The sequence below is a fragment of the Gigantopelta aegis genome, chromosome 7, assembly GCF_016097555.1.
Source record: "Gigantopelta aegis isolate Gae_Host chromosome 7, Gae_host_genome, whole genome shotgun sequence".
Taxonomy (NCBI): domain Eukaryota; kingdom Metazoa; phylum Mollusca; class Gastropoda; order Neomphalida; family Peltospiridae; genus Gigantopelta; species Gigantopelta aegis.
Window position 1 is genome coordinate 30,024,054 of NC_054705.1, and position 72,089 is coordinate 30,096,142.

The 72,089-nt window shown below is 39.2% G+C and overlaps 2 protein-coding genes across 5 annotated transcripts in view; both read right to left on the bottom strand.

Moving 5' to 3' along the window:
- Nucleotides 1–6,911, bottom strand: part of LOC121377375 (lysophospholipid acyltransferase 2-like) — a 46,445-nt gene extending 39,534 nt beyond the window's left edge. Inside the window, exon 1 of the mRNA XM_041505349.1 lies at nucleotides 6,840–6,911. Coding sequence (XP_041361283.1) covers nucleotides 6,840–6,911 — 72 coding nt within the window. The remainder of the gene's footprint in view (nucleotides 1–6,839) is intronic.
- An 8,614-nt stretch (nucleotides 6,912–15,525) lies between these two features.
- LOC121377535 (chitinase domain-containing protein 1-like) lies at nucleotides 15,526–51,966 on the bottom strand. 4 transcript variants are annotated; one of them, XM_041505570.1, is made up of 12 exons: nucleotides 51,883–51,966; nucleotides 50,054–50,205; nucleotides 47,191–47,340; nucleotides 45,602–45,734; nucleotides 41,115–41,156; nucleotides 39,084–39,190; nucleotides 37,426–37,487; nucleotides 31,181–31,273; nucleotides 30,706–30,804; nucleotides 29,052–29,201; nucleotides 17,458–17,535; nucleotides 15,526–16,408 (listed from the first exon to the last, which is right to left on the bottom strand). In XM_041505570.1, exons 2-12 carry the CDS (start codon nucleotides 50,171–50,173, stop codon nucleotides 16,279–16,281), a joined length of 1,164 nt encoding a protein of 387 aa, XP_041361504.1. In that variant the 5' UTR covers nucleotides 50,174–50,205; nucleotides 51,883–51,966; the 3' UTR covers nucleotides 15,526–16,278. The 4 variants fall into 4 exon arrangements, with proteins under 4 accessions (XP_041361504.1, XP_041361506.1, XP_041361503.1 ...); XM_041505572.1 differs by lacking the exon at nucleotides 51,883–51,966 and adding an exon at nucleotides 51,468–51,691; XM_041505569.1 differs by lacking the exon at nucleotides 51,883–51,966 and adding an exon at nucleotides 51,459–51,691.
- Between the last annotated feature and the right edge of the window lie 20,123 nt (nucleotides 51,967–72,089).

The window sequence follows — 72,089 nt, forward strand, 5'->3', positions numbered from 1 at the left end:
GCTTCCCCTAAGGATTCGAGTTCTGAGAGTTGTCAAAATAGTAGTGACGTGAAATGAACACCGAATAGGGGTGAGAATGCAGAAGGTCCGTGTGTGTGTGTGTGTGTGTGTGTGTGTGTGTGTGTGTGTGTGTGTGTGTGTGTGTGTGTGTGTGTGTGTGTGTGTGTGTGTGTGTGTGTGTGTGTGTGTGTGTGTGTGTGTGTGTGTTAAATTTTCAGTTCACCCACCTGAACTAGCCCTGAAATAGCTGGCGTACTTTATCGTATCATAAGGATCAAATATCTGAAAAATCTGAATCAAACATTTTCAAAAAAGAACATTCCATCCCTATAAAGCTATGTTCCTATTTATGTATGTTTTCTGTGATTATATGAATACGTAACAGTGTTCGAGATTAAAAGTTTTAGGCAGTATCCCAGTTGGATACTAACAATTCAAAATCTGGTATCCCACCTGAGAATTTAGTATCCCACTTAAATGAAATTCATAAATAACATCATAACAAATTTGGACAACACCGTTCTCGTTCCCAATCTATTGCTACACCACAATAAAAATCACAGAATTCGTGAAATTCGCAATCAAACGGAATTGGCAAACAGATTTGCTGCATCTATTTTTGCGTAATATTGACATAAATATTTAGCAGTAATCAATAAGTGTTTCTGACATTACTAACGATAAACCTACCTGTATCAATTTTCTGCAGATGTGGAATCGATCAATATCTCAAATACAATTTGAAGGGAGGAAACATCCAACAAGAACGATAGCAATTTAGCGGTTCCCAGCATTAGACTGAGTACGAGTTGGGGGAGATATTGTTACGGTATAGCATTAGACTGAGTACGAGTTGGGGGAGATATTGTTACGGCATAGCATTAGACTGAGTACGAGTTGGGGGAGATATTGTTACGGTATAGCATTAGACTGAGTACGAGTTGGGGGAGATATTGTTACGGCATAGCATTAGACTGAGTACGAGTTGGGGGAGATATTGTTACGGCATAGCATTAGACCGAGTACGAGTTGGGGGAGATATTGTTACGGCATAGCATTAGACTGAGTAAGAGCTCAAAAATACTGTTACTTAACTTCACCAGTAAATGACGACTTTCACTGTTTCAGCAAAAAATAAAAATGCATGATTAAAAAAATCAAGAACCGTATATGGTATCCCGGTGGGATACTGGGTTCTTGAAGTCTGGTATCCAAAATTAAATTCTGGTATCTCCGGGATACTGGAATACCGTTAATCTCGAACACTGCGTAAACAGTGTTTGAAATAAGCACTTGTCCGTTTGTTCTGACAATTAGTGAAAATCTGCTCGGACAAACAAAATGTACCTTGGTTGTTGCCCCGTGGACAAGAAAAAATGTACCATGAAGTTTCATTTTGAGCAATGAAAAACATTGTCCATGTACTTGAATAAAACAAAAAACAAAATTTGAACAAGTGAAATTTATTGGTGGACATGTAGATTTCTAGATGTATTTGTCCGGTGGACTAGTGAAAAATGCTGCTTATTTCTATCTCTGGTAAATCGGTAAATTATCGAAAAAACACGTCTGCCATATCAGCGTTTCCATGGTATCCACGAACTATGTGTGATACTTTCTTCTTCTTTCTATGCAAACTGAAATTATTCATAAAACGTTTTATGGAGGGTGGTACACAGTAGGGCTGTTTGTCTTTCTTATGGGCGGAATTTAGCTCAGTTGGTTGAGTGCTCGCTTGAGGTGCTTGCATCGCAGGATCGAACCATCTCTATGGATCCATTCAACTGATTAGGTTTTTTCTCATTCCAACCAGTGCACCACAACTGATCAAAAGGCGTTGTATGCGCTTTCCTGTCTGTGGGAAAGTGCATATAAAAGATCACTTTCTGCATTAGGAAAAAATGTAGTTGGTTTCCTCTGATGACGAGTCAGAAATTACCAAATGTTTGACATCCAATAGCCGATGATTAATTAATCAATGTGCTTTAGTGGTGTTGTTAAACAAAACAAACTTCTTCCACAAGAAATGATATCATATGGAAGAAAGCATAATCATTAATATCAGCAAGAAGTCAAAACTGATCAGTGATCTTACTGAAATTAATTTCTGTCATGTCATCACTGATAGTTATATATGAAGAGTTCAGGGTGTATACTACCAAATCAAATCCCATAGACGACAATAGTAACATATGTGGCTAAAACTCCTACCTGCAACGTATCAACCGACATAAATGCCACGGATATAAATACTACCACCCCTTACACTTAAAGTGAATCAGAAAAAAATGGGGGTCAAGCTGCTCGTTTCTGAGGTAACGGGTAGCGTCTATGACTACCCTAGTTTCGCACAAAATTCGAGTACTTTTTTTTACAGGTACCCCATACATGTTTCAAGCACAAGGCTACTTGACACATTGGTACTAGATGAAATAAAATTGCACATTTTTTTTACCCAGATGAAACTATTATTTTTTACAACCACCACACTCTCATTTATAACCAATCACAGGACTTGTGGTGTTCACTTCTCTATCAAAAGTTGGGTGCACCTCGAACTTTGACCCAGCCAGAAGTTATTTGGTTTAGTACTACCTTCAGGCCCAAAACGCGATATATCAATTTTACATTTTCAGTAAAAATTGGTTTTTTAATTGGCGTATATCGCGTTTTGATAAAGAAAACCGGGATTTACCCAATACAATTTCATAAGGATTAATCATGTTTTGCAGCAAATCAGCGGGCCTACGATTAGCCCTTGCTGACATACAATAATGGCTTTAACTAAAAACAAGAAAGAAAATGGTTTATATCGCATTTTGCGCCTGAACTCTTCATACGAGAACAGGTATGGGGAAAAATCAACACTGACACAGAATCGCACTGTCACACAATATGTACACAGAAAATGTACACACGGAAATATAGCGCAACCCCCGCAATTAAGAAAATTACCATGGCAAAAATAATGGGGTTTTACGGGAATGACAATTTATCATATACAACGTACTCAGTCAAACTTTATCTTTCAATTATATACTATTCAAAAAAGTAGGGGATATCCCATAAGAATGAGTCATCAATAGGAAAGTTTTAATGTTTTAATGCGATAAACCATGTAAACAGGATACGGTGTCATCCGATGATGCATTACAATATTCAGTAGATTTCAGGGGACCAGGGATTTTACGTGATGAAGGCAAAAGCACATCTACCGTCAAACACCAAATTTACCATGAAGTAAAAATGGGGTCAGTATTGAATGAATGAATGTTTAACGACACCCCAGCATGAAAAATACATCGGCTATTGGGTGTCAAACTATGGTAATGCAAACAAATAAAGTGATGATCAACATCAATATAAAAATTCAGATTTAAGTAAATAAAAACAGTGTAAAGAACTGTGCAAAAATACAAATATCACAGATAGATACTGACTTTTACTCAAAATTTCAATTTTTGCTGTAATTGGCCATTCTCAAAGAGAATGTTACACCCCTGCACCACGGTGAGGTTACTAGTATAGCACGGCGGTCAGTATTGTGTGTAAATCCCCCTCTGTTTGCGAGAGAGGCACGAATTCGACGTGGCATATTCCTTATCAATAATCCAAGGTCGGCTTGGTTCAGGTTATTCCACTCATCCTGCAGAGCAACGCCAAGTTCATTGCGAGTGGTCGGCGGCTGTTGACGTTGACATAAGCGTCTACCAAGCATGTCCTATACATGCTGAATAGGGGAAAGGTCAGGACTGAGTGCTGGCCATGGTAAAGTGGTGATGTTTTGTGCCTGGAGGTAGTTGGTAACAATTCTGGCTCTGTGTGCCCTGGCGTTGTCATCTTGAAAGCGAAAACGACGGCCATGGCAACGTGCAAATGGCACAACATGTGATGCTAAGATGTTGTCACGGTAGTACAGACCAGTGAGATGTCCACTGACAATGTGCAAAGCTATCTGTCCCGTAACTGTGATGCCACCCCAAACCATAACAGACCCACCTCCAAAACGGTCATGCTAACGTTTACATCATGGAATCGTTCATTACGCCGACGCCAAACTCTATTGCGTCTGTCATGGAAGTCCAGTGTGAACTTGACATTGCTCCATCGCCGATTGTACCAGCGCTGGTGCTCCTGACACTGACGACGTCTTTCAGTAATGTGACGGTCGGTCAAATGTGGGATGACACGAGGGTGCCGTGCATGCAAATGCCACCTGTGTAGCCGATTTCTAGTCGTCTGACCACTCACTCTCACACATGTAGCTGTGTGAAGCTGGTGGCACTTTGAGCATGGTTTCTTAAGGCTGATGTACGGATAAAATGATCATGTTGAGCTGTTGTCACTCTTGGTCGACCTGAGCGACGTCTGTCGTCCACATTATTAAATGTGTCTCATGGTATCATGCCCATAATCTGCTTACGTTCAACGTTCATGCCACAGTGGCCTGTCTCGTGCAATCTGTAACATGCCAACGGCATGTGAACGCTCGTCATGTGATAGTCGATGCATGTCACAAATGTGTAATTTCAATACAAAACAATACAATCTAAAGTTTGAGTCCAAAAGAGTATTGATGAAATCGCTAGGAATTACCTGTTCGCTTTACTGCATATCTCGCAGTGAACCCCTATGACGTTCATATGGACCACGGGCAAAACGCCTGCACGTGACTGTTGTGTTTTTTGCGTTTTTTACGACAGGTATTGAATAGTCTAACATGGTTCATACTTCTTTTCAGCTTATGCAATCGAAATTCTCCAGAATTATAAACGCGAAATGGAATATCCCCTACTTTTTTTGGATAGTATATTACATTAAAGTGTCTGAATATATTTAATGCGCTACACAATTTTGTTAGGAAATCTGTCACCAAGACCAAATGCCTTCCTTTCAAACCCAATTAGTAAATCGGTATAGGTTTTTTTCTTTTAGATTTGGCCATTCAACACTAGAAAAGGGTATATTTTGTCAACTAAATAACAGAGAAAATTTGATTAAACTATCGCAATGATTTTTCTCTTTTTATGTATGTCTACAAATATCTCACCATCAGGTCAACCGTAACACTTCAAGTGACTTGTAGGAGTGTATTTTGAACATTTTACTGAAAATAAAAACACCCGTACTGCACCATAGCAACAATGTATAAGCTGTCACACACACACAACCCCCCCCTTCAATCCAATGGTCCCAAACCAAATAACTTCCAGCTGGGTAAAAGTTTGAGGTGCACCAAACTTTTGATAGAGAAGATAACACAAGTCCTGTGATTGGATATAAATGTGACTGTGCTGGTTGTAAAAAAAAAAAAGAGTTTCATCTGGACTCAAAATGTATGCAATTTTATTTCATCTTGTACCACTGTGTCAAGTAGCCTTGTGCTTGAAACATGTATGGGGTATCTGTAAAAAAAAAAAGTAGGCCTACTCAAATTTTGTGCGAAACTAGGGGTGTTGTAAAAACATCTGGTTATACCGAAAATTAGCCATGAAAGGTACCATTTTCTTCAGTTAATACTTTGAGGTAGGGGTCATATAGTTTGGTTGATATATTGCATATAGTGTTTTCTCTGGTTGAGAGAGCAATTATAACCAAATGTTTGTCTAGCTCTCCAACAGCAGAATACTTGGGCTATATTTGATTATGTATAAGGTCCCTTTAGGGCAGATATATTTTATATGAAGCCCTTGGATTTCATGGAAACGACTGTTTCCAATATCATGTTGGTAAAATCACGGAAACAAAATTTCTATGATTAATATATTGAGTATGAATATTCAATGAAAATAATATATATATATAAATTAAACGGTTTCCGATGAGTTCTGATGATTGATCACAAGGCACAGAATGGAAAATGTGTTTCCCATGAAATTCTATGGCATGTTATGTACATTTTTTTTTATTGCAAACATATTTTATTGTACAAAGAACAAAAAAATTGGGCACAAGTTTGACAACTTACGAGGCCATCTTCTATATTCATACAATATACTTGGGAGACCTATATTACATAGCTGTAAATATAAACTACATGTATACATTCAAGGATAACCAGTGGAAGGAAATTAATTATATACAAAAGAGTGTGAAGGGGAAAAAATTATGCAAAAGATTACACAAATAGTATATCACATGCAGTTAAACTCGCTATCACATTTACAAATAATCCTTATGGTAATTTAAATAATACTTCATTAATGAAAACGAGATTTAAAAAAATATATATTTGAACATAAGTAGGCCTAAATATTTCTTTATTAGCATCATTTAATGTGCTTCGACCATATAACAGTAATTGTAAGTCTATTGGTTGAAAATGCTGTAAGGAATTACATAGAATCTGTCTCAGGTGTTCATATTTTTTTTACATTGAAAGAAAAAGATACAAGATGTTATATACATTATTACTGTTTGACACAATCTATACCAGCTCCCAGAAACATTGTGGACATGTATGACATTGTACCTGTCGCCATGTCACCCTCTCCCCCCCCCCCCCTTCCAATCACACCTCATCTTTTTTTCTTTTACTCAAGCACGTTTTATATTTGCTGTTGCCCCGTAACATAACTCATAGACAGCGGGTGGCCCCCTCCAAAGCTGATGCCCCCAATATAAAAATCCTGGCATCGCCAGTGGTGTTTGATATTTAAACATGCCATCACTGTCAGTGTCAGTGAGATAGAAGATTCTGAACGCAGCGAAGGACCTGAACTGAAGTACTTTGTTAATGAAAACCCAATCGATATTGTGTCACACTTCAACCTCTCGCACAAAAGACAGATCGTATTTAAATAAGTACACAGTTCCAGTGATAAGAGTTCAATGTTTACCTGATATAACGGTAAATCGATGTATTTAGTCACGGGAGCAAGCAGCGAAGAACCTCCGTAACTTGCCACCATCGTGCAACAAAGGTCACGTACTACCGAGGTCACCACTAGGTGTCGAGCGCGTTCGCAATTTCTCAGTTGCTTTCGCCAAGTCTCGATAATTTCCGGCAGACTGCAAATCATCGTATTTTCCCGCCAGATTACTTTCGGAAAGGGACGGGGTAGTATTCCACAAGGGTAGTTATATTTCGATGAGTCTTTCACTGTTACAGATGTTCGCTCCCCCCCCCCCCCCCCCCCAACAAACAAAAACAAAAACCCCATCTCACCCAAAACATCGATTATATACTTAGAAAATAATGAATTACAATTACTTTATTTTTATTACAGCCTTTTATTTAAGTTAGTATGCGAATTCCTGATTTTAATTCTGTCGGCGTGCCAAAATAATATATAGGCTCTTTAATTATTATCAGTAATAATACCGGTAATAACAATACACGTGTGGATATTGGTAATCATTTCAGGTTTTATATCATCAGGGGTGGGAATTTGCCTCGGATCAGCTGTTTTCCTCTCATGAAACATTGCGTTTCGTCGCATTTTAATCGTCCTTTCCTCCAAAATGTGTCAGATGGCACATATTTTAACCTAGGATTTCAAGAATTTCCGGGACCCCTCTAGATTTCCTCTGTTTTACAGTTCATCAATTCCCACCCCTGATCATATAATTGTAATCTTAATACAATCATTTGTAAACTTTGTACTGTTAGTAAGGTTGATAACCTATTAGTGTATGCAACTGATTGCAACATGGTATGGTGGTGTAGTTGTGTTATAAATATCCAGGCTTCTGTGAATGAATTCTATATATTATTTACATTTTGGGGGGAGTGGGGGAGGTGGTGGGAGCATGACTCAACACTCCTATAAACTTCGCTCGCCACAGTCTAGCTCTCCCCTGCTAATATATATATATATATATATATATATATATATATATATATATATTTTGAAAAGAAAATTTAGAAAATTCTACCCCTACCCGCTCCTGATAATTATTGGTGGATTTATTTGAAATATTCTGGAAATGTAAGACTATTGTAAATCGTTTTCTTTCTTTTTTAAACTAACAAAGGGTATTCGTCACAGGCATTAGAACCGGGGGGGGGGGGGGGGGGGGGGGGGGGGGGGGGGTAGAACCCTGAACACTGAAGATAGTACACCCTTCCAGGTATATGTAGAATTAATATATTATTTATTGCCCAGTCTAGTTGTTGGCAACTTTCGACGCCTATGTTCACTTGGAAGAGCATCAACAATATAAATATATATATAATCCCCTGACACTTTTTTTTTTTTCGATATCCCATTACCTGCAATCGCTTTAATCTAGATCCAATTAAAATACATTGTTCCGACAAGCCTAATCAAAAGCCTTTTTCATATACTGGACATGAAAGATCACCTGGTGTAGATCAGTTTCATCTCCAACTTTTGAGACTTTTGATTGGCTGCTTCATGGAGATGACCCAGTCGCCACAGCAAAACCATGCAATAAAATAAGTATGATCGAAATTGATTGCTTTGTGACGCATATGCCTATTTTAAACAACAACGTTAAAGTGCGTCACGAAGAAGAAGAGGAAGAAGAAGAGGAAGAAGAAGAGGAAGAAGAAGAAGAAGAAGAAGTAGAAGAAGAAAAAGAAGATGAGGAAGAAAAAGAAGAAGAGGAAGAAAAAGAAGAAGAGGAAGAAGAAGAAGAAGAGGAAGAGGAAGAGGAAGAGGAAGAAGAAGAAGAAGAAGAAGAAGAAGAAGAAGTGGAAGAGAAAGAAGAAGAAGAAGAAGAAGAAGAAGCATAATAGCTAGGTGTTCTCTAATTAAACCGAAAGGGCAATTTTAAACTTTTTGGTACTTTTTCGTATTTTCTCACCCCGTCCTCTTTCCACTTGTGAATATTGCGTCAACTACTACTAGTATATACTAGTATATACACGCTTGAGGGATGGGCAAAAGTAAGAAGAAATGTGAAGTACGGTGTTGAATACATAAAACAGGGCTGCGTCCGCCAGACTGGTTTGTGCGCTTGACGGTAAACCAAATGGCCACGTTGGCAACTAATCAAATAGTTCGCGAACGTTAGCGAAAAGTTTGCTGGCTGAACGTGGGGCATGTGATCTTGTTATTTCCATTTAGTTAGTCCTACTACAGTTTCGGTAACCGTTACGTGAACGTCAATTATCGTTGAGCTAGCTGTGGTCCTCGCTCGCGGTGACACAGAGTACAACCTCATTTCGTGACCAGTTCAGACCAGCGTCATTAGACTGGATGATTGACAAATGACATAACTACTCAGTGGCGGATCTAGAAAATAATATGAGGGGGTGGCTGGATTGAGATGGAGTGAACCGGTGAAGGTTCCTGGGGAAAAGCCCCCCTCTAGTTTCGGCATTCTGGACATTTTAGAGCTTTATTTCACCGATTTCCGTAGTTCATCAAGATAGACGTCTCCGGCACGATATTTATTATCGGAGGTCCAATAAATGTCAAAATGTTAAAAAACGGACCGTAGATGTTTACCTTGGTGAACTACGATTTCCGAGGATCTAATTCTTAATTAATAATTCCATAAAGTTGATAAAAATTTTTTGCCGTTTTCCTGATTCACACCAAAATATATAGACGATTTAATTTTGTTCTTACCGATGCTAGCCATACGCGGTTCAATTGATTGACAACAGGGCGATGCATATTATGTACGCTAACGGAATGCCTTATATGCATCTGGCCTCAGACAACAATTAATTTCGCTATATGTTTCTATATAGCCTTAGTGGCTATAACATTTTTATTAATATCAGCAGGCCCGTGAAGTTTTGTATGTACCTTTGCCTGCATGGGGGACACATACCCTGAAAAGGACAACCCCTGTTGTCCAGCTCTTTCTCCCAGCATATTGGTTTAAACAGACCTACCCTCTAAACCAGGCCGGAGTACACCCATTTTACACAAAACGCACTACTTTTGCATGGGCCGGAATTACCACAAACAAGTCTTCAAGGCAAGTTACACATGTTTACAAAATACATGCTATCCCCTGTCAGTTCAGTCAAACAGTTGCCACTTCATAGCTGTCTGCCATGAAATAATCACAGTCAAACAAGAGACTACTTGCGCGGTCAAATTTCCGGATTTTCGACAACCAAATGGGAAGATAACTGTAATCTGAGGCCATGTTCCTGAACAAAACTTGAAGTAAAGGTATATGTTTAGAATGAACATTAAACAAAATTGCCCAGGAAGGGAGGGGGTGGCTAGCCACCTTATTCACCCCCTGGATCCGCCACTGCTACTAGTAGGCTCTATTCTAGCACCAGTTTTCATTCCCTTTTTATTTCTTCTCCGATTGGTGTGATCAGGAGCGGATCCAGAGGTTGGGGTCGAAATGTTTAAAAACTAATCTTAAAATGCTTATGCGTGAGAACAAATCGTTTTGGGTTCTTCTTTTTGTATAATTTATTCTCATGTACAAGTAGTTTTCCACCTTCAACCCCTGCAAAAAAAATCCTAGACACGTGCTTGGTCATATCAGTCTCTGAAATACGATACAAACTGATCTCAGACATGAAAAGATCAAGCATAATATTATGTACTTACCCTAATCTTGGGTGGTTACATAACCATTCACATATGGGCTTTCCTGCCTGTGGGAAAGTGCATAGGTCCCTATAAAAGATTGCTTGCTGCATTACAAAATATGTTGTGGCTTTCCTGTGATAACTATGTGTCAGAATTATCAAATGTTTGACATCCAGTAGCCGATGATTAATTAATCAATGTGCTCTAGTGGTGTCGTTAAACAAAACTTTTTTTTTTTTTTTTTTTTTTTTTACATACGCATATGGAGCTAGGATAGACCTATGTATATTTACCCTAATCCTGGTGGCTACATTGACAGATGCACATACGAAATTGGTGGAGAATGATCATAAAATTACAATGAAATTAAATGCTAAATTAATCTAGTTACTGCCCATACAAACCAAAATTCTTGAAATAAAACGGCAACAATGGCGTAGCGAGAGGGGTGCATAGGGGCAATGCCCCCCTCCATCAAACCTTTTTCCTTTTTTTTTTTTTTTTAACTGTATTAAATTTTATAAAATCATACATGCATACATACATGCATAGTATGGGTTGCCCCCTAATAGTGGGTCCCCCCTATATTTGCGTTTTAAGTTATATTGCAACTTAAAAAGGAAAGGCATATCTGTTGATAACACCACAAACCATTTTAGCTAGCACTCTTTAACTGGTGTCTAACATATGGCCATTTCGAAACTTGGCCAAGAGCAATAGAGTGACAAAACGCGTGCTGCTACTCCTTCAACAAGAGTACTGGTGAGGTATATGATACTCCCATCAGGAGTTTGATGAAAAACCATATCTTATATTAATGAATATATTACGGGTATGATTCAAGTTGACATCCAATTGTCTATGATTAATAAATCAATGTGCTCTAGTGGTGTCGTTAAAAATATTTTAATAAAAATTTCAATATTTTGTTGAACAAGTGGTTTGTTTTACCAGAGAAGCAGTGCTGAATGTTCTGTTAGAAAACCAATGGGATATTTGACCCTACTGGAAAACCAATCGATAAACCAATGGAATGTTTTCATATTTTGGAAATTTAATTGAGTTTTGTGTTAGGAAACTTTATGTAATGAAATAATCAAAGGCATGCATGTGTATTTAAACTGAGTCGTAGATCGGTCTACCACCCTCCGCCTGTTACCGGCCCCGGTTGGACTGTTGGTGCTCCCTTGCACCAGCCAGTGCAGGTGGTCCCCCCTCCAACCCATCTCACCCCTTTCCTGTCCTGGATGGATGAACCTGCCAAGGCTGACACCTGTGACCAGGACAGGCGTGCACTACAACAGCTTGTTCTGAATGTGCACATTAAGCACTCTGACCTGACCTGACCTATCTACAAAAATATAGCTGGTATACACTGTTATATATCTGGATAGTTTGTTTGTTTTTGTTTAATGACACCACTAGAGCAAATTGATTAATTAATCATCAGCTACTGAATGTCGAACAATTGGTAATTCTGACATGTAGTCATCAGAGGAAACCTGCTACATTTTTCCTAATGCTGCAAGGGATCTTTTATATACACTTTCCCACAGACAGGAAAACACATACCACAACCTTTGACCAGTTGTGGTGCACTGGATGGTACGAGAAAAAAACCCAATCAGCTGAATGGATCCACCGAGGTAATTCGATCCTGTGATGCATGCACCTCAAGCAAGTACTCAACCGACTTAGCTAAATCAGCCCCCCCCCCCCCCCCGATAGATGAAATGTAAGACTGTACATGTACATGCCTATAAATCCAATTTGCATAAACAAGGAACCAGTGAATTGGCATGTAATTCTATAATAATGCGAAATGCTAGAACAGCCAAGGTGTGTGGTTTCATCTACATTATTAGTCAAGCAATCGATAATGCAGTATCCAGAGACTAAAGATAGAACTGCTTTGTTTGACTGTGGCAGTTTCATCAATTGCCTTCAAAAAAGAAGATTTAACCTTTGTAATTTGATGGTACATTTACTTTGTAATGAAACCTTTTTTTATTTACACTGAAAAGTTTTTCTCAAAATTTTCTATTTAAGTTGGTATGGGTTTAAAACTAAATAATTAATGTTTTGATATGAAATTTTAATTTATTCATTATAAAGTTACAAGCCAATTCATTGGTTCCCTTTTGATGCAAACAAACTATAGCACATAACATTGGGCTGACACATTACAACAGCATGGTTCTAAAAACAAAAACGACCACACAAACGGATAAAAATAAACCTTTAATAACATTTCCAACAAGTTTAAACCCATAATAATATGAGTGAAGTTTTTAAAGCAAACATATTCAAAGCAAAATGACAAAGACAGAAGTCGCTAAAAACTAAAACTACCCTAACAACTATAATTCTTAAAGATGTGTGTAATTTGATGTCCGAGAAATAATTAAAAAGTTTAACAACACCCCTACAATTTTTAATCTGTCATCATATAGGCTACTCTTACAAAGATATATTTTACATACACTACCCCAAAGACATTAGCATGTTCTATGACCCTTGATAAAATCTCCTAAATTCAAGGGCCATAACTCTGTGACAAATGGGTAAATTGCCATGAAAGTTAATTTTCATTTCATTTCTATTTATTTTCATGCTTATATCCCATTAAGGTTCAAGTACACTGTCCTGGGCACACACCTCAGCTATCTCGGCTGTCTGTCCAGGACAGTGGTTAATTGTTAGTGGTTTCGAGAGAGAAGAGAGTGTAGTGGTCTTACACCTACTCATTGAATCGTTAAAACTCGCTCTGGATGGGAGCCGGTACCGGATTGCGAACCAGTTACCTACCAGTCTTATGTCCGATGGTTTAACCACAGTGCCACAGAGGCCGGTCTATGGCCCTTGATATAATCTCTTAAATTCAAGGGCCATAACTCTGTGAAAAAATGGGTAAATTGCCATGAAAGTTAAACTTGATCCGTAACAGTACGTGATATAGCTAGAAACCTAATTTCATCTCAATATCTTCAGGAACTGCAAAACAAACAAAAAACCTGGAATGTTTTTTTCAAAGTTCAAGGGCCATACCCCACCATGAAAGTCAAACTTGATCTGTAACAGACATGATAAAGCTATACACAAAATTTTAGCTCAGTATATAGTATTGAGAAAAAAATATCTGAAAAATTATATGTGGGACAGATGCATGAACAGACAGAAGGATGGATATGACACCAATAGTCCCCTCCAGTTGCATCAGTAGGGGACTAACCGTAATGGAAGGAAGGACATATTTTATTTAATGATACACTCAACACATTTTATTTACGATTATATGGCATCGGATATATGGTTAAGAACCACACAGATATTGAGGGAGGAAACCCGCTGTCACCACTTCATGGGCTACTCTTTTCGATTAGCAGCAAGGGATCTTTTATATGCACCATCCCATAGACAGGATAGTACATACCACAGCCTTTGATGTACCAGTCGTGATGCACTGGCTGGAGTGACAAATAACAGTAATGGAGCTTGCATGCATCCACAAAGGGGGCAGTCCTTGTGGAATGATGCAAGAAATTGCTCTTGTTCAGGGGTGCTCATGCAAAATAATTTCTGCTTGGGCGAAAAAATATCACCAATTTATTTTACCAAAAATGTCTGTGAATTTGAAACTGAGAGTAGTTGCTCTCCTACATAATTTTAGGAGAGAGGTTTACTGCTCACCACCAATTGTCCTACCATAAGCACTGATGGGGATTTGATCCTACAAGCACAGCACTTAGCTTTTAGACTACCAACTGAGCAAGATCCTGCCTTAAATGAACAGCATGGCCATTATACTGAAACTCGGTTAGTGATACTGAAACTCAGGACAAGATTCTTTTGTAGGCATAAGCGAACGGATTCTCATTTTTTTAGTCATATTGACTCCATCCCCTCCCCCCCCCACCCCCCACCATCTCCCTGTGTCGTATCCTGTGTCCTACGCTTATGTGTGTAGGACAAATTTTTGCAAGCCAAACAGGGGTAGTAAATATAGATGGTGATGTAAGGAATCATCACATTGTTCATAATGGGGAAGAGATAAGAAGTTCCTGCCAAGCGAAACCAGTTTAGCCCTTTATCTCATGCTAGCAGGTATATAAAAGTTTGTATTATAGAACATTTAGTGAAATATCTTAAAATATCAGTGAAATAAAAGTGTTATCAGTCACTCAGTGACGATAACATATTTTAGAGTGAAAATTTCACTATTTCATTCTAAAATTTTGCCACAAGTTATATAATAAATAGAAAATTTCATGTTTTTTGTCAAATATGATTTATATCTCATCGAGTGAAGTTTACAATCATATCACACTCATCATGCAAGCGCGACTCGTGAGATATGATTGCAAACTTCACTGGATGAGATATAAATCATATCTGATAAAAAACATGAACTATCTTCTATGTATTTGGCTTTATCTGCAAATGCTGTTTCATGAAAAATGTAATGTAAAATGTAGCAAGAGGCAGTGATAGGAATCAGTTAGAATTTCATCATCGATCATCGGTTATAATCATTTTGCACCAAACGATCAACTTTCGATCACACCAACTCAGTGTTTCTGCCAGAAAGACATTTTTGGGTATGGCGCTATGGAATTGAATGCAACCACAGTCAATAGGGGGGTATTGGGCGTCTCCCCCAGAAAGAAATGGATTAAGTTTAGGGTCAGGGTTAAGAAAATCATGCTGTAATGATAAGAATAATTAATTTTGTCAAAAGGTTAACTTAAAAAAAAACATCTGCAAAAATATTTGGGTATGGCACCATACCCATTTTACCCTCTGGCTGAAACCCTGCAAATGGAAGGAAGGAAATGTTTTATTTATCGATGCACTCAACACATTTTTATTTACGGTTATATGGTGTCAGACATATGGTTAAGAACCACACAGATATATAGAGATAGGAAACCTGCTGTCGCCACTTCATGGGCTACTCTTTTCGATTAGCAACAAGGGATCTTTTATATGCACCATCCCACAGACAGGATAGTACATACAACAGCCTTTGTTACACCAGTCGTGGTGCACTGGCTGGAATGAGAAATAGCGTAATGGGGCCACCGACGGGGATCGATCCTAAACTGACCACGCATCAAGTGAGTGCTTTACCACTGGGCTATGTCCCGCCCCGGACATAAGAAGGATTTGAATTACAAGGACCATGCACCTGTTGTCGTGTTCACTCTACAAATGGCTAATTTTACCTTTAATAACCATTTTAATATCTGTTTTCTTTAGGTACACATGAAAACAAATCCAAACCCAGCATATTTCCATTAATTCTATCCTTAAAAAACTGGAAGTACCATGACAGTTAACACTTCCTACACAATCGATTAGGGATTTAGATCACTGATCATCACATCGTAGAGCCAAACCGATAAATTTTCGATGATAATCGATCATTATAACATCACTAGCAAAAGGTCTTAATTTTAATATAGGCTAACAACCTGTTGACCAATTCCATTCATTAACACATTTCATGAAAATAACAATAAGTGTCCATGTATTATTTCACTCTGCATAATTTTTCTCTAAAACTAATACATTTCTAAACAGCAGTCCCTAATATTATAAAAATGTGTTATAGTCACAGATATAGTCACAGACATGCTCGAAACTCTAGTGGTGTATGAGCATGTTAAAAATATTGGACTTGACCTCAGTCACAGATATTTCAATTGTAACAGCAACTCCCAGACATAAAACCTTGCATTCCTTTCACAAAGAACAGAATATATGGAAAATGTTGAATGAAGTACAGCAAGAGAACCTATCAAAGTAAATCGTAGAAATAGTCCAGACCCTGGCCAACTTCCCAGATAGAAATGCCCGTACCAAGCTCCTGAGCTAATTTCAGTCGAAGATGAATCGATTGTAGTGATGGAAAGTAAATTTGGTGATTTCTGAAAAGATGAAAACAAAATGCCAATTAGAAGAAGAATACAATTGAAACATCATCACAATGATTACTGGTACCAGCAGACTCTATTATAAATCATCTATCATCCTAGGTACAAAAAGAAATGATGACAGAAACTTGTGAGAAATATAAAAAATGAAGGCAAGACTAAAGTCCCGAACTACATAGTTGACAACTACGATAAATTACTCTTCTACCTTTATTTAGAGTTAGATTTCCCCACATTTTGTCCTAACAGAAATCTTGAAAAAAAGAGAAAATTGCTGAATTTGGAGTAGTACTGCATAGCAAAGTCATTAGCAGCAACGAAGCAAATTTATTTATTTATCTGCATCGTTACGGAATTACCTTGATATCTTAGACATTGATCTACTACTATCCGGGTCAATAAACCTACCAATTGAAGAAAACAATTTAATTTTTAACGCAGTACATAAATATATAGCTGAAAGTAAGAGATTCGAGTTGAACTAACTTATTATTCTCATCTTACTGCCCCATATAAGGTTATCTCCAACAATAGGATCGTTACTATCATATTTTTTCTCGACTATCCCATTTCTATTCCATCTACTCTCTACCTTATATTACTATATATTAAAAAATATTAATTATGTTAAATATTTTATGCCATTGGACATTATTATTATGCTTTAGATATATATGATTATGAATATTGTCTGATAGCATTTATATAGGCTCTGCCTGTTGTGCAATCCTTTTGATTCTTTTTTGATCAATAAAATATCTAAAAACAAACAAAGAAGCTAAAAGTAAAATTGGTGAAATAACTTAAACATTTTTTTTTTTTTTGTAAATACTTTCAGTTTGATTTGACCAAAGAAGAAAAGTCAGTGTTTTGGAAATAACAAAAAAGAGAGTATTATTTTTGTGTACAATTTAGAAAACAATCGCCTCAGAAATAAATAACTTGTAGTAAATTCCATAGTATGAAAAAATGCGTTCCCTGTGGGAGAGACTATAGGTTCTTGCCTCGTGAACATGACAATAATTGCGGCTGTGATAACTCACTTAAATTCTGCTATATGTTCTGCTGCTTCGGCATCCCATCGTATCTTGGGTTTGTTCGACTTCACAATACTGACAAATCTAGAGAGAAGAACATTATAAATCAAGGAAAGATATATTTGTTAAGTTTTTCTGCCAGAATGTTTTTGGGGGGTATGGTGCTAATGAATTGAATGCAACCACAGTCAACAGGGGGTATGGGACCTCCCCCCGAAAGAAAATGGGTTCAAGTTTAGGGTTAGGGTTAAGAAAATGATAAGAGTAATTAATTTTGTCAAAAACAAAAAATACATGTAATTTCCAAAACATCTGGGTATGGCGCCATACCCATTTTACCCTCTGGCAGAAACCCTGTAGTGTTTATCGACACTTCAGAAAATGGTTTAACCTACAGCTACATGTACATGTATTTGGTACATCACACTGGAGAAAACTTGGGGTGTTTTCTCTTTTATAGATACATTACCTGTCCTCAAACAAGTGCACCTCCCCCTCACGCAAGTGGTCTGGTCCGAACATCCCAACAGCCAATGGGATGGCCTAAATTCTTCTACTGCATACTGCTCTCTAGTTCCGGTCACATGACTGTAACTTCCTTCTTTTTCCCTGAGCGCATCGCACGGAGAACAGGAAGCGGGGAGGCCCGGGCGGGATGAATCTTGAGGACAGGTAATGTATCTATAAAAGAGAAAACACCCCAAGTTTTCTCCATTTCTATAGACATTACCTGTCCTCAAACAAGTGCAGCATTCAACAGATGGTGGTGGGTGCCGAGATCCGTAGATGCTTGTGATAACTCCCCAACCGGAAAGAGGCTGACTAGTGGAAGAATAAGGCCAACCTTGGTAAGCTCTCCTCCTAGGGATGCCCGTCACAGACCAATGCAGGTGGCATCCGTCAGCAGTGGCAGGTACGGCTCCCAGAACAGGGACCAGGAGGCGGCTGCCACATCTCATGCTGGTTCTGACAGGGTGGGAAGTCGTAGCCACCAGGGATGCAGGTGTTAGGTAACCCTCACGTATTGAAGTGTTATAGTTTTTCAATAACAAGCGACAACCTAATGAGGTGCATCCGTCAGAACATTGAACAGAACAAGCCCCCCGAGTGTTTTCTGTCTAGTACACCAAAGAACTGTTAGTTCAATAACGACAACAAATAACCACATGCAGTGCAGGGTAAAGGTTATCGAGACAAAAGTTCCGGCACCAGTGCGTGAACTGTGCAAAAGAACAAAAGTCTAAGCAATCCTCACCTGTCGATTCGATGGACATCTCGGTATGCAGCCCAGAATCAGACAGACATCAACGGCGACGAGGACGGCTTGTATTCAACAGAGTCTGTGCAGCAACAACCGGACCCAGATGATGGAACCCCTCAACGTCTTCTGTGGAGACATCCCTCAGATAATAGTTGGCGAAGATGGAGTCCGTAGCCCAGAAACAGCCAGTGATGATGTGCTGAATGGATGTGTTGCAGTGCAGAGACATCGTGGCAGCCAAGGCACGGAGTTCATGCGGATTGGAAGCAGACGGAGCAGGTAAACCCTCCTTCTGATAGGCGGTCAGGATAGAAGACCGGATCCAGGTGGCCACCGTGTTCTTGGTAATATCCCTCAACCGACTCTGGTTACAGGAGAGGAAAAGTCTTTTGCGATGTTGTCGAAAAGATCTGGTCCTCTCGATGTACTGGTGCAGGGCTCTAACAGGGCACAACGCCAAGTCCTCAACGTCCGCCGGACCAACGATAGAGGAGAGGGCCTGCACAACATACGAGCGAGGCGCTTGGTCTGGTAACTGATTCTTTGTAACAAAGTTCATGAGTAACCCCAAGTTGACTGCACGCCGATCTCGGTGAAAACGTACCAAGTCTACATCAAGAGCATGAAGTTCTGAGACACGGGCAGCCGTGGCGAAACCGAGTAAAAACACCGTCTTCCGCGTCAAATCTTGCAGGGAAGAGGATTCGATCGGCTCATAAGGTGCGGTCGATAACGCTCGTAACACCAGATTCAGGTCCCATCTTGGTGGCCGAAACCGGTGTACTTGATCTTCAAGGCGAAACCCTTTGATCATCTTATGGATCTCAGGAATACCCGATAACTTCGTTCCAGTAGTGACATCACGAACAGTAGCGATGACCGAAACGTACCCAGTGATGGCAGACCCCTTCAATCGTAAAGTGGTCCGCAGATACAGCAAAAAATCAGCAAGACGAGGTATCTGGATCGTCTGAGGTTTGAGTTTTTGCCGGACACACCATCGGTGAAAGCAAAGCCATCTGACGTTGTAAGCCGCAGTAGTAGATGATCTGTGCGCTTTCAAAATGGCCGCTGTAGACTGTGAAGAAAAACCTTTCTTCCTCAAACTCTTGGAGATAAAGTCCACGCGTGCAGTTGGAACAACTGCGGACGTGGATGGTATAGTCTTGACGTGGGATGCAGCAACAGATGATCCCAGTCTGGCAGCGGTAAAAGGATGTGGATCGGCAAGACGTATTAGATCTGAATACCACATCCTGGATGGCCACATCGGAGCAATGAGTAACAAGCGACAATGGTACAGCTAAAACCTCTGCAGCACCCTTGGAAGGAGGATTGGTGGAGGAAAAGCGTACGCGTCCATCTGTTCCCAGCTGATGGCCAATGCGTCGAGATCCAGAGCTTCGGGATCCGGCACCGGAGACACGTAAACCCTCAGCTGATGGTTGAATCGTGTGGCGAAAAGATCGATGTTTGGTGTCCAAAGTCTGTCGCACACCCATCGAAACGCTTCCGGATGGAGCATCCACTCCGTCGGCTGTGGAGACGACGGCCGGGACAATGTGTCGGCTAGTACATTGGAAACCCCTGGAATATGACGAGCCCGAAGTTGCAATGGAATTTCGTCGACCAGCTTGTAGAGACGATAAGTCAACTGCAGCAGACTGCTGGAGTGAGTTCCGCCCTGACGATTGATGTAAGCCGCCGCGGTAGTACTGTCTGTGGCCACCATGAGAGAGGCTTCCGTCAACATCTGTCGCCAATGAAGGATAGCGTAGTAGACTGCCAACAACTCTAGCAGGTTGATGTGGAGTCCGAGTTCGCCGGGAGACCACAGCCCTGAAGTAGTCTGGTTGCTTAGATGGGTTCCCCAACCTTCCAGTGACGCGTCGACGAACAGGTGATGAGTGGCTATGAAGGCCCGCATAGAGACACCTTCTAAGACGTTCGATCGGAGCTGCCACCACTGCAGGCTGGAGCGTAGATCGTCCGGGAGTGAGATGATCAAGTCCGGATTGTTGAAACGAACAAACGGGTTGAGAAACATCTGCAAGCGCCGCAACTGGAGACGACCTCTGAGTGTCAAATCCTGGGCGGAAGTGAGGAGACCCAGGAGAGACTGCCAACCGCGGAAGGTCATTGGAGCGGTGAGGGCTATGGCAATCATGGTCTGGATCTTCTCCCAACGGTCTAAAGGAACTTGAACGAGGCCCAGGTCGGGTCGAAGCCAAGCGCCTATGAACTGTAGAGACTGCGTGGGAGCCAGTCGAGATTTCTCGATGTTGATAATCCAACCCAGCTGCTTGAGAAAGTCCATGATGAAGGCAACATGTGCAGTCAGCCCTGTCTTGCTGTGACACCTCATCAGGCAATCGTCGAGGTACGGGTAAAAGGATATACCTCTGCGATGCAGGAAGCGGGACATCGGAGTCGTGATTCTGGTGAACAGCCATGGCGCTATGGATATCCCAAAGGGCAGGACTGTCCATTCGTAATGCCGACCCTGTAGCACGAACCGCAGGTAGTGATGAAAATCGGCATGCATCGGAACGTGCAGGTAGGCGTCCTTGAGATCTAGCGAGGCAAGCCAATCCCCCGGTCTGATCATGGCTATGACATCTTGCAACGTTAACATCTTGAAGGTCGGAGGAGGAGACAGGTAGTGGTCGTTGAAAACCGCCAAGTTGTGGATCATTCACAGCTCCGGAGAATCTTTCTTCGGTACGAGAAAGATGTCCGAGTAAAAGCCGGGTGTTAAGTGTGCTTCCGAAATGCTGCGAACGGCTCCCTTCTCCACCAGCTTGTTGACGGACTCCTGTAGAACCTTGACTTGCGCGGCGGAATGCCGCGGTTCTCGAGGTGAAGTGGTCAATGGAGGGATGGCAGACAATTGCAGACGATACCCTGTCTTCAAGATCAACGTGACAAACGGATCTTGGCAAAGTGTCTGCCAGTTTCGCCAATAACGGCGAAGTCGACTTCCGACCATGGATCTTCCAACCGGTGTGGTACACACCGGAAGCGTCAAAACCGAATCGTTGTTCTGGTTCAAAATCAGAGGCGGGCGTAGGTTGAAGCAATCTGAGCAGTCTACAATCTGTTGGCTGGCGTCAACGTCGACCAGGCTTCCCCTGGGTCCGAGCTGGAGGACCGGATGGTCGTCTGACCGGAAACCATCGAGAAGGTTGACCTCGAAAGGAACCTTTCCAGCGCTTAGATGGTGGTTGTGGAGTGGATGTAGACTTTCGCTTCGTGGATTCCAACATCGAAATAAGTTGCAACGCTTTGACAGTTGCTGTCGACTGTTGGTCCTTATCATTGGCCTTCACCACATCAGAAACCTTGCCTGCAAACAGCTTCGTTGCGGACCACGGTTGAGCTAACAGCTCCTTCTTATGTGGAAATCCAAAGTGGACTTTTTCAGATAAGCCTGGCGACGGTATTGCATCAACATCGAGGATCGAAGTCACCGAAGACGTCAGGAAAGCTAGCATCTGCGCCGATTGCTGAAACAGCGCGTAGCACCGTGCATCTTTTGCCTGGGTGGCCATCGCAGCAAGGAAAACGTCCAAGTAAGATAACACAAACAAGCAACGTCTCTGGGCAGTATCCATGGCTTGTACTTGTTTGTCCGTCAAATCCACGGTTGACGACTTCCCAAGACGGTGAACATCTTCATCCAAAGACGGAGCTCCATCTGTAAAGGGCATGTCAAACACAGGATACATACGGTGACCCCAAGACGGGAAGGCAACGAAGGACGCTGTGTCTTTAAAGGTGCGGTCTAAATCTGTCGCCACCTCGGATACGAGTGTACCGGCTGCCAAGGAACGGATCACCACATCTTCCGGAGGGACATCAGTCGCTATCATTGGTGTCGGTCCCTTCTTGGACGGCGTTGGTGGATGTGGCAAGGACGGCAACATGTCATAGACGGCCGCCAAGCAATCCCTCATAGTCATATGGTCAGGAGAGTCAGGCTCATCAATGATGGAAACCGCTGTAGGCGCTGCATCTCCAAAGTCTCGAAGCACTCGAGCACAGGCTAATCGATCCGCCGAAACAGAAGCCACTGGTGAACCGGACCGTGGACGGTCCCGTCGAGAACCCTCGGAAGCCTCAATAGAAGGTCTGCGCTGCCGATCCACGGAACCCGTAGGGAGCTGTGCAGGTCGTGGGGAACGGCTATGGTCCCGGCTCCGCTGCGCCGAAGATGACTTCCCTGCTGAAGATCGGTGATCCTTGGAGGCCGTGGAACGTCTAACTGATTGAGTCGGCTTGTCAGAGGGCTGCGTAGGAACCGCAGGCCTGTCATCTGAAGTCTTGCATCCTGGAGCCGCACCCCCCGAAGAGGGGACTGGAACCGGACCTGACCCCAAACCCGCCGGTTCTGGTAAGGCCGCCATCGACGCCATGGTCTCTTTCAGCATAGTGGGTAGCATCGAACGTAATACTTCTGCTACGGAGTCCGCAATTGACGGCGAAGATTCCACTTTCTTGGCTCTCGCCGACACCACCTTCAAGTAGCAAACTCGACAGTAGACAGGCCCGAACACAGGTCGCATCTCGAAGAGAGGCTACACGGAACACGGCAACCCGGACATAAATCATGAGGGTCGCCGCCTGCAGTGAACTTCTTACAGCGTAAACACGCTCGTACCTGTCGCTGAACATTAACATCCGACATGATAATAAGTTTTCAATCTGTGAAAGAGAAAGAAAAAGAATCCATGACACAAACACAAAGCCGGTCAACAAAGACGCCATTTTGCAAATGGCGTCTGACACGACAACTGGCAATATAACAACATTTCATGTAATTAACACTTGGCAAGTCAAGCGAAATACGCGAAAAACATACGAAAGCTAACGAAAATTATGGTGAAAAACATTTCACCCAAACACAAAGCCAGTCAACACAGACGCCATTTTGCAAATGGCGTCCGACACGACAACCGGCAATATAAACAACATTTCATGTAATTAAACGCTTGGAAAGTCAAGCGAAATACGCGAAAAGAACATACGAAAGCTAACGAAAACGAAGGTGAAAAACATTTCACCCAAACACGAGTACAAAACCAAAGGTCTTATAAAAAAGTTGACTCCAAACAGAGCCAAGCAAAAGGACGTCCAGACCCTTTAGCGAAGAGAAAAAGAAGGAAGTTACAGTCATGTGACCGGAACTAGAGAGCAGTATGCAGTAGAAGAATTTAGGCCATCCCATTGGCTGTTGGGATGTTCGGACCAGACCACTTGCGTGGGGGGGAGGTGCACTTGTTTGAGGACAGGTAATGTCTATAGAAAATGGTTATTTCTACATTTAAAACACAACAGATAACCACTACTGCCATCGGGTGTGTGTTCAGAGGGTGTTTTTGGGATCGAAACCCTGCTCCGCTCCACAGAAATTTTTATTTTTTCAATTTATTTTCCAAGGGAGCATGACCTACCCTCCCCCCCCTATTTTCTTGCCAGTCCAGACCACCCTGCACATGCATCTGGCCACACAGGCTACTCCAACTGATAAGGCAGCAAGGTATCTTTTAAGTGCACTTTCTCATAGGCAGGACAGCATAAACCACAGCCTGTGATGTATCAGTTAACAGGCTTCAGTGATGTCATCGTTAAGCCATCAAACATAAGACTGGTAGGTACAGGGTTCGAAGCCCGGTACTGGCTCCCACCCAGAGTGAGTTTTAATGACTCAGTTGGTAGGTGTAAGACCACTATACACCCTCTTCTCTCTCACTAACCGCTAACAACAAACCCACTGTCCTGGACAGACAGTCCAGATAACTGAGGTGTGTGTGCCCAGAACAGCGTGCTTGAACCATAATTGGATATAAGCACAAAAATAATTAAATAATAAAATAATAATAATAATAATAATAAAGATATCAGTTGTGGGGCACTGTTTTAGGCTGGGGAAAACCCAGTTAACTCAGCAGGAGCGATCCTGTGACCCATTGACACTGTTTTAGGCTGGGGAAAACCCAGTTCACTGAGCATGAACGATCTTGTGACCCATTGACACTGTTTTAGGCTGGGGAAAACCCAGTTAACTGAGCACGAGCAATCCTGTGACCCATCGACACTGTTTTAGGCTGGGGAAAACCCAGTTAACTCAGCAGGAGCGATCCTGTGACCCATTGACACTGTTTTAGGCTGGGGAAAACCCAGTTCACTGAGCACGAACGATCTTGTGACCCATTGACACTGTTTTAGGCTGGGGAAAACCCAGTTAACTGAGCACGAGCAATCCTGTGACCCATCGACACTGTTTTAGGCTGGGGAAAACCCAGTTAACTCAGCAGGGGCGATCCTGTGACCCATTGACACTGTTTTAGGCTGGGGAAAACTCAGTTCACTGAGCATGAACGATCCTGTGACCCATCGACACTGTTTTAGGCTGGGGAAAACCCAGTTAACTGAGCATGAGCGATCCTGTGACCCATCGACACTGTTTTAGGCTGGGGAAAACCCAGTTAACTGAGCGTAAGCAATCCTGTGACCTTTCACAACTCTGCCTTGAACGTGTTATATGCTTATGTCTGCAGCCTCTCTCAAGAGATACTCAAATCCTAAACTATATCCTATTTGTGTCGTGGTCAAAATTTCGTCCTTGGGACTCAGCAAGCCTCGTACCAGGTAGAAATTTCCAACACCTATGACTGCATGTGATGGAGTCTTACATTACTTTAATTGTATAATGTAAAGAAAGGTCCTTCGACTATATCTGTTGACCAATCCCATCTGTTAATGCATAAAGAGAAATAAATATTGTCTCGACTACATCTGTTGACCAATCCCATCTGTTAATGCATAAAGAGAAATAAATATTGTCTCGACTACACCTGTTGACCAATCCCATCTGTTAATGCATAAAGAGAAATAAATATTGTCTCGACTACATCTGTTGACCAATCCCATCTGTTAATGCATAAAGAGAAATAAATATTGTCTCGACTACATCTGTTGACCAATCCCATCTGTTAATGCATAAAGAGAAATAAATATTGTCTCGACTACACCTGTTGACCAATCCCATCTGTTAATGCATAAAGAGAAATAAATATTGTCTCGACTACACCTGTTGACCAATCCCATCTGTTAATGCATAAAGAGAAATAAATATTGTCTCGACTACACCTGTTGACCAATCCCATCTGTTAATGCATAAAGAGAAATAAATATTGTCTCGACTACACCTGTTGACCAATCCCATCTGTTAATGCATAAAGAGAAATAAATATTGTCTCGACTACATCTGTTGACCAATCCCATCTGTTAATGCATAAAGAGAAATAAATATTGTCTCGACTACATCTGTTGACCAATCCCATCTGTTAATGCATAAAGAGAAATAAATATTGTCTCGACTACATCTGTTGACCAATCCCATCTGTTAATGCATAAAGAGAAATAAATATTGTCTCGACTACATCTGTTGACCAATCCCATCTGTTAATGCATAAAGAGAAATAAATATTGTCTCGACTACATCTGTTGACCAATCCCATCTGTTAATGCATAAAGAGAAATAAATATTGTCTCGACTACATCTGTTGACCAATGCCATCTGTTAATGCATAAAGAGAAATAAATATTGTCTCGACTACATCTGTTGACCAATGCCATCTGTTAATGCATAAAGAGAAATAAATATTGTCTCGACTACATCTGTTGACCAATGCCATCTGTTAATGCATAAAGAGAAATAAATATTGTCTCGACTACATCTGTTGACCAATGCCATCTGTTAATGCATAAAGAGAAATAAATATTGTCTCGACTACACCTGTTGACCAATCCCATCTGTTAATGCATAAAGAGAAATAAATATTGTCTCGACTACATCTGTTGACCAATCCCATCTGTTAATGCATAAAGAGAAATAAATATTGTCTCGACTACACCTGTTGACCAATCCCATCTGTTAATGCATAAAGAGAAATAAATATTGTCTCGACTACATCTGTTGACCAATGCCATCTGTTGATATATAAAGAGAAATAAATATTGTTTCGACTATACCTGTTGACCAATGCCATCTGTTGATATATAAAGAGAAATAAATATTGTTTCGACTAAACCTGTTGACCAATCCCATCTGTTGATATATAAAGAGAAATAAATATTGTTTCGACTAAACCTGTTGACCAATCCCATCTGTTAATATATAAACAGAAATATAGTTTTGACTACATCTGTTGACCAATCCCATCTGTTGATATATAGAGAAATATTGTTTCGACTACACCTGTTGACCAATCCCATCTGTTGATATATAAAAAGAAATAAATATTGTTTCGACTATACCTGTTGACCAATACCATCTGTTGATATATAAAAAGAAATAAATATTGTTTCGACTATACCTGTTGACCAATACCATCTGTTGATATATAAACAGAAATATTGTTTTGACTACTGTAGAACGGGTATTATTCGCAAATGTGTAATTTTCGCATTTTTCGCGTTTTTAATTTAGCCGCAAAAATTACTCACTCAAATAATAAAATCCATTAGAACAAAAAACAAAAAAACACAAACAGTTTAGCAATTTTGGCATGCTGTTCTGCATCATACAGTCTATATTCACCGTGTTTTTGTTTATGATTTGTAGAAGTGTTTAATTTATCAACGGCATCATTGGCGGACCTGTGTCGATTGAACTTCTTTGATTGTTAAACACGTTGAAGGGTCAGGTAAACCAACAGTTTCAGGTTTGTCAGCGCTTTTTTTAACCACTGCAAAATTGAACCTGCCACATCGCTGTTTTTGTGAAGAATGATACATGTAGTTGATTTTTGGAACAGACATTCTTACTGGTATTGTTAAGCTGTGAATGAACATTTAGAAATTAGTATAATGAGCCATTTTTAATTGGCCAATCAAAATAAGGGACACAAATGGTTTTGTAAACTTCCGGAAAAACGTCACCAAGAGACAAAAACAAAAGAGGTAAGACGTTTTTAACAACCGGTGTTTAAACATTAAAACAAGATTACTAGTACAAGTGTTTGTCTTTATTTCACACTTTCTGGAGAGTTGATTGAACCACATCCTGGATTAATTTCATTAATTGTACACACAGTGTGGTCACCGCTGGACATGTGGCTGCAGCACTTAGCGGAGTCGCTCAGAAAGGGATAATATTACGTATACCTCTGTTGACCACTCTAGTGTCGATTTAATGTTATGTACCAAAGTATAGTTTTGTACGTGTTAGTAATTTAAAAAACAAACAAACAAAAAAGAAAAAAGAAAAAACATGACACCGCGGAAATTAAAAACCGCGAACTGCCTGCATTTTTGATATTGTGAAAATTTACTGCCGCGAATAATACCCGTTTTACAGTATATCTGTTGACCAATCCCATCTGTTGATATATAAAGAGAAATAAATATTGTTTCGACTACACCTGTTGACCAATCCCATGTTAATATATAAACAGAAATAAATATTGTTTAGACTACACCTGTTGACCAATCCCATCTGTTAATACATGTATATATATAAACAGAAATAAATATTGTTTCGAGTATAGCTGTTGACCAATCCCATCTGTTAATACATGTATATATAAAGAGAAATAAATATTGTTTCGAGTATAGCTGTTGACCAATCCCATCTGTTAATACATGTATATAAAGAGAAATAAATATTGTTTAGACTACACCTGTTGACCAATCCCATCTGTTAATACATGTATATATAAAGAGAAATAAATATTGTTTCGAGTATAGCTGTTGACCAATCCCATCTGTTAATACATGTATATATAAAGAGAAATAAATATTGTTTCGAGTATAGCTGTTGACCAATCCCATCTGTTAATACATATATATAAAGAGAAATAAATATTGTTTCGAGTATAGCTGTTGACCAATCCCATCTGTTAATACATGTATATATAAACAGAAATAAATATTGTTTCGAGTATAGCTGTTGACCAATCCCATCTGTTAATACATGTACAGTGAAACTTCTCTAAACCGGACACCCACGAAACCAAATAAAAAGTCTGTTTTTAACCGTTTATAGAGGTTCTCTTCTGCACAGATATTTAAAAAGGGACTATGAAAAATGTCCGCTTTTGAGGGAATCCGGTTTACAGAGATTTCACTGTATATATATAGAGGATACTCCCCGAGTATCTTGTGATATCATAATTTATCAGCACGAGTTGATAAAAGTATGAAATCCGAGGCTTGCCGGAGATATTGCAGGAGATATCGCAAATTATAGTGCCAGCGATATCTCTTACAAAAGCCTTTAATGGATGATAGATATATATATATATAAAGAGAAATAAATATTGTTTCGACTTACTCGTGACCCAGGATAGGGCCACCTGCTCCAGGTCCATACTTCATCCCGTAGAAGTTGAGTCCTAGTAATATCTTTGATCGGTATGTCGGCTTCGGTGCGAGAATCTCCACGCAGTTTCTCATCCACATAATAGGACTGTTAGGACCTTGTCTAAAACACAGTGACATCAAGTATACATAATAAGACTGTTAGGACCTTGTCTGAAACACAGTGACATCAAGTATACATAATAGGACTGTTAGGACCTTGTCTGAAATACAGTGACATCAAGTATACATAATAGGACTGTTAGGACCTTGTCTGAAACACAGTGACATCAAGTATACATAATAGGACTGTTAGGACCTTGTCTGAAACACAGTGACATCAAGTATACATAATAGGACTGTTAGGACCTTGTCTAAAACACACTGACATCAAGGAAACATAATAGGACTGTTAGGACCTTGTCTAAAACACACCCTGTCCCGAGTCAGACCCCCGATCCTATCGGAGGCCGGACTCGGGATAGGCGTGTTCGAAACCCTAGTGGTATATGGACACGTTAAACAAGTTACTAAGCTAAGCTAAAACACAGTGACATCAAGTATACATAATAGGACTGTTAGGACCTTGTCTGAAACACAGTGACATCAAGTATACATAATAGGACTGTTAGGACCTTGTCTGAAACACAGTGACATCAAGTAAACATAATAGGACTGTTAGGACCTTGTCTGAAACACAGTGACATCAAGTATACATAATAGGACTGTTAGGACCTTGTCTGAAACACAGTGACATCAAGTATACATAATAGGACTGTTAGGACCTTGTCTGAAACACAGTGACATCAAGTAAACATAATAGGACTGTTAGGACTTTGTCTAAAACACAGTGACATCAAGTAAACATAATAATTCATCGAGACAGGGCAGGATTTAGCTCAGTCGCAAGATCGAACCACCTCGGTGGATCCATTCAACTGATTGTTTTTTTTTCTCATTCTAACCAATGCACCACAACTGGTCAAAGGCCGTGGTATGTGTACTCCTGTCTGTAGGAAAATGCATATAAAAAATCCCTTGTTTCTAATGATATAATGTAGCAGATTTCCTTATAAGACTAAATGTCAAAAAGAAGGAAGGAGATGTTTTATTTAACGATGCACTCAACACATTTTATTTATGGTTATATGGCATCAGACATATGGTTAAGGACCACACAGATATTGAGGGAGGAAACCCGCTGTCGCCACTTCATAGGCTACTCTTTTCGATTAGCAGCAAGGGATCTTTTATATGCACCATCCCATAGACAGGCTAGCATATACCACGGCCTTTGATATACCAGTTGTGGTCCACTGGCTGGAGCGAGAAATAGCTCAATGGGCCCACTGACGGGGATCGATTCCAAACAGACCACGCACCAAGCGAGTGCTTTACCACTGAGCTACATCTCGTCCCATATGTCAAAAATGCCAAATGTTTGCCATTCAATAGCCGATGATTAATAAATCAATGTGCTCTAGTGGTGTCGTTAAACAAAACAAACTTTAACTTGCATTTAGACATTAAGTATGGATAAAAAAAACAAAAAACAAATTAAAACCCCCAAAACACATTTAAATAATAAATACAACTTCTTTAATTAACAATTTAAAAGCCACACTCACCTGTCCTGGTTTGAATAGTCGTACGTCATCAAACTAAATGCGTCGACAACTGGAGCCAACAAGTCAAACTCTTTCTTGGTAAACATGCCAACAGCGTTTCTGACAACAACAAATTAAGACAAACAATTGCACTTTCAGCAAACCAGTCACTGAATTTCGGAATCAACTACACACTTACAGGCCCTACAAGACATTTAAATAAGAGAGGTTTCCAGTTTCACCTACGGTAACAAAAGCTTAAATTTAATATATCATTTTAGGTACATAATAAAAATTGAATTATTTATACATTTAATTTATTAAAATATTCCTTCTTTTCTCAACCAAGTATCAAAATAACCATGGTGTTAGACATCAAATAGCAATATTTAAAATGTACTGAGGTGTTGTTAAAAAAAACAAATCTGTTTCTTTTAAAGATGTCTACCATCAACAACATTTAATGAACATTAAAAGAATTGATGCTGTTTCTTACCCGCTATAAACTGGTGGAGGAATCACTAAAATAAAGGTTTTCTTTTCTTTGCGGAAAGAGTTTGCCATGTGTGTTAAGAAATGTACCAATTCACTGAAAATAAAAAAACAAAATCAGCAGAGATATACAATTTTGAGTGTGTCGGTGTGTGTGTGTGCACGCGTTTGTGTGTGTGTGTGTGTCGGTGTGTGTGTGTGTGTATGTGGTCTTTGTGTGTGTGTGTGTGAGTGGTCTTTGTGTGTGTGTGTCGGTGTGTGTATGTGTGTGTCGGTGTGTGTATGTGTGTGTGTCTCAGTGTGTCAGTGTGTGTGTTTGTGTGTCGGTGTGTGTGTGTGTGTTGGAGTATGTGTGTTTCTTTGTGTGTGTGTGTTGGAGTGTGTGTATGTGTGTGTATCGGAGTGTGTGTGTGTGTGTGTGTGTGCGTATGCGTGTGTTTGTGTGTGTGAGGTTGGGGTTTTTTTTGTTTACATACTTAGGTTAACTTTATAATAAAGTAATTTTATAGTTAAAACCAGACAAAATGTTTTTACCAAGTTGTAGTTAAATAGCAGGAGATGACAATACATACATGTATGTTTTTATTTCCAATAAAGACTATTTAAATTTTATACAAATTATTGAAAATTCTGCATTAAAATTGCTTTTTGAATGAAAGGAAAAAGGACCAATTTTAACTCTCGTGAATAGTGACATAGTTGGTATGATTTTATCGTTGAATGGTGTCATAATTTATATGATTTGCTGTATATATATATATATATATATATATATATATATATATTGACATTTTGGAACCAATAGACCTCTTTCACATTCCCATTGCGCATGTGCGCGAAGAGTACCACCCCTTGCCGAATTGGACGGTATCGAAGCTATATACAAATTGGGGGGCATGATCGACAGTTGTCATGAGCGTCGTGAGTAGCTTCGTAGGAGCTGTGAATCTCTAGATGTTAAAATGGCTGCGAAAAATGGTCTACTAAAGTTTACATCGGAATGGTTTAAGACCAAAAGCAGTGAAACATTAACTTAGACGAAGTCTCTGGAGCTGCCTGTCAAGGGTATTTTAACCACGCAAAATTAAAAGATTCATACAATAAAATTAACTTTAGTGGAATGCGTTTTTTATTTTTAACAATTAGAATTATAGTTAAATATTCACACGGATTTCCAGTGATGTTTAATTCTCCACTTGTATCAGTATTTAAAATTTAATAAAATATGCCTCCCCTTCCCCCTAAAAAAACCTCAACAAAACCCCTAACTCACATAGACCTTTATCACAGCTCTATTTTCCCCCTTATCGTTTCATTAAAAAAAAATAGACAGTCGTACAACTACTAATCAATGTTACATGTCTATCCACAAATTATTTATTTTATTTTATTTTATTTTATTTTATTTTATTTCAAATTTTTAAAACATATATGAGCCATCACAGGCAAAAACCTACATCTTAGCATGGCGTCAGAACCCGAGTAAATGCGGCTCAGTTTGACATCACATGTAAACGCAGAAGTAAAAGTTGACATGCTGTTTGCGTTGTTTGTTTTGAAGAATTTAGAAGATGACATCTTCTTCTTTACATGAAGATCAGTTTGAAGTAAACATATATCTGTATGTACAATAGTGTTTTGTTACTATTTTGTATTTTGTACCTGAGAACATTGGTCGAGATCATTAGCGATACTATCAGCATAGGGCGAAGTCCTAGATATCGATATGGTATGCAAGTATCACACGTTTTTATAACGTACATGATTATACATAACAAAGTGCAGCAACTTTTCCAGAGTGGTAGACCCATACAACCCAATATGATCCTAATTTTATGTTTGGTCTAACTTATGAATAGTGTATATAACTTCAGGCCTGTAGCCAGCATGATTAGCGACGTGGGGGGGGGGGGGGGGGGGGGGGGAAATGGGGGGGGGGGGGGGAAAAATTTCAGGTAAACGGAACTCATCAAATGCGAGTGCCAAAGGCGCGGAGCCTTAGACGGAGGTGGGGTCCCCATATATATATATATATATATATATATATATATATATATATATATATATCATTGCCAAACAATGAGATGACGCCGGTTACACTCGAGAATAATACACAAACTTTTGTTGCGAAATATACGTTAACAAGTTGCATTATGCATGTAAAATGGCCTGGTCACAGAGCCACGACAAGAAACCGATTGTTTTCAGTCGTACCAATGTATTTATAATAAATGATACATGGCATACTTCTCACATCCCACAAACAGAATAGCATACACGACGTCCTTTGATGGATCATTGGTTGGGACGGAAAATAATCAAACGGGCCCACTGAGGAGGATCGAACTTTCAGCAAATGGAACCTCAGACAGACGTTCTTGTTACGTTATCCAGGTCATTTAGGGACAAGGACTTTTATATATTAAATCCGATTTTGGTTTTCATTTGAGCGGAACTCTCAATCCCCCCTGGCTACGGGCCTGATATGGTACTTAATATGTTTGCTTCAAACATTCAAATGAAGTCCCTTATGACTGCGCATAATAAACCCTCATGTGTTTATAATAAAGAGACCATTCTGAGTTTGCAGTTATATTATCAAGCTGTTGGCTAGTCTAATCAGTTATAAATAAATTTTACATCTTTCTTAGGTTAAATAATCTTGCTTCGAATTTAAATAGCTGTATATGCAATACAGTTACATTTCTGACCATTCTCATGTCTGTAGTAACCAAGAAGTTGGGGGGGGGGGGGGGGGGGGGGGACACTATAGCCCCACTTTTATAAACCCGGTTTAAAATATGGCTTTTGCCCCCCCCCCCCCCAACTAGACTGTGTCCCTCCACTACAGACTGTGCCCCCTCTCCTTCCCCCAACTCCAGATATCGTTCCTACGGGCCTGATTCTAATGTTTTATATACCATAGCTTAACTTTCATATGTATCATTTAATTTTATTCCAAATACCGACTTGTTGAAAAGAAATCCCGACAAGAATCCTGAATGTATTTATCTGTATAATGCTTTATAAATATTTAAATTATGTTAAATACAATAAATATCTACATACATACACGCGCGCACATATTAATATTATTTCAGCCCATTCAAATATTTATTGCGTACGAATCCGAACCGATGGTTTGTCGGGTGTTAACAACAAAATATTTTTTACTTCGTGATAAGCAATAATTCACAAATGTCTCCAATAAGTCTTGTTGGATGTCGACAGAATTTTCAAGTTCCCTACTGATAGAATAATTAATCATGGAGATATTCACATTCCTATTGCATGGCCTCCCATTGTCTATGCCCCCCAACTTGTCCACAGGTCTATTTTTGCGAGATCTCGCGTGAGTTCGCGGTTTGCGTCCTTGAATTTCCCCGCAACGGGCACATGCGCAGTGGAATGTGAAAGAGGTGTATTGTTCAAACATTTAGCCATCTGTTCGAGCAAAAAGCCCGAAACTTATTAAAAGAATGAGAAAAAAGGTTTTACATATTGTTACCCGGACTAGTGAAGCAAACTAATGGCTTGAATAATTAATCATTTCATAAAAAAGTAACTGAAAAAAGTAGCATTACAACTAGGATTCGAACTTGACACTTTGTTAGCAAGAGCAATTTTAAAATGTTTTTGCCAGAGCCAAAATGCTCACAGACAGCAATTTTTAGCCTGCCAACATCAATTTTAAACAGTAACCATTGCAGCTAATATGGAGAAAAAACCCCAAAAAACATTAGGCCAAAAAAAAAAATATGTGTGTTTCAGGTTTCATCTCTGGAAAAAATAGGGTAGGTAGGTAGGAACTTTTTTTTTTCTTTTCTTTTTTTTAAACCGTGTTCTTGACATACTGCATATAACCTGTCTGCAAAAGATTTTTTTAGGGTCGCAGCGTAAAATTAGGGTCGGTCGGGAAACCGGAAACCCACAAGTTTTATTTTCACGCCTTATCACTTAGACGGCAATAATATTTATCCAGCAGCAAAACGCTGCCATTGGTGATTTATCTGACCTACAGCAATTCATATTGGAACAGCGACTATTGCCGTCGGTACTATCATTAAGTTCAAGTCCTACAAACTGATCACCTTCTCCGGGAATGATTATAAGACTTCATCATATGTGGTTATGTGGCATAGAAAAAGTACACCCAAGGTGATGAAAATTTCGACAATGGACGAGGCTTGCCGAGTCCAAGGGTTGAAATTTCCATCACCAAGGGTGTATTTTTTCTATCCCACATGACTGCATATGATGGAGTCTTTTTCTCTCAGTCATTCGGTAAATAAACCATTATTTTACACAAATAGACAAAGATAGACAAAAAAGTAACTCATTTATTTGACCATTTTATCATAAATAAACTAAACTATCCTATTTGCTGTGTTTGTTTCATGTGTTAAATAAAATTTAACACTATAAATTAACAAAATATATTTTAAAATGAAGGTTTTAATAACAAAATATTAATTCAAAACTGTGTCTAATGACCTAACGTCACCATCTCACATTAATATGTCATATATTACCAATGACGTCATGTTAAACGCAAGCGCATGATATCCCATGTAAAATAGAAATTTCTTACACTGCGTTCTTTCATGGGTAGCTCTGTTCCATATATCTGAGGGTGAGAGTAAAAGACTTTCTCTTTGGTAAAAGTTTTCTCTCTTTGAGCATTAAAGGGACACGCCCTAGTTGTTAACCATTACGCCGTTGTTTTTCGCTATTAAACCCATTTTTTCACAAATAAAATTGCACTTTACTTACCGTTTATTATTTAGAATATACTTTTCCATTCACCTGAAGTGTTTTTTGGTAATCCTGGTAATCCTGGTGTTTGTAATACCACAAAATGCATTTTTCGTATTTCATAAAATGCCACGGGCCTCTGAGAAAAAAACGTTGAGCAGACAAGGTCTAATCTATTTTTAGAGGGGATATTTCCATTTCAATGTTACTGACGTTGGTATACCACGTGACCGTTATCATTTTGGTTCGGTTTGTTTTCTCGTGCACGGTTCGCGCAATCAACATTCAATTTGTTGTCGTTTGCTTGTTGTTCATTTGTGAAATTTTTCTTCACAGTTCGTGAACATTTTCAGTAACAATAAAGTTCAGACAAGTAAGTATCTCAATACAAAACGTTACAAACCCTTAAAACCAATAATTTTGCTAAATCCTACGATATCTGGAGAGGGGATACAACCAGGACAGAACAGTTGGAACATGTCCAGGAGAGGTGAAAGGAACACACCCCAAGTCTGTGCGCACTCTGTGAAATTTGTCGTGACGTAGGCATTGTTGTGCTTCGAGCGACATCTACCGGTAACATCAGAATACTAACTTTCAAAATTATTTCAAGCAATTGGGACATGGGGATTCCCATGGTATTTATCTGCTTTTTCACTCCATTTGATAAAAACGTGATCTAAGAGTGTTACAGGTTTGTAGATTAACCAAATTATAATTTATTTTCGCTGGATGGAACTAGGGCGTGCGGCTTTAATTTGTTTACATTGTTTAATATTGTAACGTCTGCTAAACTTGTGTGGTGTGGCTGTCGCTACAGACGTGAAGTTTTTCAAGCCGTGTACAATATTACACAGAGGTCAGCTGTTCTAACCGTAATGAAGTAATGGCGAACAGCAAGAGGGTGAGTTACGTCACCCCAGCTAGCATCATTATATGACATCATTGATCTTACTAAATGATTCAGCATACCAGTCAGTCATTACAATATTACCAGAGCAATGTTTTTTATATATGTGTTTATTTCAAGTGGTATTTCCGGGATAACCAAAACAGAAAATGTATAATCCTTTTAAAGGGACGTACCCTAGTTTCAACCCGTGAAAATTAACACTACGTGTAGTTAATCTACAAACCTAAAACACATTTGGATAAAGTTACAACTGAGTGAAACATGAGTCTGTGACTTTGAAATGGTGAAATACCCTCTAAAAATAGACTAAAATTCGACTCCATAACTGTTTCTTCTCAGACGCATGTGCGTTTTTAAAAATATGAAAAATGCATTTTGTGATATTAAAACCACCAGGATGACCAAAAACAATTCCGAGTACAGAAATTAATAATCTAAACCATAAAATCTAAGTAAAGTATGATTTCAGTTATCAAAGAAGGCTGTAATAATAAAAAATATACCTTAGTGTTTAAAAACTAGGGTATGTCCCTTTAAGAGAGGTAAATATGTAGCAAAATAAAACTCATGGATATACGAACTCTTTCATGTGTCCTCCAAGCTGGGACCAGATTTCTACAACAATTCCAGAAAACTTTTTAGCCTAAAAAGATATAGAATATTGGAAACAATAATTAAAACAAGGAACGAAATATCAAATTCAGTAAGTTACCAAACAATCCTATCGGAAACTCAGTTAAAGATAAAGTTTGTTTAGAGCACATTGAATAATTAATCATCAGCTATCGGATGTCAAACAGTTGGTAATTCTGACTCGTAGTCATCAGAGGAAACTCGCAATTTTTTTCCTAATGCTGGTGTAATAGCCCAAAATAGACCCCCCCCCCCCCCCCCAAACTATACCCAGGGTATAAACTGGACTAGCTGAGAATATACCCCGGGGTATAAAACAGGCTAGCCCAGAATATACCTCTCTAGTCTGTATTTCAATGTCCAGAGGGGTTTTTTCCATCATAATTTACGTATTTTGGGCTAGAGAATATCGAAATATCTTCTAAAATGAATGTGATAGTTTTATTTTTATGAAAGCAATAGTTGCTTTTCTTTTATAGCGTTTATTATTATTTATTTATTTATTTTGTATACAGGTTAGTAATATAGGGTTAGGGTTAGTGGTATAAAACAGGCTAGCCCACTTTAACCCCGGGTATAGTTTGGCTGTGGGTATATTTTGGGCTGTTACACCAGCTTGAATCAATACTTGGTGAACCAAACATGATTGACTCAAAACTAATGTGAATATAAACATTTAAAAAATCTGTCTGCCAGTGGCGATATTGACTGGCACAAATCAGAACAACAGTATTTTGAACCGTGATGACACGCAACTTAATAATCACTGGCTAATGGATGTCAAACATTTAGTAACTTTTCACCATTGGCAGCGTGGGATTTTTAAATAGATTATATGCTTGTTCCAACAGGACAGCACATACCATGATGATCTTTCAGTGTTCGAGATTAACAGTATCCCGATATCCCGGGGATACCAGAATTTAATTTTGGATACCAGACTTCAAGAGCCCAGTATCCCACCAGGATGCCATATAATACTAAATTCTCAGGTGGGATACCAGATTTTGAAATGTTAGTATCCAACTGGGATACTGGCCAAAAAATGTTAATCTCGGACACTGTCTTTGATATATTCCAGTTGTGAGACACAGGTTAAGATGTGTAAAACCCCAAAGAGAATGGTTCCAGCAAGTGTGTTTGATCCTGTGACCAAGACACCAGCCCAGGCAAGTGCTCTACTGACTGAGCTAGATCCCGCCCCTAAACTTACAGACCCATTAGATTATTTCTTGTTCCAGCCAGTGCACCGCGACTCAGGGGCGGCGGCCATGGCCATACCACTTTTCAAAAAGGTACAGCATGGCCGTACCACTGTGTGTGTGTGTGTGTGTGTGTGTTATACTTGCCATATCTGTGAAAATGTCCTTACAAGTAATTTGAAAGGCAAGTCTGGCAACCACAAGCTGTACCACTATTTTTTACACTGTGCCGCCCCTGTGACTGGTATATCAAAGGCCATGGTATGTGCTATCCTGTCTGTGGGATGGTGCATATAAAAGGTCCCTTGCTACTAATGGAAAAAACAATGTTGACCTATGTGCATGTATGAGGTTATATATAACACTGACATGACATGGTGTATATCACTGTACAGGCTGGTTACCTTGACAAATGAGAGGATTGCATAAATACAGTCCTCTATAGAGTCCTCACTGCTGAACACTTCTTTATAATCTTGACTGGACCACCCGTCAAAGAGAATACGTGGAACTGAAACATAAGACACTGTGTAAGTCAGTATGCGGAACTGAAACATAAGACACTGTGTAGGTCAGTATGTAGAACTAAAACATAAGCCATTGTGTACATGTAAGTCAGTATGTGGAACTGAAACGTAAGACACTGTGTAAGTCAGAATGTGGAACTGAAACGTAAGACACTGTGTAAGTCAGTAAGTGGAACTGAAACATAAGACACTGTGTAAGTCAGTATGTGGAACTGAAACATAAGACATTGTGTAAGTCAGTAAGTGGAACTGAAACATAAGACATTGTGTAAGTCAGTATGTGGAACTGAAACGTAAGACACTGTGTAAGTCAGTATGTGGAACTGAAACAAGACCCTGTAAGTCAGTATGTGGAACTGAAACATAAGACACTGTGTAAGTCAGTATGTGGAACTGAAACATAAGACATTGTGTAAGTCAGTATGTGGAACTGAAACAAGAGACTGTAAGTCAGTATGTGGAACTGAAACATAAAACACTGTGTAAGTCAGTATGTGGAACTGAAACATAAGACACTGTAAGTCAGTAAGTGGAACTGAAACATAAGACATTGTGTAAGTCAGTAAGTGGAACTAAAACATAAGACATTGTGTAAGTCAGTAAGTGGAACTGAAACATAAGACACTGTAAGTAAGTGGAACTGAAACATAAGACATTGCGTAAATCAGAATGTGGAACTGAAACTTAAGACACTTTAAGTCAGTAAGTGGAACTGAAACATAAGACATTGTGTAAGTCAGTATGTGGAACTGAAACATAAGACACTGTAAGTCAGTATGTGGAACTGAAACATAAGACAATGTGTAAGTCAGAATGTGGAACTGAAACATAAGACATTGTGTAAGTCAGTATGTGGAATTGAAAGATAAGACACTGTGTAAGTCAGTATGTGGAACTGAAACATAAGACATTGTGTAAGTCAGTATGTGAAACTGAAACATAAGACACTGTGTAAGTCAGTATGTGGAACTGAAACATAAGACACTGTGTAAGTCAGTATGTGGAACTGAAACATAAAACATTGTGTAAGTCAGTATGTGGAACTGAAACAAGACACTGTAAGTCAGTATGTGGAACTGAAACATAAGACACTGTAAGTCAGTATGTGGAACTGAAACATAAGATATTGTGTAAGTCAGTAAGTGGAACTGAAACATAAGACATTGTATAAGTCAGTAAGTGGAACTAAAACATAAGACATTGTGTAAGTCAGTAAGTGGAACTGAAACATAAGACACTGTAAGTAAGTGGAACTGAAACATAAGACATTGTGTAAATCAGAATGTGGAACTGAAACTTAAGACACTTTAAGTCAGTAAGTGGAACTGAAACATAAGACATTGTGTAAGTCAGTATGTGGAACTGAAACATAAGACACTGTAAGTCAGTATGTGGAACTGAAACATAAGACAATGTGTAAGTCAGAATGTGGAACTGAAACATAAGACATTGTGTAAGTCAGTATGTGGAATTGAATGATAAGACACTGTGTAAGTAAGTATGTGGAACTGAAACATAAGACATTGTGTAAGTCAGTATGTGAAACTGAAACATAAGACACTGTGTAAGTCAGTATGTGGAACTGAAACATAAGACATTGTGTAAGTCAGTATGTGGAACTGAAACATAAGACATTGTAAGTCAGTATGTGGAACTGAAACATAAGACATTGTGTAAGTCAGTTTGTGGAACTGAAACATAAGACATTGTGCAAGTCAGTATGTGGAACTGAAACATAAGACATAATGTAAGTCAGTAAGTGGAACTGAAACATGAGACATTATATAAGTCAGTATGTGGAACTGAAACATAAATCAGTATGTGGAACTGAAACATAAGTCAGTATCTTGCATTAAATAGTCAGACATTGTGCGAGTCATGTAATCATAAGAAATGTGACTAACTCACCCACTTTTACCTGTCTTCCTTTAGTCACATCACTCAACCAGCCTGCAAAGAAAACAATACACAATCATGTACATGTTAAAGTTTGTTTTGTTTAACAACACCACTAGAGCACATTGATTTATTAATCATCAGCTACTGGATGTCAACAATCATGTATGAACAGATGTACTGGAAAACATTTCAAGTATAGCAAAGTTATCTTAGCGTTACAATATATCATAAAACTGTTGTAGACTATTCCATGCGTCATTGTGACTACCCTGCATTACAAGATTACAAAACTGTTGTAGGCTATTCCATGCGTCGATGTGACTACCCTGCGTTGTGACTGTGTTGCATTTTTAACGCTGCGGTGCATTTCCAGAAATTAAACATGTTTGATATTGAATGGATGTACTCATCCGTCTTGAGACAGATCCGACTGAAAATGGCAGGGCGACCAATTTTTAACCCATATCCAGAATTCTGGAATTAATGCCAAATATCTGGAAATTTTTCCAAATTCGCTATCATTATTTTGTTTGAAAGCAACCATTTCTGAATAAATTAAAAAATTTATACATTTTTAAATCCCGAGTTTATTAAACCAAGTTTATCATTCTGCATTCTCCATTTCAACCTGAACTTGGTATTATCAACAGGTTTGGCCGTGTGTGCCAATCTGAATTGCACTGAGATTTTTAGATGAACCAATCGTCTGTCAAGAGCTTTCAAAATGAAGCCATCCACAGACATCATGAGGATACAAAAAAAACCTAAGTCCTTTTTCAGGGCTTCTAGAATGTTTGTGAAATCCACTAGCCAAGGGATCAGTGATTACATTTTTTTACTAGCCACGATTAAAAATTCACTAGCCATACTTTACTTTAAATTAATACAATTTTACTAAATAATAGTAACAATCAGATATTTCACCTGAAGAAGGAGATAAAGCTTAAAAACACTAGCATTGGGGGCTGGGATGGGGTCAGGATATTCATATTTACAAAATAAGACTTAACTGCAACATTTGACAATATTTGTTTTCACTAGCCTTTGGGCATGGCAACAGTAGTTATTTACTAGCCCAATATTGAATATCACTAGCCATGGGAGTGGGAATACCATAATCTAGACGCTCTGCCTTTTTAACAATATCTCTGTACCAAGTTAATACACAGAGCACACTTACAGGATTTTCAAGGCGATGACACATGGAGAAATTGCTAAAAAATTACAAATGGCTGGTACAGTACTTCGGTGTACATAAAATCAATAACACAATATGTGGCACCATCTTTTCGGCTTCATAATTTGTTTTCAATGTATCATTTGTTTTCACTTTCCGTTTTTGAAAGTTAACTGAATATTTTCTGCAAAGCATGATCGTAATGTACGCTGCCATTTTGTACATGTCACATGATTATGTCACATGGCTGAAAAAAATATATACAGAACTCCTCGATTCATCGCTGGTTAAATATTGACATGATGCAAGTAGGCGTATATGAGTTGCAGATGTCGCTGCATTTTTTAACGCTTGTCTGCGCCTGACTTTAGGCGGGGATAAAAACCTTGCGTGGCATATATCAAATATAATAATAGAAGCCTACGGAAGCAAGTAATAAGGAAAACTTTACCCAAATTACACAACAAATTAACATCTACATGTAGCTATTTATCCTATAACTTACCAATAATATCCACATCATAAACCCATTTAATATTTACCATTGTTAACCCAGTTCTAATTTTAAATAATGTTTTGCTGTCAATGGGTCATTTATTTACAGCCTATAAGTCCTGTATACCTGAGTGTATCATTTTGATAAGATTTCGTTAAAGTATGTAATGTCCAACCACATTAATTTTGTGCTAACACTAATGACAGTGACTTCTGAATGCTGATTTACTAAATTCGAATTAACAAGTTATTTTCGAAGTGTTAAAGGATAAATAGAAGTTGCTACTCATGTTCTTTTATATCTGAAATATCAACCACATCTAGTTAATTAATAGTTGTCTTGGCAGAGCCTCGACAAATACTGAATAACATAGACTCTGTTGATAGTTTCCACATCTAGTTAATTGATACTTGTCTTGGCAGAGCCTCGACAAATACTGAATAACATAGACTCTGTTGATAGTTTCCACATCTAGTTAATTGATACTTGTCTTGGCAGAGCCTCGACAAATACTGAATAACATAGACTGTTGATAGTTTCCACATCTAGTTAATTGATACTTGTCTTGGCAGAGCCTCGACAAATACTGAATAACACAGACTCTGTTGATAGTTTCCACATTAAAAAAGAATTCTCTATGTACAGGGTGGGACGTAGCCCAGTGGTAAAGCATTCGCTTGATGCACGGTCGATCTAGGATCGATCCCCATTGGTGGACCCATTGGGCTATTTCTTGTTCCAGCCAGTGCTCCACAACTGGTGTAACAAAGGCTGTGGTATGTGCTATCCTGTCTATGGGATGGTGCATATAAAATATCCCTTGCTGCTAATTGAAAAGAGTAGCCCATGAAGTGGCGACAGCAGGTTTCTTCCCTCAAGATCTGTGTGGTCCTTAACAACATGTCTGACGCCATATAACCGTAAATAAAATGTGTTGGTGCATCGTTAAATAAAACATTTCCTTCCTTCATTCTCTTAGAGGGGATGATTTTCCGCGATCACGAAAAAATGGACGGAATCGCGGAATTTAGTAACTGAAACGGAATTTGCGATTTTTTAAAAATAACCTTCAAAAGTTGTATTTCTGGTTCAAGCACCATAATAAATATTTTTGGTAGTTTTAAGATTCAATATTGATAATATACACATAGTGTTTTGGTATGCTAACTTTCATGGAGTGCACTGTATGCCTAAATATTTTCAGAACTGTTAATTCTTGGAAGTTACGCTTAATTGCCATACGCTTGCAACAAAGCATGTGACTGTTTACCCATGTCACTTTATACAGTGAAATTTAACTTGAAATATAAAAATAAACATGTACTAATACAATTTTAGAATGTTGATTATATAATAAGATTTCTAGTACGTTCAATTTCGATATTTTTCAATAATACTTATTACGATTCAAAAGCATAGCCAACTTACACAATGCTTTCGTTGGAAAAAGTAATTTCGTAAAACTTCGGGCATATTCGTTAATCTGTAGGAAAACATTTCACATTTATAGTCCGTCCCACGGGGAACACCTTTTTTCATGCTACGGAATTTACTACAAGTTATTTATTTCTGAACCGATTGTTTTCTAAATTGCACACAAAAATAGCATTTTACTTTTCTTCTCACCGGTTTATTATTGTAACACATGTAGCACGTGCTACAGACCCTGTGGTTCGGCATTGTGTACATTTTCCCCAGGTAATTTTTTCCTCTCCACGAGGGGGTTGCAAAATATATATCTTGGGAATTGGGCCCAGCTATTATTTGTGCTACAGGCCCCGCTGATCTTTAAACCAGCTCTGAATATATAATTCTAGGCAAATATATATTTTTTTAAAGTTATAAAATAATGTCGAAACTTTAAACAATCGACAGAACAGTGCTTAGTTTCGGTTTACTACCACTGGCCTATATCCAGATTGACCCGACCTCGTTTGAATATGTAATTTGTGCACACGGCAAGCTAGTTAGGTTACCAAAAAATATGTATAAATAAATAAATACATGACAACATTTTATTAGTTCCAGTATGATTACAAAGCGTGAACCAAAAACCCCCCAAAACAACCGGGCACACGTAAAAATTACTAGTACTCACTCGATTACACATTGTTGCTCTGTAACCTAACTACATGTAAGAATTACTAGTACTCACTGGATTATACATGTGTAATCCAGTGAGTACTAGTAATTCTTACGTGTGCCCTTTTTTTTGTTTTTTGTTCACACTTTGTAATCATACTGGAACTAATAAAATGTTGTCATCTATTTATTTAATTATACATATTTTCGTGAAAATAGCGGGCTTTGTCAACGGTGTGTTTTGTTTACAAATAAAACTTACCCATAATCCATCAAATGAAATGAAACTGAAAGCCACACAATCAACAATTATTTATTGTGTGAATTTAAAGGAGAATGGATCTCTTTATTATTAAATACAAATAATAATTAACCGTAATTAAGTTTGTGGCTTTGTTTTAACCGCGGCTTATTTAAAGGTGCAGTTTATTTACGGATGAAGGTGGGAACCAAGTGGTGCGGTTTATACACTTCTTTTTGTTTTTTAAGTTTGTTTCAAAATTGGGTTTTTTACAGGTATTTACAAAAAATAGCAATAGCAAACCAGCTCAGAGCTGGAACAATAAAACAAATGTATATAGTTCATAACAATGAAACATGACACTAACTGAAGACAAAAACGGAAAAAAACGGAATTTACAAAAATCTGAAACGGAATGTGGCAAAATCTGAAACGGAAAATCATCCCCTCTATTCTCTGTGTACACACTTATTAAAAAAGAGCAAAAGCAGTGTCTGTACCTTTATCAACATCATGGCCACCTTGGATGACAAAAGCTCCACCAGGTTTCTTCTTTACCTGTAGCCACACTGGAGACACAAAGTTAAACTTCTTCCCAAATATCTTTGCAATATCATAACCATGATTATTCCACTGCAAGCAAGTGAAATGTGGAATACACAAATAAATACATTTAAATTTATTTCATTTCAAGTTATTTTCTTGCTTATATTCAGTTTAATTTCAAACATGCTGTCCTGGGCACACACACACCTCAGCTATCTGAGCTGTTTGTCCAAGACGGAGAGTTAGTTGTTAGTGGTTAGCGAGAGAGAAGTGTGTAGTGGACATACACCTACCCATTGAGTCGTTAAAACTCGCTCTGGGAAGGAGCCAGTACTGCGCTGCGAACCCAGTAGCTACCAGCCTTATGTCTAATAGCTTAACCACAACACCACCGAGGCTGGTCACCATTTAAAAGACTGCCTATATATACATATATTACCTCTGACATGACAAAGAACAATAGAGGAGTGATAGTGTCGTTACAATTCATGTATAAGTAGTGTTAACAAAATACATATGACTACCGGTCTTGGTGGCACTGTGGTTAAGCCATCAAACATAAGGTTGGTAGGTACAGGGTTCGCAGCCCGGTACCGGCTCCTACCCAGAACGAGTTTTAACGACTCAAGTCAGTAGGTATAAGACCACTACACCCTCTTATCTCTCACTAACAACCAACCACTAACAACTAACTCACTGTCTTGGACAGACAGCCCAGATAGCTGAGGTGTATGCCCAGGACAGCATGCTTGAACCTTAATTGGATATAAGCATGAAAATAAGATGAAATGAAATGAACATATGGCTATTGGCTGCAAGTTGTTGGGAGACAGGAACACCACTGTCAAATACTGATTAGTATGTAATCTGTTCACATAAATTGGACAACTTTTAATTTTGGATGGCTGGCTGGCTGGCTGGATGGACAGACGAATAGATGAATAGATAAATGAATAGATGGATGAATGATGAACTAGATGGGCAATTTACAGATGAATGGATGGATGGACAGACTGATGGATGATATATGAATGGACAGATGAATGAATGGATGGATGAATGATGAAATGGATGGGCAATTGACAGACGGACGGATGGATGGATGGACGGATGGACAGACTGATGGGTGATGCATAGATAGACAGATGAATGAATAGATGGATGAATGATGAATTGGATGGGCAATTGACAGACGGCAGGATGGATAGATGGACGGATGGACAGACTGATGGGTGATGCATGGATGGACAGATGAATGAATGGATGGATGAATGATAAATTGGATCGGCAATTGACAGACGGACAGATGGATGAATGGATGGACAGACTGATGGGTGATGCATGGATAGATAGATGGATGGACAGACAGAATGGACGGATGGATGGATCGACATAATGCCGTGGAGATAGCCATGAAGTTTTTAAGTTTCTACGACACTTTTTTTGCTGTAGACTATACTGCCAGACATTTTCTTAATTGTAGAGGTTGCACCATATTCAAATTGCAAAAATAAATAAACAGTTGGGTAACTCATTAACTTACTGGTGTGACAAATGCCAATGTGGGAGAGGGGAAGTTTTTAACCTCCACCTCCAGTTCACTGTAGGAGAAGTGTTCGCTCACAATGTCTTTCAACTTCACATTTTCAGAGACAAGTCCACGGTCAAACACGTTCTTCACGGAGGTCTTGACCTGTGAGTAAATAAAGTATGATCTTCAGTAAGGTATTTGCTTGTGAGCAAACCAAAGAATCAAAATTAAGGTCTTTACCTGCATTTAAAATACACCTGCAAAGTCACAGTATTGTCTCATTATTTTTCAGTAATGGAGAGATGAAACCCTACTTAATTAACCCACCAAAATCATTCGTATTAAATCCATACTAACATATATTCACATAATATTATTATTTAGTGGTGCATTTTAAGTAGTGGAATATCTTCGTAACTCTCCATTCCTGAAAAATAATGTGACTCAGCCCTAATGGGCAGTCTCCATTATTTTTTAGGAATGGAGAGTTACTCAGACGTAATCTATTGTGGAATTAAATGTTTTGCCAGCTATAAACAAATTTTGGCGCACTTTGATTAACATCCACGGGTGCAAAGCTCTACAAATTTAAAAAAAAGTAAAGTTTGTTTTATTTAACGACGCCACTAGAGCACATTGATTTTTTATCTTATCATCGGCTATTGGACATCAAACATATGGTCATTCTGACACTGTTTTTTTAGAGGAAACCCGCTGTCGCCACATAGGCTACTTTTTTACGACAGGCCGCAAGGGATCTTTTATTTGCACTTCCCACAGGCAGGATAGCACAAACCATGGCTGTTGTTGAACCAGGTTATGGATCACTGGTCGGTGCAAGTGGTTTACACCTACCCATTGAGCCTTGCGGAGCACTCACTCAGGGTTTGGAGTCTGTATCTGGATTAAAAATCCCATGCCTCGACTGGTATCTGAACCCAGTACCTACCAGCCTGTAGACCGATGGCCTAACCACCGAGGCCGGTTTTCTACAAATTAAGTTTCATTGACCTAATGATTTATAGTTTGTAACAAACTGATCTGAAAGTGAAAGTTTAACACAAAAGTTGCTGCCATTAGAAAGGCAATACCTACAAGTACATCTTGCCTTTTTTACTTTGTAAATGTAGGGATGGGGCGTAGACCAGTGGTAAAGCACTCGTCTGATGCGTGGTCGGTCTGGGATCGATCCCCGTCGGTGGACCCATTGGACTATTTCTCACTCCAGCCAGTGCACCACAACTGGTATTTCAAATTCTGTGGTATGTGCTATCCTGTCTATGGGATGGTGCATATAAAAGATACCTTGTCACGGAACCTATGTGAGTCCCCACTCCCCAGTGGTAAAGCACTCACCTGATGCGTGGTCGGTATGGGATCGATCCCCGTCGGTGGACCTATTGAGCTATTTCTTGCTCTAGCCAGTGTCCCACGACTGGTATATTAAATACCATGGTATGTACTATTCTGTGTATGGGATGGTGCATATAATAGATCTCTTGCTACTAATGAAAACATTCAACGGGTTTCCTTTTTAAGACTGTATGTCAAAATTACCATATGTTTGTCATCCAATAACCGATGATTAATATATCAATGTGCTCTAGTGGTGTCGTTAAACAAAACAAACATTTTGTAAAGGTACGTGAAAAAGGAAAGGAATATTTGCTTAATGACCTTGACTACTCAGCATGTTTTAAAACTACCGCTGTGGTGTGTAACAACTACTGGTACCATATGGCCAGGGCTTGAAACTGGAAGTAAAATATGGCCTGCTGTTATGTTTTTAAAATAGCAGGCCTAAAGAAATATATGTTCTTGTAAAAAACTAAATATGATCTGCTGCAAATAAAATAGCATGGGGTGTTGTGGAGGGTTTGAGATACTGTAGTGTGTGAAAAATGAGGATCTCTGAGATGTGCAACGTAGTTTAGAACATCATGGAATTAAAATATAACAGAATCACAAAATAAAAAGCAGATAAAATCATCGTACATACATCGGCCTCTTCAAAATGACCTGCAATTGTTTTTGTGGTTTAAGCAGGTGAATTACTTTTGCACCTGATAGGACTAAAAACCTCACTGCTTTTCACTGCCATTTCAAGCACTGATGGCCGACACTTGGTCAAGCAAGACGGAGAAAAGAAACCTGCATGTAGTGCTGCCACACAGGCTATTCCTAATAAAAATGCAGCAAGACATCTTTTATGTGCATTTTCACACAAACGTAACAGTACATACCAAAGCCTTTCAGCTATGTGGTACTGGTTTGGATTGGAAAACGTCTGAATACATTAAGGGAGGTTGGTCTTTCAATTCTTTAGTCTTCTCAAAAATGGCAATTTATTTGCCTTGAAATAACATTTTTAATAGTTTTTGATTTAAAACTTTATGTGGTAACTCATATAGCACCATTTCAGGAGAGTGATGATGCAATCTGATTAAAATTAGCTCCACTGGTTAATTACTATTACCTGTGGGTCTAACAGCACCCCATTGTAGAGCTCATGTCCAAATTACCTTTCATTCGACCAATCAAAACCTTACTTGCAAAATCATACCAGCGATTTAAAAAGAATTTGAAAACATTTGGGATTATGCCGAAGGCATACAAAAATAGTCTCGCCTGATATTTTTAGAATTTGTATGCTATAAAAGGCGAAGTGTAATTGGTTGATATTTAAATTATTTATAGATGAAATGTCACCTGGACATGGGAGTCCACGTATTGCTGTCAGATCTATTGGTAAACCAGTAGAGGTAATTTTAATCAGATTGGTGATGGCAAAGACTGCTTTGCATGACATGCTCTACCACTGTGCTACATCCTGGCCCAATGACACCTTGTTAACGAAAGGAAACTTTGACATAACCTTGACGTTCTTCTGCTTCTTTTTGCTTCGATCACTCTGAGACAACGTAGCAAAGCAAACCTGTGGTAACAGGATTGCTAAAACCAGGCTAACTTGTGTCACAAACAGATTCAACGGCATGGCCTTGGTTAGTAGTACCTTAGTGTAGTAATCTGAAAAATACATTTAAAATAATATTACTTGATATTACCATTTATTATATAACATTTATTGAAATATCTTAAAATATCAGTGAAATAAAAGTGTTATCAGTCACACAGTGACGATAACACATTTTAGAGAGCACTCTACAATGTGTTATCGTCACTGTAGAAAGTGTTATCTTCACTAAGAAAGCCAGAACTAAAGGTAAATTGCCAAAAGTTATATAATAAACAGAAAATTTCATGTTTTTTGTCAAATATGATTTATATCTCATCTCTTGAAGTTTGCAATCATATTGCACTCGTCGCACAAGCGTGACTCGTGAGATACGATTGCAAACTTCACTCGATGAGATATAAATCATATTTGACCCAAAAAAAATATATTCTCGGTTTATTTAATTTTAAAGACATTAACGGACATTTGTACTTGCAGGGTTTTTGCCAAAGGGTAGGAAGAGTAAAATTATGTAGGCTAAAAGTTTGGAAATTAATAGGTATATTTTTATAATTTTTAGATACATGACATAGAGTAATCTCGGACTAAGAGAGCGATCATAACTGTACAAATGTTTGTCTAGCTCTCAAACGACAGAATAGTCGGGCTAAGCTAGTACGTGCCATATCCTCCAACAAAAATATTTTGTATTAACAAAAGTAAAAGTGTTCTGGAAAGAATGATTTATATCTCATCTCTTTTAGTTTGCAATCATATCACTCGTCACGCAAACGCAACTCGTAAGATATGATTGCAAACTTCACTCGATGAGATATAAATCATATTTGACAAAAAACATGAAATATCCTCTATTTATTTAATTTTAAAGACATTAACGAACATTTGTACTTGCAGGGTTTTCGCCAAAGGGTAGGAAGAGTAAAATTATGTACACTAAAAGCTTGTAAATTAATAGGTATATTTTTATAATTTTTAGATACATGACATAGAGTAATCTCCGACTAAGAGAGCGATCATAACTGTACAAATGTTTGTCTAGCTCTTGAACGGCAGAATAGTCGGGCTAAGTTGGTACGTCCCATATCCTCCAACAAAAATATTTTGTATGAACAAAAGCAAAAGTGTTCTGGAAAGAAAACAATAGTATTTAGTGTGCAGTTTAGAAATTAATCTGCTCAAAAATAAATAACATAGTAAATTCCATTGACTACTAGTAGTATAAATTGGAATATGGAATTTCATGCAGCTAAAAAAATAAAAATAATAAAAAATTTAAATTAAAATGCCACTCCCTAAAATTTACTATGTGCACCAATATATGGCTCTGCTGTTGATGAATGTCATAGTGGAGGTAAATATCTATTTAAATCTGAAGCCAGTGAAGGAGAGAGAAAAAAATGTTTGTTTTAAATTAAAAACTAAATAAAATAAACCAAACTACAAGATATCTATTATTTGTGAAAGCTGCCCCAGAGAATCATAGTAACAAGTTTCAGAACTATTCAGTCAAAACTATAGAATGTTAAAATTCTTTTATTTATTTTTTAAATTTAATAAAAAATTAAAAATATCCATACGCAACAATTATTAACAAAGGGAGATAAGTCAACTATAACAACCCTCAGATCGAGTCAATAACATAGACTTTTCCATAATTACGATAAATTACCACCAAATATTTTATTAAAAATGCTAAATATGATTAAACTAATCATAAATGGACCTACACCACTGTTGTCAAACTTATACTTGGTAATAAATACTTGTTTTTTGGACTATTTACAGTGCAATAATTTCCACGTGAAAAGTTTATTTATAAACCAATTTTTAAATGTTATTACGCTCTTTTCGTATTTTCCTCCATTTCACGGAGATACCCATTTGTTTATCTACTCATAGAATATAAAGTTTGTTTTCTTTAACAACACCACTAGAACACAGCAGTGGCGGATCCAGAAAATCCATTTAGGGGGCCCCAGTGACATGAGGTGGAATACCAAGGGAACTTTGGGGGAGGTTTGGAGAAGGATTGTAAAAATAAAGAAGAAGAAAATTAAAGTTACATTCTCTGGTTACCATATTAAATTATACATCATGTACAAATATGTGAAATACAAGCTCAAATGCACTTTTAAAAAAGTCGTGTGTGTTCGCTATGAACGGATATCGTCAAACGTATACGCTTGATTCGTCGCCTGTGCCGCCATAGCTCGGCAAAACACGACATCAAAGATAAAGCATATTGATTTAATAATCATCCGACCCCATACAACCGTAAATAAAATGTTTTGAGTACGTCGTTAAATAAAACATATCCTATCCTTCCTTCCATCTGCTGTTGGATGTCTAACATTTGGTAATTTTGACATATAATCTTAGAGAGGAATCGGGTGCACGTGCAGAGGGAGGGTATTGGAGGTCGAAACCCTTACTTGCCCAAGCTTAAAAAAATTGAAATGTATTTTGGGGGGGAGCATGGCCGCATATAAACTTCGCTCAACACAGTCTATAACCCCAACCCCGCTGATATCCCCGCACACGCGCCTTGGAAACTCGCTACATTTATTTTTTAGCAAGGGATCGTTTATATGTACCATCCCACAGACAGGATATCACAGGTCAGGTCAGGTCATAGGGTTTCACGTGCACATTCAGAACAAGCTGTTGTAGCGCACGCCTGTCTGGGGCACAGGAGCCGGCCTTGGCCGGCTCCTCTGTCCATGACAGGAAAGGTGGGGGCAGGTGGGGAAGGAGGGACCGCCTGCACTGGCAGGTGCAAGGGAGCACCAGCAGTCCGATTGAATCGGTAGCAGGCGGGTGGGGGTGGTGGTGGTGCTATGGAATTTTGAGTGGAGCCATTTTAAGCCAAAGAGAAAATGGTGCGCAGTTTTTGTTGAGTAATTTTGGCGCAATTTTGAACGGTCGGCCGAAAGGTAAATGAATGAGCTAGTATAGGTTTTGAATCGAATGTAGCTCGTTAGTGAGTCTAGAGTAGCTCGTTACTTATCGACCTTCATGATGCTGGTTGTCTCCCTAGGTTGTCCGTAGGGTCCTGATAAGGACCTGACCTCTTCTGGTCGTGGCATGACAACCCAGAGGAGACTCGTGCAATTGTGTAGACACTGGCAGGTAAGGCGATTTGTTCCGGGGTGGTCGAAGTGCTGATGTTGGTTTGGTCTTCAGTTTCCTCCTCAGTGACACCAAGTACATTTCCCAGCAGCAAGTATTTGGGGATTGGGTAGGGGCGGCCGATATTCTTTTGTTCGGCCTCCCCCGGGTGCATTGCAATTGTGTACTCGGAACCGGTATTCTTTTGTCCGGTTCCTTATTAGAGCACGTGCTGGGCCATTAAAATGTGGGGCGGATGCATTGTTATCATTAATCAATGCATCCTGTGTACTGTTGCGGTGAGCATGTTGTCTGTGTGTAATCCTAGTTTGGTGTTTAGGTTGTACCTATTGTCTTACGTCCCTATTCTAATGTTTCCAACGGTCATCATGACCACCTCTCCCCCCCCCCCCGCCCTTGTGTAGCTTTGTTAACACAATGGCGGGGGGGGGGGGGGTTGGAATTAGTCTATTCTAAATATATAATTTGAAGGGTGAGCCCTTATAGTGTATGTATTGGTTAAAAAGCCTAGTGCTTAACATATTTATTTTACCAATCAGTGAAAGAGAGAAAGAAAGGAAAGAAATATAGCTTATTAGTAATGAATAGTCACATCACATAACTGTCAGTCACTCTAGCGTACTATTAATTTTGTTTCCCCGCCCCCCCCCCCCCCCCCCCCCCCCCCCCCGCAAAAGATTAATGAAATAAATTATATCTATATGTTGGCAACTGTATACTAGGGGTTTGTTGGGCTTGCGCCCTTATACTATATTGGTCTTACTTGGTCGATCTTCTGTTCTCTGTCTTCCAGCTGACCTTCTGTGCCCTAAGTGACTTACCGTGTCTGCTAGTTTTATTCATCATTAATAAAGTGCATGGTGCGATTACATGAAATGTGCGATATATACATGTGGTTATTCTGGGTCGTGGTTGGCTGGTTAGGCGAGCTGTAAAAAGAGAGGTTGATAATTAGTGATCCTACCCTGGTTGATAGATTGGCTTAGGTTGGATGGTTAGCGCCTTATTCAATTGGTTTGCTGCGATCTCATTTGGGAGTGCTATGTATCAATTTACCAAACACGATTTTAGAATAAAACTCATAACATAGTATATTTACATTGATCTACATTAATCTATTCGGATATTCGCTACCTCCCCACCTTTGGCCACTTGCAGTAGAGTGCATCGGGTCTGAGTTCCAAATTGGTTGCAGCTCTTATGTAAGGGCTTACAAGTGAGTGGTTTTGAATAATCCCTATGAATAATCTATTAACACTGTATTGGTTCTTATTTTACCTATTCACCTTTGGCCCCTAGGTTGGAAAGCATCGAGTAGAGTTCGAATTGGTAGCAGTTCCTTCTTAGGGGCGTACTAGTGAACGGTTATGAGTGCCTATTATTGGTTTATTTTATAGCTTTGGTTTGGTGGACTGGACAAATAGATAAACTGCTTTGAAGGTTTTATGTTTTAGATATTTATCCGGGTTTAGTAGGAAGTTAGGCGTTATTTGTTTATTATGGTTGGCTTCGGTTATTGATTCTATCATTAGTTTTCTTTGGGTGGTATGTAGCGTGCAATCCAGGAGATAGTGTTTCATATCTTCCCGGGTGCCACAATCACATTCTGGGTTTAGTTTGGTAAATGAGCAGCTGTTTAGTTGTGAAGATTTACCTAGGCGTACTTTAGTGATGAGTTTATCCACATAGGTGTTTTGGTGTTTAGGTCTTATTGAGTTGACTAGTGGCTTGATGTTATAGTGCCATGCATTATTTGTAAGGTCCCAGTTTGTTTGCCATTGATTTATGTAGTGTTTTTTTTGCTTTTGACATTAACTCTGTTATTCCTAGTGGCAGTGCAGTAATTGTACTGGTGATTGAGAGTGCTGTTTTTGCTCCATAGTCGGCTACTTCGTTACCAATTATTCCTACATGAGCTGGGACCCATTCGAATACTACTGTTAGGTTAAGTTGGTTTAGTTCGTGGAGTTTATTGTGGATAGCTGCTAAGATGTCTGGCCTAGTAGATTTATTAGTTTGGAGCGATTGGATGGAGCTAAGGCTATCTGAGAAGATAACACTTTTAGGGTATTGTTTATTTTTAATCCAGATTAGTGCCTCGTAGATGGCTGTCAGTTCTGCTGTGTAGACTGATAGGTTGTCTGACAGCCTGGCATATTTAACAAGTTTGAAGTGTTTAGATATCTTTTCTTCTACTATTGCGAAGCCAACCCTACCATTATCTGAGTTTGTTTAGCCATCCGTGTAGATATGGATGTGCTCCGGGTAGTTTTCGTTGGCTGCGGCTTCAAACAGGACTTTTTTTAAATGGTGGAAAGGGTGTTTCGTCTGTAGCTTTTTTAATTAGATATGGAGTGTGGCACTCCATAGGCTGATTAATATGGTATAGAGCCACTGGTATGTTATCAATTCCTACCTCTATTTCTAGTTTACTGGCCCTAGTGGCAAATGAGTCATTGAGTTTTTTATTTTTATTAAATTCTAGTCCTGGTTTAGTTATTATAGGAGTAAGTTCCTGAACTGGGTGGTCCAAACCGGCCTCGGTGGCGTCGTGGCAGGCCAACGGTCTACAGGCTGGTAGGTACTGGATTCGGATCCCAGTCGAGGCATGGGATTTTTAATTCAGATACCGACTCCAAACCCTGATTGAGTGCTCCGCAAGGCTCAATGGGTAGGTGTAAACCACTTGCACCGACCAGTGATCCATAACTGGTTCAACAAAGGCCATGGTTTGTGCTATCCTGCCAGTGGGAAGCGCAAATAAAAGACCTTGCTGCCTGTTAAAAAGAGTAGCCTATTGGCTACGGGTTTTCTCAAAAGTCCTTAACCATATGTCTGACGCTATGTGTGAGTGCGTCGTTAAATACGTGGAACTTTGAGATGGTATTGTTCTTGTTGCTGGATATTGCGGCGGTATTTTGGGATGTTGAATTCTACTTCTATCTTTGGCCGCTAGTATTACGTGGAACTTGAGCTATTGTTCTTAGTGCTTGGTTTTGGATAACATCTAATTTTTGCAGTAGTTTTGGGTCGGCGCAGCTGTAGGCTTGGGCTCCATAGTCTATCCTGGAGAGTATACATGCTTTGTAAACCATAAGCATTGCTTCCGTTTGCGCCCCCCCCCCCCCCCCCCCCCAACTGGTGCCTGAGATTGCTCTTAGTAGGTTTAGGGTATTTTTTAGACTGTCTGATTATATTGTTTATATGGTCACTAAAGGTTAGTTTTGAGTCGAATGTGACTCCTAGGAATTTAACATTTTTGACTCTTGGGATTGGTTTATTATTTGAAGTTATTTGGTGATTATCGGCTGAGTTGACTTTATTGAATAGCATACAGACAGTTTTGGTTTCCGATAGTTTGATGCCCCAGTCCTGGGCCCACTTATTTAGTTTATTCATATCGTTTTGCATTAGGCTAAATAGATTTTTGGTTATTCTGCCTGTGCGCCAGATAGCGCAGTCATCAGCGAATAGTGCTGTATTTAGCGGAGTGGTTGATTTAATTTTACTTTTAGCATTGAGTGCTTTAGTTATGTCGTTGATAAATATATTGAATAAGGTTGGTAATAGGACCGAGCCTTGTGGGATACCATTTATTATTTAGTTTTTTTGTGAGTAATGTCCGTTTACTCTGACTGATATTGATCTGTTGTGAATAAAGTTATTAATGAAGTTGAACATATTGCCTTTAATACCGTTAGTTTTTAATTTATTGAGTAGTCCCTGGCGCCATACCATATCGAATGCTTTTTCTATATCTATAAAGATTGCTAATACTTTGTTGGATTTGCGGAAGGCGTCATTTATGCTATTTTGGAGTCTAACTATCTGATTTATTGTTGAATGCTTAGTTCTAAATCCGCTTTGTACATTTGTGATTAGTTTATTCTCTAGTAAGTAGTCATTTAGTCTTTTATTGATTATGGTTTCTAGCGTTTTGCATATGTGCGATGTGAGTGTTATCGGTCTATAACTACCCGGTAGGGAGTGGTCTTTTCCCGCCTTTGGGAGGCTGAAACATTCTGCATGCTTCCATGCTGTGGGCATTCGGCCCTCCTCCCAGATTCTGTTATAGAGCGATAACACTACCTCTAGGATTACATCTGGCATATGTTTTAGTAGAGTATAGCTGATTTGATCTGGCCCTGTGGCGGTGCTTTTTTTTGCTTTAATGGCCGCATTTAGTTCTGTTAATGTTAGTGGTATATTAAATTCTAGATTATCCGTGTTAGGTTGCTTGTCCATCATAGTATCATTTGTTGGTAAGTTGTTGTCTTTTTAAAGTTTTTTAGGGAAGTTTTCGTTGCTGCTATTTTTACTAAATGTTTTACTTAGGAGATCTGCTTTTTGTTTATTTGTGGTAGCTACTTTATTTTTTTGGAGGACTGTAGCGGTCGTGCGTTGTTCTTGAATAGCTTGAACTTTTTTCCACATTTCTCTAATAGATGTTCTGTTATTAATTTCCCGTTCGTTGGTCCCTTTAGCTACAATGATTAGTTTGCCTATTTCGTTTTTTGCTATTTTATATTTAGTGTGGTATTCTGGTTTACCTGTTTTTTAAAAGAGTTTTCGCATCCTGTTTCTGAAGCCGCATTTTGTTTTAATTTCGTCCGTCCACCAACTGACAGGTGAATGCTTTTTGGGTTGTTTGGTTTTGGGTATATTATTTTCCGCTATTTTAATTATTTCGTTAGTAATTTTAGTGGTCGTTTCATCGATATCTATATTAGTTTCTAGTTTAATTTGGCTGCATTCGCTTGTAAAGCCTGCCCAGTTGGCTTTACTATATTTGAGTTTTGGTAAGAATTTTTCTTGTTCGGTATATTCTATATTACTTTTATAGTTGGTTAGGATGGGTAGGTGGTCGCTATTTAGAGTATCAAGTACCTCCCATTGGGCGTTTGCCCCTATATTATTAGAGGTTATGGTAAGATCGATGGCAGATGAGGTTGCTAGTTGGTCGTGATAGTAGGTGGGGCTGCCATCGTTGAGACATACTAGGTTGTTTATGTTAATGAAATCTTCTAGTATGTCTCCTTGTGTGTCGGAGTGCCAACCTCCCCACAGTGGGCTATGGCTGTTGAAGTCTCCTACTAGGATTAGGTTATTATTAGGTTTAATAAGTTTATTGTAGTCGTTTATAGTTAGCTGTTTATGGGCTGCTCCCGGTGGGCTATAGACATTGATGACGTCTATAGGCATCTTTTTATTTAGTACCGTAAGTCCTTGGACTTCCAGACTGGTATTTAAGGCTTCGTATTTAATTTCGCTATGCCGAATGGTACTTTTAATGAGTGTGGCTTTTCCACCTCTAGTGCTATTTTCTCTATTTTTATAGTAAGTTGTATAGCCTGGAATTTTAAATTTTTTAGTTGTTATTTTATTATTACTTTTTTTTGAGCCAGTTCCTAGCCAAGTTTCTTGTATGCATAGAATATCTGGCTTGGTGTTATTGGTGCTAATGAGTTGAATGAGTTCGGCACCATGTCCCATTGAGTGGAGGCCTTTAGCGTTCCATTGGAGAACACTAAGGCCTTTACTTATAGATTTATTTTTATTAATATGGGTGTGTGGAGACTTGTCTCCCATACTGTAGTCCCGTAATTGATTAGTTTATTTAATAAAAAAAATATTATTTTTTTATTTTTTATTTTAGTTTATCACATACCATGGTCTTTTATATACTCGCCGATGGGGATCGATCCTAGACTGACCGCGCATTTCTAAAAAACCCACCTTTTTAGGTCTAAGTAATGAATAATAATAACATATAGTCTTGAAAAATGTTACGTAAATCGAACACAGTACCCTCTTCCTCTACCCCTAGAGCGTTACGTAATTAGTAACACCCCTTACATGTAACGCGTATGCCAAAAGCTGGCCACTGTCAAAATTTCAAGGCAAATCCCCCACCCACCGACCCCCGGAGAGGCGTTGTACCATACCTCTATGGATATAAATATGTTTTGGAGATATGAGACGACCCCTCAATCAAGACAGTTAAATTTGTTAAAAAATTGCGAAATCTCACGTGATCTCTTGTTGGGGAATTCTATACTTGTGATAAGCCAATGAAAACCGAGATCGGTACGAGCCCGTCAAAAGTGTCCCACTTTCAAAATACTGGCTTTGTTTTTGACCTGGATAAGCCAGCGTAGTGAAACCAATGCGGAGTGCGGCGTCATATATGCACCAAACGTAATTGGATTTTCTGTTCTATATGTTTAAATAATAAAAATATTCCGGATACTGCCGCTTTAATATATAATAAAATTATAACTATCGCAAAAAATTGGGGGGGGGGGGGGGGGGGGGGGGTAGGGGCCTGGGGCCCCCCTCTAGATCCGCCTCTGCACAGCAATATATAATCATCGGCTATTGAATGTCAAACATTTTATGACCAGTGGCGGATCCAGAAAATCCATTTAGGGGGGCCCCAGTGACATACGGTGGAATGCAAATGGAACTTTAGGGGAGGATTTTGAGAGAGGAAACCCGCTGTCACCACTTCATGGGCTACTCTTTTCGATTAGCAGCAAGGGGTCTTTTATATGAACCATCCACAGACAGGGTAGTACATACCACGGCCTTTGATATGCCAGTCGTGGTGCACTGGTTGGAACGAGAATTAGCCCAATGGGCCCACTGACGGGGATCGACCCCACACCGACCGCGCATCGAGCGAGAGGACAGGGACAAGGCAACTACAATGTGGCACAGACTTGTAACATGATCGGGTTCGGAAGCGAGGGAGATGTTTGGTGGTACTGAATTGTCAATAATATTTATTTTCCGTAGGAATTTTAATGCCAGATTTAAAGGTTTTGCGAATAAATTTCTTATGGCGATTTGGCGCTTGTCAGTTTAGAGCCGCCCCCCCCCCCCCCTTAAATTCCTGCACCCGCGCCTGCAAGAGTAGAACTACTCCCCAAAAACTAGCAGTCACGTATCCCTCTGGAGATTGCTGTATTTTAGACAGAATATATTCTGATATGAAAACTGTGTTGAAATGCATACAAATGTGAATGGTGGTGAGCCACCAGCTCATCGCAGGGCCGTAGCTAGCGGGGGTGGGGGTGGGGATGTGGGTAAGGGAGGCAGATGCAGAAAAAAATCCGGAAAATTATTTTTAGAAACTTAAAGAAAATTCTCTTCTTAACCGTTTAAGGAGTTTTAGACTATTAACTACTCAGTTGCTCAGTTGCCCCCCCCTCCACCCCCCACCCACCCAACACAAAATCCTAGCTACGGCCCTGACCGTAATACGCGTATCAAATACATCAGCTCCATTTCAAAGTTAAAGTTTGTTTTGTTTAACGACACCACTAGAGTACATTGATTTATTAATCACGGGCTATTGGATGTCAAACATTTGATCATTTTGACAATCCTAGTGAGGAAACCCGCTACATTTCCCATTAGGAGCAAGGGGTCTTTTATATACACCATCCCGCAGACAGGATAGCACATACCACGATCTTTGATATACCAGTCGTGGTGATCTCCGTTTCAAACAGCCAGAGAATGCCTGATCTGCCGTTCAAAAGCTTATTCCTTCTCGTTAGGGAACGTTGTTTTCGTTGCAGCCAGTGCACCACGACTGGTATATCAAAGGCCGTGGTATGTGCTATCCTGTTTGTGGGATGGAGCATATAAAAGATCCATTAATTACCAAATGTTTGACATCTAATAGCCGATGATTAATTAGTCAATGTGCTCCAGTGGTGTCGTTAAAAAAACCCAAAAAAACAAACTATTTACTTTTTTCATGTTCATGGGAGGTAACTTGTGTTGTATTTTTACTAACATACACCAAAGAAGAGAGTTAGTTACCTTTTAGTGCTAACCAGGGAGCTAAAAGGGGCAGCATCAGGATATGGTAAAGTAGGCTCACAAAATTCTAGAGGGTGATTTGAGTGTGTCGAAGACAAATGAGTTGAGCTCCCAAATGAAGTGAGATTTGTAGGGAGGTTCTGGGGCATGTTCCCCTGAAAATTATGAAAAAAAGATGTGTTGCAAAAATGTGTTTAGTGCTTCGTTAATTATAACATTTCTTTCTTTTTTTGTTGTACCTTAAATAAACCATATTTAAAGCTGCGATCTCGGGTATATGTTTTATTATAGACCGTGGTATGTGCTGTCTTGTCTGTACATGGGAAAGTACATATAAACGATATCTTGCTTAACAGAAATATGTAGTTTATTTTAAGACTATATGTTATAACCATTGGGCTATTTCTCGTCCCAGCCAATGCACCACGACTGGCATATCAAAGGCCGTGGTATATACTACCCTGTCTGTGGGATGGTGCATATAAAAGATCCCTTGCTGCTAATCGAAAAAAGTAGCCCATGAAGTGGCGACAGCGGATTTCCTCTCTCAATATCTGTGTGTTCCTTAACCATATATCTCGCGCCATATAACCGACAATAAAATGTGTTGAGTGCGTCGTTAAATAAAACATTATTTCCTTCCATATGTTATAATTACCAAATGTTTTACACCCAATAGCCGTTTGATGGTCGATTAATAAATCATTTTAGAAGAGACGACATAAGTGTTGGAGACATTTGGCGGGGGAAGGGGCAACTACCCTCCCCCAACGCTGGAGCAAAATCTCAAATTCGGGCAAAAATTATACAGATATTCGGGCAAAATGTGCTAACCTGAGACCTTTTTATCATGTGTTTCCACCATTCTACCCTCATAATTAGTTATAATCTATGTTTAAATCACAGTGATTCGTTTGCAACCGTATATAGCTGTTTGGTAGTAATGCTAATATGAATATGTGTTGTTATCGGGCATTTTCGTTTCATTTGGGACCCCATCCCACCCCACCCCCACCCCTTTACAAAAATGGAATATGTACGGCTATGATAGACGATCCACGTTAATGTTTTTACGGCTACGCGCCATTCTTCGATATCGTTTAGTTGTATTCACTAATCTAGGTCACATGAAATGCCCCCCCCCCCCCCCCCATGTTAACACTCGGAAACGGGGCGCTTTTTAGCCGTTTTGTGTGATAAAGTATTAAACACATGGTGCAGATGATTTATTGTACCATTATAATACAGAGGCGCATTCAGTGTGTAAGGAGTTTACCCCTCCCCACTTCCCTTTAATTGTCAAAGTAAAAAACCCACAAAAAAAACCTTATGAGTTCCAGAACTGATCATTTAAAGGGGCATTCCTGAGCTTGTTGCATTGTAAGATGTTTCCGACTAATAAAATATTTCTACGATTAAATATATTTTCTTGTTTAGAATATCAGTATCTGTATATTCAATGTGTGTCTGGTCGTCTTAATATTTGTAAGAAGCCGAAATTGGATTTTGTCTTCAAATACGAAAAAATTATATTTTTAGAAATAAAATGAAATTTAACCTAGTACAAATATTAGAACGATCAGAAACACGTTTAATATACAGCCACTAATATTTTATGTAAAAAATATATTTGTTATGTAATTACAATCGTTAAAAAGTCTTTGTTATGTCATATCATGTCATAGGGTTTTACGTGGACATTCAGAACAAGCTGTTGTAGCGCACGCCTGTCGTGGGCACAAGAGCCGGCCTTGGCCGGCTCCTCCGTCCATGACAGGAAAGGTGGGGGGAGGGGAGAGGAGGGACCGCCTGCACTGGCAGGTGCAAGGGAGCACCAGCAGCCCGATCAAATCGGTAGCAGGCGGGTGGGGGTGGTGGTGGTGCTATGGAATTTGAATGAGGCAGTTAAATGCCAAAGAGAAAAGGGTGCGCAATTTTGATTGAGGGAATTTGGCGCAATTTTGAACGGTCGGTCGAAAGGTAAATGGCCGAGTAAAAGTCATTGTTAGTCGATGACATCTTAAAAAGTGCAGTAAACTCGGGAATGTCCCTTTAAGAGATGCGGGAGGCACCTTAATTTTTGGTTTATACCAAGGTGGGTCTGTCACAGTGTTTTCTTTATGCATAACTGGTTTAAAGAAAATTGTATTTGTGGATGGTGTATATATAAAATCCGTACTTCTAACTATATTTGTTGTACTATAATAATAATAAAAACTGTGGTTTAGTCGTAGATTTGCGTCTACGTGCAAAACTAGGCTTACGATGTTTTGTGAAATTGGGGCCAGATAGATAGATAACTACTTTAACGTGCTCATATACCACTAGGGTTTCGAACACGCCCATCCAGATGGATGGATGGATGGATGTTTAACGACACCCCAGCACGAAAAACAAATCGGCCATTGGGTGTCAGGCAATGGTAATAAATATATAACAAATATATCAGTTTAAAAATAATATATGATTAAAACACAGTGTAAAGAGCTGTGCACAAATATAGCTATCACAGTCTGTGAAAAAATTTAGCTATCACAGTCAAATAGTTAAAACTTATAATAAAACTCAAAATCTCTTAAAAAATTTAAAATGAGATTTGGCAGGAACCGAAATGATTCCAGCACATTTCTTCTTCCAAATATATCTTTTCTTTTTTCAGCAAAATTATTACACTCCACCAAAATGTGGCGAACTGTCAAATTACATTGACAGTGCTCACACTGAGGTGGAGGATCTTTCTTCAAGATATATGAATGGGTCAAATGTGTATGACCGATGCGAGCACGGCACAGTACTGTTTCATCCTTCCTGCACTGCCTGTAGGAGGACTGCCAATCTCCCAGGACCGGCTTGACAGAATGAAGCTTGTTCGCGATCGCACCATTCCATTCATTTTGCAAAGAGGAAAATATATATTGGTTGATGCAATGTTTAAAATCATTGTATGGTACTCCAACCTTGACACAAGGCAAATCCAAAGCAGACTTGGCAGCAGAGTCTGCCTTTTCATTACCCCTGATGCCAACATGGCTGGGTACCCAACAAAACACAATCTTTTTATTGGCAATGGATAAAAAGACACACTTTCGTATCACCATTCCAATTAAGGGATGTTCCAGCTTCATACATTGTAAAGCTTGGAGACACGAAAGTGAATCTGTAAAAATAATATATTTGGATGAGGATGCATTTTTAATTGCTTCCAGGGCTTTGATGATTGCCCAAACTTCAGCAGTGAATATAGATGCCGAGTCTGGCAATCTCATGGAAATTACATTGTCTGATGGAAAGACCGTAGCACATGCCACATAATTCCCATCCCGTGATCCGTCTGTATAGACAGGAATGTAATCACGGTACCTGTCTCGAATTTCCATGAACAATTGCTGATATATAGATGCATCTGTTCGATCTTTTTTCAGATGCACCAAATCCAGCACAATCTTCGGTGGTCTGATACACCAAGGTGGTAAAACAAAATATGAAGGTGTTTCCAAAATGTCAGAGAAATCAATGTTGGAAGCAGATAAAAACTGCTTGATACGAAGACCAAAAGTAGGTATGGCATTTGGCCTCGCATCAAAAAACTTCATATATTTGTTATCAAACACTGCGTTATGTGCAGGGTGTGTTGGTAATGACTTGATCCTGGTACCATACTGCACAGCCAGCTTTGCACGTCTAGCACCCAAACCAGGTTCATGTGCATCAACGTACAAGCTCTCTACAGGTGAAGTTCTAAATGCACCAAGACAAAGTCTAAGCCCCTGGTTGTGTACAGGATCCGCCATCTGCAAGTAAGACTTGCGAGCTGACCCATACACTACACCACAATAATCCAATTTAGATCTTATTAAAGATCTATAAAGTCGGAGCATGACCTTTCGATCTGCTCCCCATTCAATATTGCCAATAACTTTTAAAATATTAAGGGCCTTTAAGGCCTTCTTTTTAACGTATTTGAGATGGGGTACAAAGGATAATCTTCTGTCAAAGATAACCCCTAGAAATTTGTTCTCCTCCACCACCGGAATTGGACTTTTGTCCAAAAACAGTTGTGGATCTAAATGGAGGCCTCTTTTCTGGCAGATATGCATACAGACTGTCTTTGTCTTTGAGAATCGAAAGCCATTGTCAGTTGCCCATTGCTGAAGTTTATGCAGTCAAAGCTGCAGCTGACGGTCGATAATATTCATATTGGACTATCTGTAACAAATCTGAAAATCATCGACATATAACGAGCAATCAACACCAGGCTTGAGACACTGGGTGATGCTGTTAACTTTCACAGAAAATAAGGTTAACGACAGGATGCTACCCTGAGGCACACCCATCTCTTGTGGGTGGGGATCAGAAAATGTAGATCCCACCTCGGACTTTAAAATATCTATCTTTTAAAAAATTAGAAATAAAAACAGGGAGACGACCTCTGAGGCCCATACCATGGAGGTCTCTCATTATCCCATACTTCTGTGTAGTGTCATAAACTTTCTCCAAATCCAAAAAACACCGATACTAGGTGTTGATTATGGATGAAAGCTTCCCTACAAAACGTTTCAAATCGAACAAGATGATCAATCTAGACCTGAACCCACAGGTACTCAAGGTACCAGACCAGTCTACGGTTGATTATTCATTCCATGGTTTTACAGATGCAACTTGTCAAAGCAATAGGGCGGTAATTAGTAGGATTTGTTGGATCTTTACCAGGCTTTGGAATAGGAATGATAATTGCTTTCCTCCAATCAGAAGGAAAGTCACCAGAAATCCAGATTTTATTAAAAATATTTAAAAGAAATAAAAGAGAAGACTTTGGTAGATGTTTTAGTAATTGATAGTGTATTTCATCTGGCCCTGCTGAAGTATCATGGGCTCTATGCAGAGCATCCTGCAACTTTTCTATAGAGAAGGGCCTGTTGTATACTTCAGCAGTTTCAAATGAAAAGTTTATATTCTGCTTTTCAGCTTTATTGCGTACAACTGTAAAAGCATCAGTGCTGAAAGCACAAGAAGAATTGTGAGAAACGTTATCTGCCAATGCATTAGCAATGTCACGATGAGACGTCACATCTCTGTCATTGACAGATAAATGATGAACAGTGTTATTGGATTCTTTTTCTTTGATTTTACGGATCCTATTCCACACAGATTTAACCGACGTTTGGGAATTCAACTTGGAGACATAATTTCTCCAAGATGTCTTCTTACTGCGCTGGATATCTCTGCGAGCCTTGGCCCTAGCAATGCGATAAGCGTTCAGGTTACCCTCAGTTGGTTCACGTTTGAACCTTTCAAGGGCCCTGATGCGCTCTCTGATTGTGCCTTTACAGGTGTCAGTAAACCATGGTTTATTGAAACGTTTTGGTACTGCCGAAGTCTTAGGAATAGTTTCTTCTGCAATGTCCTTCAAGATGGAAGTAAACAAAGACATGGGATCGTCAGCATCTGTAATGGCAGATTGGTGCAGACGAATGCTGCATAGATGCCGAAACTGATCCCAGTTTGCCCTGCTCAGCTTCCATCTTTGAACCCTTTCAAGAGAAGGTGGTCCATCATTCTCCAAAATGTTGGGGAAGTGGTCACTACCGCAATGGTCTGGACCAACTTTCCAAGAAAAATCAAGAAAAAGTGATGGACTACAAAGGGTCAAGTCTATGGATGTTAAGGTACCATTTGCAGAGTGAACATATGTGTGACTTTTATCATCAAATAAAATTAAGTCATTTTTGAGAATTAAGTCTTCCAATTGTTGACCTCTATTATTTACCTCCTTACATCCCCACAAGGTATGATGACCATTGAAATCTCCCATCAAAATGAAAGGAGGTGGGAGCTGGTCAATGAGATCCTGCAGGTCTTTAGGGTTAAAATTAAAATGATTACAAGGGGGTAAATAAACTGAACATAGAGTTATAGTTTTATGAGCTGTGACTTTAACTGCCAAAGCTTATAAATTAGTATTTAGTGTAACTATACTCTGAGGGATATTCTCATTAACAAGAATGGAAACACCCCCAGAAGCTCTATCTTCAGTTTCATGGAATTTATGATAGAGGCTAAATCCCCTGACAGTAATTTTGTCAGTGTCTTTCAGGAATGTTTCCTGTAGACACACTGCAAGGGGATTATGTTTCACAACTAAAAGACTCAATTCATCAAAATTCGGCCAAAGCCCACGGCAGTTCCATTGGATGACTTTATTTGTCATCAGGTGGGAATATGGGTACAGTTTTTATTTTACTCTGTGGACGAATTGTTTCACAGTAATCTTGTGCTGAGGTGCCCATGTCATCGTCCAAACAATCAAAGGGGTTATTAGTAGGAATTTTCTGTTCAGACTTTTTCAACCGTCCTGAATTGCCATTCTTCTGTGAAGCTTTGATGTCCTTATTCAGGACAGGTTTACTGGAGCCTGGCTTCGAGGCACACGGATCTTTTGAGGGATTAACAGAATCCAAATACACCCGCGATGCTTTGCTAACTTGCTTTTTAACAACCTTTGTTGGTTGCTTTTGGATCTCAGATATCTTTGAACAATGTGTCATATTATTTAGCCAGGTTATGTCTGTCTGTACAGAGACAGATGCTGTAGAGACCGCAACAGCTGCAGCATAGGATTTACCCACTACAGTCACGGCAGTCTCAACAAGCTTTCTAGCCTCCGGAAATGACACTCGTTTTTCAACCTTGATCTGCTGCACCTATTTTTCCACCTTCCATTTTGGACACTCGCGACTGTAAGCACAGTGCTCACCCTTGCAATTGATGCAAGCCATGTCGGCCTGACAGCTCTTACCGTCATGGTCAAATTGACCACAACGAGCACATGTCAGTCGTCCACGGCACACATTTTGTCCGTGTCCAAACCTTTGGTACTTAAAGCACCTCAGGGGATTAGGAACATAAGGTGCAACAGAAATCCTCAAATACCCTGGCTGTAATGGATTGTGGAAGGACTGGCGTATCAAATGTCAGAATTAAAGTATTCGTCGGAATTAGTTCATTGTTCCCATGAACGTTTATCCGCTTTACCGAGGAAACGCCTTGTGAAGAGAGATTTTCACAAATCTCTTCTTCATCAATACCTTAAAGATCCCGAGTCCTAATAACACCCTTTGACGAATTGAGGGTTGAGTGTGCGCTAACTTTAATTTGAATGTTGCACATTATTTTTGATTTCAGAAGGCATTTAGAATTACCTTCTGTAGCACATTCTACCAAGAGTGATCCGTTTCGAAGCTTTTTTTTACACTTTTAGGTTCACCAGCCAAGCCTTCGAGTCCCTTTTGTATAGCAAAAGGCGAAAGCTTTTTCAAGGTTCCTTCCTCCAAAGATTGGATGACAAAAAACCTTGGCCAGCTCAAAGGAGAAACAACTCTTGACTTTTTTACATCAGAAGATGAAGAGTCCGAAACTTCGGTGTGGACCCTTTCCAGGGTCCCATCTGAAGTGGATTTGTTTTTGTTTTTACCCATATTTAAGATAAGTGGTTCATCAACCATGCGCCCACCCGCCACGGAGTCCAACAAGGGGACATGATGCTACGGATGTCCAGCAGACATGCATGTCAGGGATACATGGATGGTATACTCAGGCAATAAAATAAATCACCTGATTGACCCTAGCCACCGCCCTAAAAGCAACAATAACAAATATCATATTTACTCTAAAGTTTGTCCTGGCAAAAGTAAACCAAACAAAGATTGTTAGCTCTTGAGCTTGATATGACCAGCCGATTGATCAGGTCGGGCCTCCCTGACCACCCGTCTACGGTGAACTCCGGGCGAAAGTGGTGTGTTGTCAGAAGTCATATCCACAAATATGCCCCATTTCAACCACCAGGATCCCATCATCCACCATCACGGGATGCACCTCACGGCAAACAAAGCGCCTCATCCGAGGAGGTGTGTGGGTATTGGCCATTCTCAAAGAGAATGTTCACCCCTGCACCACGATGAGGTTCCCACACACACAGGGGCCGCCCATCCAGAGTCCGATCTCCGATAAGATCGGTGGCCTGACTCGGGATGGGGGGAGGGGGAGGGTAGAGTTGAAAATGGGCAGAATAAATAAAAGAATTGACTGCTCGGCCGAATATTTATATATATAATTTGGAGCATTTTAGAAGGGCAGTCCAAAATTAAATAAGAGAAAGAAGAGAGGATCGGACTATTTAATAATATTTATTTTAAAAAGTAATTTCGACATAAAATTTTGAACGCAGATCTAAGTTTAAAGTCTGATCGATATGTCCACGTGAGTGGCCTTGTTAAGGCTGTTTGGGTGCACAGCTTATAGGGACGAGATGGTCTGCATCTAGCCCGAGTACTCTGACTGTAAGAGAGCTAGACGGACATATGGACATAAATACACTCTCATTATAGTCAGAGACCAAGCTATGTATTTTTTTGGCAATTGCCGACAACCAAAAAGTTGGCAAAGATTTCCGCTCTAATACCACAACAATCCTACGTTTGACGTGAACTACCGTCATACGAGGCACGAAAAAACAAGTCGACATAGTCAGCCGGAGAAATGACGTGGAGGCAAGGAATCTCGCTAAAAAAGAATCCAACCTGGTGGTGCAAGCTTTCGAAATGAGAAGCGTTCCAGCGTTCCAGCGTTCAATCAGTTCCAATGGCTGCATACATCCCAATAAAAAAATTCATTTCGCTGACAAAAACAACGAAATGAAGGATCCCCAAGTCGAGCACACGATAGCACGTGCAATGTGCACGAGCGAAGCAAACACGTCTTACCCCGTCGAGCTCCAGACTGGGAATGAATTGGGGCCAGATCATTCAAATACACGGTATTTCGACATTTTCCGTAAATTACGAAAATTACCAAAAACGTTAACAATCCTTTCACATGACGTCAACAATACTTTGACGTTTTTAATTAATATGATTATTGATGTCAACGCGATAATACGTACATTCTTCTGAATATAGAATAGAATCGATTTGACATTTTATAAACATATTTAATGTGTATAAAAATGTAAAATATCTATACATGGGTCTAATAATACTTAGAGATGACGGATAACTACAGTATCAGTACTGTTATGCTGTAACTCATTCTACAGCTTGCACAAGTGTTGGGTGAATATATTAATTTATGAATATTTTAATGTAAATTAGGGGATAACCCTACTGTGTTTTCCGATTTGCGGATGTATATCGGTGGTTTTACTGTCGCAAATTTAGTTTTATTGGCGACGCATTAATATGTTCATTTCTGATGTAAAAACTTCTCAGTATTTAACGACTTCTGTACGTAATATGAACGCTACAGAAATTGTCTTTATGATGTCATTACAAAACAACCCTGTTCTTTGCTTAGGTCTCACTACACAGATGTCATCTGCCATTGAAACCCATGTTAAACTGCCCAACTTCAAGCGAAGATTGCCCATAGAACGGGTTCTCGTTGGCACCAACAACATACACCATTGCGAACATACATTATATAAGCATTTATTTTCACTCCAAAATTGAGAACATTTCCGTCTCAGTTTTTTGCTATATGACCGCATCTGGCTGTAGTACCGGTCCGAACAGGTGGTTCATTAACCGATTCACTCCGGCTGTCACTTGCGCTATATACCCATGTCCCAAAAGGTCGATGCACAATATTACAAAATAACATGGGCAAAATACAGCCAGAAGGCTTACCATTAAACATACATATTGTTTTAATTCTTCACCATTTCCTAGAAGTGAATATGTGAACCATAACATGTGTCACAATTAGGAACTATAGTGGACCGTGATCAATGAACTGTCACCCGGAAGTGATCTGTGTAGTGAGACCTTAACCTATGATGTATTTCTGCCAGAAAATTTGCGACCGGTATATCGGTGATTTTACCACCTGAAATTTTTAGTAGAGATCCAATCAGATTCGTTCTTACAAATGTGCTGAATTAGAATATTAAATTTATTTATCAACATTACATAATTCCTTTTCTTTTAATGTATTCATGTTTAATTAATTATACTGTTGTAATATACCATATATATTCATATTATGTTTATATTAACTTATAGCCCCCAATCCTGACATTACCATAGCTGTTTCTGGGGTTAATAAACAAATTATCACTAAAAGAAAAAAAAAAAAAAAGATAAAAGAAAATAAAAATAATAATGCATATAATAATAATAAAAAGCGCCAAATGACCACATCTTGTTACCATCTTGAGCGTCTATGGATATTTGGACAAGTTATGTGTAGTATGGCCTACTGTAGATTTAAGAACTGATCATGATTGTTTTTCAGGAGTGGGACGTAGCCCAGTGGTAAAGCACTCGCCTGATCCGCGGTCGGTCTGCTCTAAGATCGATCCCCGTCGGTGGACCCACTGAGCTATTTCTCGTTCCAGCCAGTGTATCACGACTGGTATATGAAATACCGTGGTATATGCTATCCTGTCTGTGGGATGAAATTTTGTCTAAAGGTTGTTTTGTTTAACGACACCACTAGAGCACACTGACTTGTTAGTCATCGGCTATTGGATGTCAAATATTTGGTAATTTCGACATATAGTCTTAGAGAGGAAACCCACTACATGTTTCCATAAGTAGCAAGGGATATTTTATGTGCACCATCTTACAGACAGAATAGCACATACCACGGCATTTGATAAACCAGACGTGGTGCATTGGCTGGAGTGTCTGTGGGATGGTGCATATAAAATATTGTTTGCTACTAATAGAAAAATGTATCGGGTTTTCTGTCTAAGATTATAATAGTGTCAGAATGACTAAATGTTTTACATCCAATAACCGATGATTAATAAACCAATTATTTATTTATTTATTTATTTATTTATGTGAAATACTTATACCTTTGCCATCTTGTCAAAATATATGTATAATTGTATTATGTACCTCATATGCCGTGGTTTACGGCCTGAGAGTAAATAAAGTTCTGTTCTGTTCAACGTGCTCTAGTGGTGTCGATA

Excerpts from the sequence above, each read along its gene's own strand:
- LOC121377535 (XM_041505570.1), bottom strand. The coding sequence starts at position 50,173 with ATGCCGTTGAATCTGTTTGTGACACAAGTTAGCCTGGTTTTAGCAATC. Across the intron at positions 37,488-39,083 it reads CAATCCTCTCATTTGTCAAG|GCTAAAAAGTTTTCTGGAAT; the intron begins GTAACCAGCCTG and ends ATATCTTTTTAG. Across the intron at positions 29,202-30,705 it reads GACTATTCAAACCAGGACAG|ACAAGGTCCTAACAGTCCTA; the intron begins GTGAGTGTGGCT and ends ACTGTGTTTTAG.